We start from the raw sequence: 71225 nt of genomic DNA on the forward strand, positions 1-71225 counted from the left end.
TCCAAGCGACCAGGCACATCTTGTCTGTCCTCCGTAAATGGGTAATGCCTTCGTCCCCAATTACAGTCGTGCATGTGCATTCAGACGGGACAAGAGCGAAGAGCGTAAAGCCTGCCCTGTGTGCATAACCAACATGAAGCTAAAGACAAAAAAAAATAATGCAAGGGGCTCAAAAGTGCTGGCTAGGCATAAGGCAGGGGCACAAGTGCGGGCTAGGCATAAGGCAGGGGCACAAGTGCGGGCTAGGCATAAGGCAGGGGCACAAGTGCAGGCTAGGCATAAGGCAGGGGCACAAGTGCAGGCTAGGCATAAGGCAGGGGCACAAGTGCTGGCTAGGCATAAGGCAGGGGCACAAGTGCAGGCTAGGCATAAGGCAGGGGCACAAGTGCAGGCTAGGCATAAGGCAGGGGCACAAGTGCAGGCTAGGCATAAGGCAGGGGCACAAGTGCAGGCTAGGCATAAGGCAGGGCACAAGTGTGGGCTAGGCATAAGGCAGGGGCACAAGTGCTGGCTAGGCATAAGGCAGGGGCACAAGTGCTGGCTAGGCATAAGGCAGGGGCACAAGTGCTGGCTAGGCATAAGGCAGGGGCACAAGTGCTGGCTAGGCATAAGGCAGGGGCACAAGTGCTGGCTAGGCATAAGGCAGTGGCACAAGTGCTGGCTAGGCATAAGGCAGGGGCACAAGTGCTGGCTAGGCATAAGGCAGGGGCACAAGTGCTGGCTAGGCATAAGGCAGGGGCACAAGTGCTGGCTAGGCATAAGGCAGGGGCACAAGTGCTGGCTAGGCATAAGGCAGGGGCACAAGTGCTGGCTAGGCATAAGGCAGGGGCACAAGTGCTGGCTAGGCATAAGGCAGGGGCACAAGTGCAGGCTAGGCATAAGGCAGGGGCACAAGTGCTGGCTAGGCATAAGGCAGGGGTACAAGTGCTGCCTAGGCATCAGGCAGGGGCAAAAGTGCTGGCTAGGCATAAGGCAGGGGCAAAAGTGCTGGCTAGGCATAAGGCAGGGGCACAAATGCAGGCTAGGCATAAGGCAGGGGCACAAGTGCAGGCTAGGCATAAGGCAGGGGCACAAGTGGTGGCTAGGCATAAGGCAGGGGCACAAGTGCTGGCTAGGCATAAGGCAGGGGCACAAGTGCTGGCTAGGCATAAGGCAGGGGCACAAGTACAAACTAAGCATAAGGCAGAGGCACAAGTGCAAGCTAGGCATAAGGCAGGGGCACCTATGCAGGCTAGGCTTGAGGCAGGGGCACAAGTGATGGCTACACATAAGGCATACAGCTAACTCTTTGCACTCTTTGCATAAAGGGATAGGCACCCTTAGGGGTGAAGAGCTAGCTTTCACCCCTCTACTCTGTACTTTGTTGTTCAGTGCGGAGCCAGTCCATAACCCCCATGCTCCAAGCGACCAGGCACATCTTGTCTGTCCTCCGTAAATGGGTAATGCCTTCGTCCCCAATTACAGTCGTGCATGTGCATTCAGACGGGACAAGAGCGAAGAGCGCAAAGCCTGCCCTGTGTGCATAACCAACATGAAGCTAAAGACAAAAAAACAATAATGCAAGTTGCTCAAAAGTGCTGGCTAGGCATAAGGCAGGGGCACAAGTGCTGGCTAGGCATAAGACAGGGGCACAAGTGCAGGCTAGGCATAAGGCAGGGGCTCAAGTGCAGGCTAGGCATAAGGCAGGGGCACAAGTGCAGGCTAGGCATAAGGCAGGAGCACAAGTGCAGGATAGGCATAAGACAGGGGCACAAGTGCAGGCTAGGCATAAGGCAGGGGCACAAGTGCAGGCTAGGCATAAGGCAGGGGCACAAGTGCAGGCTAGGCATAAGGCAGGGGCACAAGTGCTGGCTAGGCATAAGGCAGAGGCACAAGTGCTGGCTAGGCATAAGGCAGGGGCACAAGTGCTGGCTAGGCATAAGGCAGGGGCACAAGTGCGGGCTAGGCATAAGGCAGGGGCACAAGTGCGGGCTATGCATAAGGCAGGGGCACAAGTGCGGGCTAGGCATAAGGCAGGGCACAAGTGCGGGCTAGCCATAAGGCAAGGGCACAAGTGCGGACTAGGCATAAGGCAGGGGCACAAGTGCGGGCTAGGCATAAGGCAGGGGCACAAGTGCGGGCTAGGCATAAGGCAGGGGCACAAGTGCGGTCTAGGCATAAGGCAGGGGAACAAGTGCGGGCTAGGCATAAGGCAGGGGCACAAGTGCGGGCTAGGCATAAGGCAGGGGCACAAGTGCGGGCTAGGCATAAGGCAGGGGCACAAGTGCGGGCTAGGCAGAAGGCAGGGGCACAAGTGCGGGCTAGGCAGAAGGCAGGGGCACAAGTGCGGGCTAGGCAGAAGGCAGGGGCACAAGTGCGGGCTAGGCAGAAGGCAGGGGCACAAGTGCGGGCTAGGCATAAGGCAGGGGCACAAGTGCTGGCTAGGCATAAGGCAGGGGCACAAGTGCGGGCTAGGCATAAGGCAGGGGCACAAGTGCTGGCTAGGCATAAGGCAGGGGCACAAGTGCTGGCTAGGCATAAGGCAGGGGCACAAGTGCGGGCTAGGCATAAGGCAGGGGCACAAGTGCGGGCTAGGCATAAGGCAGGGGCACAAGTGCGGGCTAGGCATAAGGCAGGGGCACAAGTGCTGGCTAGGCATAACGCAGGAGCACAAGTGCAGGCTAGGCATAAGGCAGGGGCACAAGTGCAGGCTAGGCATAAGGCAGGAGCACAAGTGCAGGATAGGCATAAGACAGGGGCACAAGTCCTGGCTAGGCATAAGGCAGGGGCACAAGTGCGGGCTAGGCATAAGGCAGGGCACAAGTGCGGGCTAGCCATAAGGCAAGGGCACAAGTGCGGGCTAGGCATAAGGCAGGGGCACAAGTGCGGGCTAGGCATAAGGCAGGGGCACAAGTGCGGGCTAGGCATAAGGCAGGGGCACAAGTGCGGTCTAGGCATAAGGCAGGGGCACAAGTGCGGGCTAGGCATAAGGCAGGGGCACAAGTGCGGGCTAGGCATAAGGCAGGGGCACAAGTGCGGGCTAGGCATAAGGCAGGGGCACAAGTGCGGGCTAGGCATAAGGCAGGGGCACAAGTGTGGGCTAGGCAGAAGGCAGGGGCACAAGTGTGGGCTAGGCAGAAGGCAGGGGCACAAGTGCGGGCTAGGCAGAAGGCAGGGGCACAAGTGCGGGCTAGGCAGAAGGCAGGGGCACAAGTGCTGGCTAGGCATAAGGCAGGGGCACAAGTGCTGGCTAGGCATAAGGCAGGGGCACAAGTGCTGGCTAGGCATAAGGCAGGGGCACAAGGGCTGGCTAGGCATAAGGCAGGGGCACAAGTGCTGGCTAGGCATAAGGCAGGGGCACTAGTGCTGGCTAGGCATAAGGCAGGGGCACAAGTGCTGGCTAGGCATAAGGCAGGGGCACAAGTGCTGGCTAGGCATAAGGCAGGGGCACAAGTGCTGGCTAGGCATAAGGCAGGGGCACAAGTGCTGGCTAGGCATAAGGCAGGGGCACAAGTGCTGGCTAGGCGTAAGGCAGGGGCACAAGTGCTGGCTAGGCGTAAGGCAGGGGCACAAGTGCAAACTAAGCATAAGGCAGGGGCACAAGTGCAGGCTAGACATAAGGCAGGAGCACAAGTGCAGGCTAGGCATAAGGCAGGGGCACAAGTGCTGGCTAGGCATAAGGCAGGGGCACAAGTGCTGGCTAGGCATAAGGCAGGGGCACAAGTGCTGGCTAGGCATAAGGCAGGAGCACAAGTGCTGGCTAGGCATAAGGCAGGGGCACAAGTGCTGGCTAGGCATAAGGCAGGGGCACAAGTGCTGGCTAGGCATAAGGCAGGGGCACAAGTGCGGGCTAGGCATAAGGCAGGGGCACAAGTGCGGGCTAGGCATAAGGCAGGGGCACAAGTGCGGGCTAGGCATAAGGCAGGGGCACAAGTGCTGGCTAGGCATAACGCAGGAGCACAAGTGCAGGCTAGGCATAAGGCAGGGGCACAAGTGCTGGCTAGGCATAAGGCAGGGGCACAAGTGCTGGCTAGGCATAAGGAAGGGGCACAAGTCCTGGCTAGGCATAAGGCAGGGGCACAAGTGCTGGCTAGGCATAAGGCAGGGGCACAAGTGCTGGCTAGGCATGAGGCAGGGGCACAAGTGCTGGCTAGGCATAAGGCAGGGGCACAAGTGCTGGCTAGGCATAAGGCAGGGGCACAAGTGCTGTCTAGGCATAAGGCAGGGGCACAAGTGCTGGCTAGGCATAAGGCAGGGGCATAAGTGCTGGCTAGGCATAAGGCAGGGGCACAAGTGCGGGATAGTTTTTAGGCAGGGGCACAAGTGCAAACTAAGCATAGGGCAGAGGCACAAGTGCACGCTAGGCATAAGGCAGGGGCACAAGTGCAGGCTAGGCATAAGGCAGGAGCACAAGTGCAGGCTAGGCATAAGACAGGGGCACAAGTGCAGGCTAGGCATAAGGCAGGGGCACAAGTGCAGGCTAGGCATAAGGCAGGGGCACAAGTGCGGTATAGTTTTTAGGCAGGGGCACAAGTGCAAACTAAGCATAGGGCAGAGGCACAAGTGCAGGCTAGGCATAAGGCAGAGGCACAAGTGCAGGCTAGGCATAAGGCAGGGGCACAAGTGCAGGCTAGGCATAAGGCAGGAGCACAAGTGCAGGCTAGGCATAAGACAGGGGCACAAGTGCAGGCTAGGCATAAGGCAGGGGCACAGGTGCAGGCTAGGCATAAGGCAGGGGCACAAGTGCAGGCTAGGCATAAGGCAGGGGCACAAGTGCTGGCTAGGCATAAGGCAGGGGCACAAGTGCTGGCTAGGCATAAGGCAGGGGCACAAGTGCTGGCTAGGCATAAGGCAGGGGCACAAGTGCTGGCTAGGCATAAGGCAGGGGCACAAGTGCTGGCTAGGCATAAGGCAGGGGCACAAGTGCTGGCTAGGCATAAGGCAGGGGCACAAGTGCTGGCTAGGCATAAGGCAGGGGCACAAGTGCTGGCTAGGCATAAGGCAGGGGCACAAGTGCTGGCTAGGCATAAGGCAGGGGCACAAGTGCTGGCTAGGCATAAGGCAGGGGCACAAGTGCGGGCTAGGCATAAGGCAGGGCACAAGTGCGGGCTAGGCATAAGGCAGGGGCACAAGTGCGGGCTAAGCATATGGCAGGGGCACAAGTGCTGGCTAGGCATAAGGCAGGGGCACAAGTGCTGGCTAGGCATAAGGCAGGGGCACAAGTGCTGGCTAGGCATAAGGCAGGGGCACAAGTGCTGGCTAGGCATAAGGCAGGGGCACAAGTGCTGGCTAGGTATAAGGCAGGGGCACAAGTGCAGGCTAGGCATAAGGCAGGGGCACAAGTGCTGGATAGGCATAAGGCAGGGGCACAAGTGCAGGCTAGGCATTAGGCAGGGGCACAAGTGCGGGCTAGGCATAAGGCAGGGGCACAAGTGCGGGCTAGGCATAAGGCAGGGGCACAAGTGCTGGCTAGGCATAAGGCAGGGGCACAAGCGCAGGCTAGTCATAAGGCAGGGCACAAGTGCGGGCTAGGCATAAGGCAGGGCACAAGTGCGGGCTAGGCATAAGGCAGGGGCACAAGTGCTGGCTAGGCATAAGGCAGGGGCACAAGTGCTGGCTAGGCATAAGGCAGGGGCACAAGTGCTGGCTAGGCATAAGGCAGGGGCACAAGTGCTGGCTAGGCATGAGGCAGGGGCACAAGTGCTGGCTAGGCATAAGGCAGGGGCACAAGTGCTGGCTAGGCATAAGGCAGGGGCACAAGTGCTGGCTAGGCATGAGGCAGGGGCACAAGTGCTGGCTAGGCATGAGGCAGGGGCACAAGTGCTGGCTAGGCATAAGGCAGGGGCACAAGTGCTGGCTAGGCATAAGGCAGGGGCACAAGTGCTGGCTAGGCATAAGGCAGGGGCACAAGTGCTGGCTAGGCATAAGCCAGGGGCACAAGTGCTGGCTAGGCATAAGGCAGGGGCACAAGTGCGGGCTAGTTTTTAGGCAGGGGCACAAGTGCAAACTAAGCATAGGGCAGAGGCACAAGTGCAGGCTAGGCATAAGGCAGGGGCACAAGTGCTGGCTAGGCATGAGGCAGGGGCACAAGTGCTGGCTAGGCGTAAGGCAGGGGCACAAGTGCTGGCTAGGCGTAAGGCAGGGGCACAAGTGCGGGCTAGGCTTTAGGCAGGGGCACAAGTGCAAACTAAGCATAAGGCAGAGGCACAAGTGCAGGCTAGGCATAAGACAGGGGCACAAGTGCAGGCTAGGCATAAGGCAGGAGCACAAGTGCAGGCTAGGCATAAGACAGGGGCACAAGTGCAGGCTAGGCATAAGGCAGGGGCACAAGTGCAGGCAAGGCGTAAGGCAGGGGCACAAGTGCGGGCTAGGCATAAGGCAGGGGCACAAGTGCGGGCTAGGCATAAGACAGGGGCACAAGTGCAGGCTAGGCATAAGGCAGGAGCACAAGTGCAGGCTAGGCATAAGACAGGGGCACAAGTGCAGGCTAGGCATAAGGCAGGGGCACAAGTGCAGGCTAGGCATAAGGCAGGGGCACAAGTGCTGGCTAGGCATAAGGCAGGGGAACAAGTGCTGGCTAGGCATAAGGCAGGGGCACAACTGCTGGCTAGGCATAAGGCAGGGGCACAAGTGCGGGCTAGGCATAAGGCAGGGGCACAAGTGCGGGCTAGGCATAAGGCAGGGGCACAAGTGCGGGCTAGGCATAAGGCAGGGGCACAAGTGCGGGCTAGGCATACGGCAGGGCACAAGTGCAGGCTAGGCATAAGGCAGGGGCACAAGTGCGGGCTAGGCATAAGGCAGGGGCACAAGTGCGGGCTAGGCATAAGGCAGGGGCACAAGTGCGGGCTAGGCATAAGGCAGGGGCACAAGTGCGGGCTAGGCATAAGGCAGGGGCACAAGTGCGGGCTAGGCATAAGGCAGGGGCACAAGTGCGGGCTAGGCATAAGGCAGGGGCACAAGTGCGGGCTAGGCATAAGGCAGGGGCACAAGTGCGGGCTAGGCATAAGGCAGGGGCACAAGTGCGGGCTAGGCATAAGGCAGGGGCACAAGTGCGGGCTAGGCATAAGGCAGGGGCACAAGTGCGGGCTAGGCATAAGGCAGGGGCACAAGTGCGGGCTAGGCATAAGGCAGGGCACAAGTGCAGGCTAGGCATAAGGCAGGGGCACAAGTGCTGGCTAGGCATAAGGCAGGGGCACAAGTGCTGGCTAGGCGTAAGGCAGGGGCACAAGTGCTGGGTAGGCGTAAGGCAGGGGCACAAGTGCAGGCTAGGCGTAAGGCAGGGGCACAAGTGCAGGCTAGGCATAAGGCAGGGGCACAAGTGCAGGCTAGGCATAAGGCAGGGGCACAAGTGCAGGCTAGGCATAAGGCAGGGGCACAAGTGCAGGCTAGGCATAAGGCAGAGGCACAAGTGCAGGCTAGGCATAAGGCAGAGGCACAAGTGCAGGCTAGGCATAAGGCAGAGGCACAAGTGCAGGCTAGGCATAAGGCAGGGGCACAAGTGCAGGCTAGGCATAAGGCAGGGGCACAAGTGCAGGCTAGGCATAAGGCAGGGGCACAAGTGCAGGCTAGGCATAAGGCATACGGCTAACTCTTTGCACTCTTTGCATAAAGGGATAGGCACCCTTAGGGGTGAAGAGCTAGCTTTCACCCCTCTACTCTGTACTTTGTTGTACAGTGCGGAGCCACTCCATAACCCCCATGCTCCAAGCGACCAGGCTCATCTTGTCTGTCCTCCGTAAATGGGTAATGCCTTCGTCCCCAATTACAGTCGTGCATGTGCATTCAGACGGGACAAGAGTGAAGAGCATAAAGCCTGCCCTGTGTGCATAACCAACATGAAGCTAAAGACAAAAAAACAATAATGCAAGGGGCTCAAAAGTGCTGGCTAGGCATAAGGAAGGGGCACAAGTGCTGGCTAGGCATAAGGCAGGGGCACAAGTGCTGGCTAGGCATAAGGCAGGGGCACAAGTGCTGGCTAGGCATAAGGCAGGGGCACAAGTGCGGGCTAGGCATAAGGCAGGGGCACAAGTGCGGGCTAGGCATAAGGCAGGGGCACAAGTGCTGGCTAGGCATAAGGCAGGGGCACAAGTGCTGGCTAGGCATAAGGCAGGGGCACAAGTGCTGGCTAGGCATAAGGCAGGGGCACAAGTGCTGGCTAGGCATAAGGCAGGGGCACAAGTGCTGGCTAGGCATAAGGCAGGGGCACAAGTGCTGGCTAGGCATAAGGCAGGGGCACAAGTGCTGGCTAGGCATAAGGCAGGGGCACAAGTGCTGGCTAGGCATAAGGCAGGGGCACAAGTGCGGGCTAGGCATAAGGCAGGGGCACAAGTGCGGGCTAGGCATAAGGCAGGGGCACAAGTGCTGGCTAGGCATAAGGCAGGGGCACAAGTGCTGGCTAGGCATAAGGCAGGGGCACAAGTGCAGACTAGGCATAAGGCAGGGGCACAAGTGCAGACTAGGCATAAGGCAGGGGCACAAGTGCAGACTAGGCATAAGGCAGGGGCACAAGTGCAGGCTAGGCATAAGGCAGGGGCACAAGTGCAGGCTAGGCATAAGGCAGGGGCACAAGTGCAGGCTAGGCATAAGGCAGGGGGCACAAGTGCAGGCTAGGCATAAGGCAGGGGCACAAGTGCAGGCTAGGCATAAGGCAGGGGCACAAGTGCGGGCTAGGCATAAGGCAGGGCACAAGTGCGGGCTAGGCATAAGGCAGGGGCACAAGTGCGGGCTAGGCATAAGGCAGGGGCACAAGTGCGGGCTAGGCATAAGGCAGGGGCACAAGTGCAGGCTAGGCATAAGGCAGGGGCACAAGTGCGGGCTAGGCATAAGGCATGGGCACAAGTGCGGGCTAGGCATAAGGCATGGGCACAAGTGCGGGCTAGGCATAAGGCAGGGGCACAAGTGCGGGCTAGGCATAAGGCAGGGGCACAAGTCCGGGCTAGGCATAAGGCAGGGGCACAAGTGCGGGCTAGGCATAAGGCAGGGGCAAAAGTGCGGGCTAGGCTTTAGGCAGGGGCACAATTGCAAACTAAGCATAAGGCAGAGGAACAAGTGCAGGCTAGGCATAAGGCAGGGGCACAAGTGCTGGCTAGGCATAAGGCAGGGGCACAAGTGCTGGCTAGGCATAAGGCAGGGGCACAAGTGCTGGCTAGGCATAAGGCAGGGGCACAAGTGCTGGCTAGGCATAAGGCAGGGGCACAAGTGCTGGCTAGGCATAAGGCAGGGGCACAAGTGCTGGCTAGGCATAAGGCAGGGGCACAAGTGCTGGCTAGGCATAAGGCAGGGGCACAAGTGCTGGCTAGGCATAAGGCAGGGGCACAAGTGCTGGCTAGGCATAAGGCAGGGGCACAAGTGCTGGCTAGGCATAAGGCAGGGGCACAAGTGCTGGCTAGGCATAAGGCAGGGGCACAAGTGCTGGCTAGGCATAAGGCAGGGGCACAAGTGCTGGCTAGGCATAAGGCAGGGGCACAAGTGCTGGCTAGGCATAAGGCAGGGGCACAAGTGCTGGCTAGGCATAAGGCAGGGGCACAAGTGCTGGCTAGGCATAAGGCAGGGGCACAAGTGCTGGCTAGGCATAAGGCAGGGGCACAAGTGCTGGCTAGGCATAAGGCAGGGGCACAAGTGCTGGCTAGGCATAAGGCAGGGGCACAAGTGCTGGCTAGGCATAAGGCAGGCGCACAAGTGCTGGTTAGGCATAAGGCAGGGGCACAAGTGCTGGCTAGGCATAAGGCAGGGGCACAAGTGCAGGCTAGGCATAAGGCAGGGGCACAAGTGCAGGCTAGGCATAAGGCAGGGGCACAAGTGCAGGCTAGGCATAAGGCAGGGGGCACAAGTGCAGGCTAGGCATAAGGCAGAGGCACAAGTGCAGGCTAGGCATAAGGCAGGGGCGCAAGTGCAGGCTAGGCATAAGGCAGGGGCACAAGTGATGGCTACACATAAGGCATACGGCTAACTCTTTGCACTCTTTGCATAAAGGGATAGGCACCCTTAGGGGTGAAGAGCTAGCTTTCACCCCTCTACTCTGTACTTTGTTGTACAGTGCGGAGCCACTCCATAACCCCCATGCTCCAAGCGACCAGGCATATCTTGTCTGTCCTCCGTAAATGGGTAATGCCTTCGTCCCCAATTACAGTCGTGCATGTGCATTCAGACGGGACAAGAGCGAAGAGCGTAAAGCCTGCCCTGTGTGCATAACCAACATGAAGCTAAAGACAAAAAAACAATAATGCAAGGGGCTCAAAAGTGCTGGCTAGGCATAAGGCAGGGGCACAAGTGCTGGCTAGGCATAAGGCAGGGGCACAAGTGCTGGCTAGGCATAAGGCAGGGGCACAAGTGCTGGCTAGGCATAAGGCAGGGGCACAAGTGCTGGCTAGGCATAAGGCAGGGGCACAAGTGCAGGCTAGGCATAAGGCAGGGGCACAAGTGCTGGCTAGGCATAAGGCAGGGGCACAAGTGCTGGCTAGGCATAAGGCAGGGGCACAAGTGCTGGCTAGGCATAAGGCAGGGGCACAAGTGCTGGCTTGGCATAAGGCAGGGGCACAAGTGCTGGCTAGGCATAAGGCAGGGGCACAAGTGCTGGCTAGGCATAAGGCAGGGGCACAAGTGCTGGCTAGGCATAAGGCAGGGGCACAAGTGCTGGCTAGGCATAGGGCAGGGGCACAAGTGCTGGCTAGGCATAAGGCAGGGGCACAAGTGCGGGCTAGGCATAAGGCAGAGGCACAAGTGCTGGCTAGGCATAAGGCAGGGGCACAAGTGCTGGCTAGGCATAAGGCAGGGGCACAAGTGCGGGCTAGGCATAAGGCAGGGGCACAAATGCGGGCTAGGCATAAGGCAGGGGCACAAGTGCAGGCTAGGCATAAGGCAGGGGCACAAGTGCAGGCTAGGCATAAGGCAGGGGAACAAGTGCAGGCTAGGCATAAGGCAGGGGCACAAGTGCAGGCTAGGCATAAGGCAGGGGCACAAGTGCTGGCTAGGCATAAGGCAGGGTCACAAGTGCTGGCTAGGCATAAGGCAGGGGCACAAGTGCTGGCTAGGCATAAGGCAGGGGCACAAGTGCTGGCTAGGCATAAGGCAGGGGCACAAGTGCTGGCTAGGCATAAGGCAGGGGCACGAGTGCTGGCTAGGCATAAGGCAGGGGCACGAGTGCTGGCTAGGCATAAGGCAGGGGCACGAGTGCAGGCTAGGCATAAGGCAGGGGCACGAGTGCAGGCTAGGCATAAGGCATGGGCACGAGTGCAGGCTAGGCATAAGGCAGGGGCACGAGTGCAGGCTAGGCATAAGGCAGGGGCACGAGTGCAGGCTAGGCATAAGGCAGGGGCACGAGTGCAGGCTAGGCATAAGGCAGGGGCAAGAGTGCTGGCTAGGCATAAGGCAGGGGCACAAGTGCTGGCTAGGCATAAGGCAGGGGCACAAGTGAGGGCTAGGCATAAGGCAGGGGCACAAGTGAGGGCTAGGCATAAGGCAGGGGCACAAGTGCGGGCTAGGCATAAGGCTGGGGCACAAGTGCGGGCTAGGCATAAGGCAGGGGCACAAGTGCTGGCTAGGCATAAGGCAGGGGCACAAGTGCTGGCTAGGCATAAGGCAGGGGCACAAGTGCTGGCTAGGCATAAGGCAGGGGCACAAGTGCTGGCTAGGCATAAGGCAGGGGCACAAGTGCTGGCTAGGCATAAGGCAGGGGCACAAGTGCTGGCTAGGCATAAGGCAGGGGCACAAGTGCTGGCTAGGCATAGGGCAGGGGCACAAGTGCTGGCTAGGCATAAGGCAGGGGCACAAGTGCGGGCTAGGCATAAGGCAGAGGCACAAGTGCTGGCTAGGCATAAGGCAGGGGCACAAGTGCTGGCTAGGCATAAGGCAGGGGCACAAGTGCGGGCTAGGCATAAGGCAGGGGCACAAATGCGGGCTAGGCATAAGGCAGGGGCACAAGTGCAGGCTAGGCATAAGGCAGGGGCACAAGTGCAGGCTAGGCATAAGGCAGGGGAACAAGTGCAGGCTAGGCATAAGGCAGGGGCACAAGTGCAGGCTAGGCATAAGGCAGGGGCACAAGTGCTGGCTAGGCATAAGGCAGGGTCACAAGTGCTGGCTAGGCATAAGGCAGGGGCACAAGTGCTGGCTAGGCATAAGGCAGGGGCACAAGTGCTGGCTAGGCATAAGGCAGGGGCACAAGTGCTGGCTAGGCATAAGGCAGGGGCACGAGTGCTGGCTAGGCATAAGGCAGGGGCACGAGTGCTGGCTAGGCATAAGGCAGGGGCACGAGTGCAGGCTAGGCATAAGGCAGGGGCACGAGTGCAGGCTAGGCATAAGGCATGGGCACGAGTGCAGGCTAGGCATAAGGCAGGGGCACGAGTGCAGGCTAGGCATAAGGCAGGGGCACGAGTGCAGGCTAGGCATAAGGCAGGGGCACGAGTGCAGGCTAGGCATAAGGCAGGGGCAAGAGTGCTGGCTAGGCATAAGGCAGGGGCACAAGTGCTGGCTAGGCATAAGGCAGGGGCACAAGTGAGGGCTAGGCATAAGGCAGGGGCACAAGTGAGGGCTAGGCATAAGGCAGGGGCACACGTGCGGGCTAGGCATAAGGCTGGGGCACAAGTGCGGGCTAGGCATAAGGCAGGGGCACAAGTGCTGGCTAGGCATAAGGCAGGGGCACAAGTGCTGGCTAGGCATAAGGCAGGGGCACAAGTGCTGGCTAGGCATAAGGCAGGGGCACAAGTGCAGGCTAGGCATAAGGCAGGAGCACAAGTGCAGGCTAGGCATAAGACAGGGGCACAAGTGCAGGCTAGGCATAAGGCAGGGGCACAAGTGCAGGCTAGGCATAAGGCAGGGGCACAAGTGCTGGCTAGGCATAAGGCAGGGGAACAAGTGCTGGCTAGGCATAAGGCAGGGGAACAAGTGCTGGCTAGGCATAAGGCAGGGGCACAACTGCTGGCTAGGCATAAGGCAGGGGCACAAGTGCGGGCTAGGCATAAGGCAGGGGCACAAGTGCGGGCTAGGCATAAGGCAGGGGCACAAGTGCGGGCTAGGCATAAGGCAGGGGCACAAGTGCGGGCTAGGCATACGGCAGGGCACAAGTGCAGGCTAGGCATAAGGCAGGGGCACAAGTGCGGGCTAGGCATAAGGCAGGGGCACAAGTGCGGGCTAGGCATAAGGCAGGGGCACAAGTGCGGGCTAGGCATAAGGCAGGGGCACAAGTGCGGGCTAGGCATAAGGCAGGGGCACAAGTGCTGGCTAGGCATAAGGCAGGGGCACAAGTGCTGGCTAGGCATAAGGCAGGGGCACAAGTGCTGGCTAGGCATAAGGCAGGGGCACAAGTGCTGGCTAGGCATAAGGCAGGGGCACAACTGCTGGCTAGGCATAAGGCAGGGGCACAAGTGCTGGCTAGGCATAAGGCAGGGGCACAAGTGCTGGCTAGGCATAAGGCAGGGGCACAAGTGCTGGCTAGGCATAAGGCAGGGGCACAAGTGCTGGCTAGGCATAAGGCAGGGGCACAAGTGCTGGCTAGGCATAAGGCAGGGGCACAAGTGCTGGCTAGGCATAAGGCAGGGGCACAAGTGCTGGCTAGGCATAAGGCAGGCGCACAAGTGCTGGTTAGGCATAAGGCAGGGGCACAAGTGCTGGCTAGGCATAAGGCAGGGGCACAAGTGCAGGCTAGGCATAAGGCAGGGGCACAAGTGCAGGCTAGGCATAAGGCAGGGGCACAATTGCAGGCTAGGCATAAGGCAGGGGGCACAAGTGCAGGCTAGGCATAAGGCAGAGGCACAAGTGCAGGCTAGGCATAAGGCAGGGGCACAAGTGCAGGCTAGGCATAAGGCAGGGGCACAAGTGATGGCTACACATAAGGCATACGGCTAACTCTTTGCACTCTTTGCATAAAGGGATAGGCACCCTTAGGGGTGAAGAGCTAGCTTTCACCCCTCTACTCTGTACTTTGTTGTACAGTGCGGAGCCACTCCATAACCCCCATGCTCCAAGCGACCAGGCATATCTTGTCTGTCCTCCGTAAATGGGTAATGCCTTCATCCCCAATTACAGTCGTGCATGTGCATTCAGACGGGACAAGAGCGAAGAGCGTAAAGCCTGCCCTGTGTGCATAACCAACATGAAGCTAAAGACAAAAAAACAATAATGCAAGGGGCTCAAAAGTGCTGGCTAGGCATAAGGCAGGGGCACAAGTGCTGGCTAGGCATAAGGCAGGGGCACAAGTGCTGGCTAGGCATAAGGCAGGGGCACAAGTGCTGGCTAGGCATAAGGCAGGGGCACAAGTGCTGGCTAGGCATAAGGCAGGGGCACAAGTGCAGGCTAGGCATAAGGCAGGGGCACAAGTGCTGGCTAGGCATAAGGCAGGGACACAAGTGCTGGCTAGGCATAAGGCAGGGGCACAAGTGCTGGCTAGGCATAAGGCAGGGGCACAAGTGCTGGCTAGGCATAAGGCAGGGGCACAAGTTCTGGCTAGGCATAAGGCAGGGGCACAAGTGCTGGCTAGGCATAAGGCAGGGGCACAAGTGCTGGCTAGGCATAAGGCAGGGGCACAAGTGCTGGCTAGGCATAAGCCAGGGGCACAAGTGCTGGCTAGGCATAAGGCAGGGGCACAAGTGCGGGCTAGGCATAAGGCAGAGGCACAAGTGCTGGCTAGGCATAAGGCAGGGGCACAAGTGCTGGCTAGGCATAAGGCAGGGGCACAAGTGCGGGCTAGGCATAAGGCAGGGGCACAAGTGCAGGCTAGGCATAAGGCAGGGGCACAAGTGCAGGCTAGGCATAAGGCAGGGGCACAAGTGCAGGCTAGGCATAAGGCAGGGGAACAAGTGCAGGCTAGGCATAAGGCAGGGGCACAAGTGCAGGCTAGGCATAAGGCAGGGGCACAAGTGCTGGCTAGGCATAAGGCAGTGTCACAAGTGCTGGCTAGGCATAAGGCAGTGTCACAAGTGCTGGCTAGGCATAAGGCAGTGGCACAAGTGCTGGCTAGGCATAAGGCATGGGCACGAGTGCTGGCTAGGCATAAGGCAGGGGCACGAGTGCTGGCTAGGCATAAGGCAGGGGCACGAGTGCTGGCTAGGCATAAGGCAGGGGCACGAGTGCTGGCTAGGCATAAGGCAGGGGCACGAGTGCAGGCTAGGCATAAGGCAGGGGCACGAGTGCAGGCTAGGCATAAGGCATGGGCACGAGTGCAGGCTAGGCATAAGGCAGGTGCACGAGTGCAGGCTAGGCATAAGGCAGGGGCACGAGTGCAGGCTAGGCATAAGGCAGGGGCACGAGTGCAGGCTAGGCATAAGGCAGGGGCACGAGTGCTGGCTAGGCATAAGGCAGGGGCACGAGTGCTGGCTAGGCATAAGGCAGGGGCACGAGTGCAGGCTAGGCATAAGGCAGGGGCACGAGTGCAGGCTAGGCATAAGGCAGGGGCACGAGTGCTGGCTAGGCATAAGGCAGGGGCACGAGTGCTGGCTAGGCATAAGGCAGGGGCACGAGTGCTGGCTAGGCATAAGGCAGGGGCACGAGTGCTGGCTAGGCATAAGGCAGGGGCACAAGTGCTGGCTAGGCATAAGGCAGGGGCACAAGTGCAGGCTAGGCATAAGGCAGGGGCACGAGTGCAGGCTAGGCATAAGGCAGGGGCACGAGTGCAGGCTAGGCATAAGGCAGGGGCACGAGTGCAGGCTAGGCATAAGGCAGGGGCACGAGTGCAGGCTAGGCATAAGGCAGGGGCAGGAGTGCAGGCTAGGCATAAGGCAGGGTCACAAGTGCGAGCTAGTCTTTAGGCAGGGGCACAAGTGCAAACTAACCATAAGGCAGAGGCACAAGTGCAGGCTAGGCATAAGGCAGGGGCACGAGTGCAGGCTAGGCATAAGGCAGGGGCACGAGTGCAGGCTAGGCATAAGGCAGGGGCACGAGTGCAGGCTAGGCATAAGGAAGGGGCACGAGTGCAGGCTAGGCATAAGGCAGGGGCACGAGTGCAGGCTAGGCATAAGGCAGGGGCACGAGTGCTGGCTAGGCATAAGGCAGGGGCACAAGTGCTGGCTAGGCATAAGGCAGGGGCACAAGTGCTGGCTAGGCATAAGGCAGGGGCACAAGTGCTGGCTAGGCATAAGGCAGGGGCACAAGTGCAGGCTAGGCATAAGGCAGGGGCACAAGTGCAGGCTAGGCATAAGGCAGGGGCACAAGTGCAGGCTAGGCATAAGGCAGGGGCACAAGTGCAGGCTAGGCATAAGGCAGGGGCACAAGTGCAGGCTAGGCATAAGGCAGGGGCACAAGTGCGGGCTAGGCATAAGGTAGGGGCACAAGTGCGGGCTAGGCATAAGGTAGGGGCACAAGTGCGGGCTAGGCATAAGGCAGGGGCACAAGTGCGGGCTAGGCATAAGGCAGGGGCACAAGTGCGGGCTAGGCATAAGGCAGGGGCACAAGTGCGGGCTAGGCTTTAGGCAGGGGCACAAGTGCAAACTAAGCAAAAGGCAGAGGAACAAGTGCAGGCTAGGCATAAGGCAGGGGCACAAGTGCAGGCTAGGCATAAGGCAGGGGCACAAGTGCTGGCTAGGCATAAGGCAGGGGCACAAGTGCTGGCTAGGCATAAGGCAGGGGCACAAGTGCTGGCTAGGCATAAGGCAGGGGCACAGGTGCTGGCTAGGCATAAGGCAGGGGCACAAGTGCTGGCTAGGCATAAGGCAGGGGCACAAGTGCTGGCTAGGCATAAGGCAGGAACACAAGTGCTGGCTAGGCATAAGGCAGAGGCACAAGTGCTGGCTAGGCATAAGGCAGGGGCACAAGTGCTGGCTAGGCATAAGGCAGGGGCACAAGTGCTGGCTAGGCATAAGGCAGGGGCACAAGTGCTGGTTAGGCATAAGGCAGGGGCACAAGTGCTGGCTAGGCATAAGGCAGGGGCACAAGTGCTGGCTAGGCATAAGGCAGGGGCACAAGTGCAGGCTAGGCATAAGGCAGGGGCACAAGTGCAGGCTAGGCATAAGGCAGGGGCACAAGTGCAGGCTAGGCATAAGGCAGGGGCACAAGTGCAGGCTAGGCATAAGGCAGGGGCACGAGTGCAGGCTAGGCATAAGGCAGGGGCACGAGTGCAGGCTAGGCATAAGGCAGGGGCACGAGTGCTGGCTAGGCATAAGGCAGGGGCACAAGTGCGGGCTAGGCATAAGGCAGGGGCACAAGTGCGGGCTAGGCATAAGGCAGGGGCACAAGTGCGGGCTAGGCATAAGGCAGGGGCACAAGTGCGGGCTAGGCATAAGGCAGGGGCACAAGTGCTGGCTAGGCATAAGGCAGGGGCACAAGTGCAGGCTAGGCATAAGGCAGGGGCACACGTGCAGGCTAGGCATAAGGCAGGGGCACACGTGCAGGCTAGGCATAAGGCAGGGGCACAAGTGCAGGCTAGGCATAAGGAATACGGCTAACTCTTTGCACTCTTTGCATAAAGGGATAGGCACCCTTAGGGGTGAAGAGCTAGCTTTCACCCCTCTACTCTGTACTTTGTTGTACAGTGCGGAGCCACTCTATAACCCCCATGCTCCAAGCGACCAGGCACATCTTGTCTGTCCTCCGTAAATGGGTAATGCCTTCGTCCCCAATTACAGTCGTGCATGTGCATTCAGACGGGACAAGAGCGAAGAGCGTAAAGCCTGCCATGTGTGCATAACCAACATGAAGCTAAAGACAAAAAAAACAATAATGCAAGGGGCTCAAAAGTGCTGGCTAGGCATAAGGCAGGGGCACAAGTGCTGGCTAGGCATAAGGCAGGGGCACAAGTGCTGGCTAGGCATAAGGCAGGGGCACGAGTGCTGGCTAGGCATAAGGCAGGGGCACGAGTGCTGGCTAGGCATAAGGCAGGGGCACGAGTGCAGGCTAGGCATAAGGCAGGGGCACGAGTGCTGGCTAGGCATAAGGCAGGGGCACGAGTGCTGGCTAGGCATAAGGCAGGGGCACGAGTGCTGGCTAGGCATAAGGCAGGGGCACGAGTGCTGGCTAGGCATAAGGCAGGGGCACGAGTGCTGGCTAGGCATAAGGCAGGGGCACGAGTGCTGGCTAGGCATAAGGCAGGGGCACGAGTGCTGGCTAGGCATAAGGCAGGGGCACGAGTGCTGGCTAGGCATAAGGCAGGGGCACAAGTGCGGGCTAGGCATAAGGCAGGGGCACAAGTGCAGGCTAGGCATAAGGCAGGGGCACACGTGCAGGCTAGGCATAAGGCAGGGGCACAAGTGCAGGCTAGGCATAAGGCAGGGGCACAAGTGATGGCTACACATAAGGAATACGGCTAACTCTTTGCACTCTTTGCATAAAGGGATAGGCACCCTTAGGGGTGAAGAGCTAGCTTTCACCCCTCTACTCTGTACTTTGTTGTACAGTGCGGAGCCACTCCATAACCCCCATGCTCCAAGCGACCAGGCACATCTTGTCTGTCCTCCGTAAATGGGTAATGCCTTCGTCCCCAATTACAGTCGTGCATGTGCATTCAGACGGGACAAGAGCGAAGAGCGTAAAGCCTGCCCTGTGTGCATAACCAACATGAAGCTAAAGACAAAAAAAACAATAATGCAAGGGGCTCAAAAGTGCTGGCTAGGCATAAGGCAGGGGCACAAGTGCTGGCTAGGCATAAGGCAGGGGCACAAGTGCTGGCTAGGCATAAGGCAGGGGCACGAGTGCTGGCTAGGCATAAGGCAGGGGCACGAGTGCTGGCTAGGCATAAGGCAGGGGCACGAGTGCAGGCTAGGCATAAGGCAGGGGCACGAGTGCAGGCTAGGCATAAGGCATGGGCACGAGTGCTGGCTAGGCATAAGGCAGGGGCACAAGTGCGGGCTAGGCATAAGGCAGGGGCACGAGTGCAGGCTAGGCATAAGGCAGGGGCACGAGTGCAGGCTAGGCATAAGGCAGGGGCACGAGTGCAGGCTAGGCATAAGGCAGGGGCACAAGTGCGGGCTAGGCATAAGGCAGGGGCACAAGTGCGGGCTAGGCATAAGGCAGGGGCACAAGTGCAAACTAACCATAAGGCAGGGGCACAAGTGCAAACTAAGCATAAGGCAGAGGAACAAGTGCAGGCTAGGCTTAAGGCAGGGGCACAAGTGCTGGCTAGGCATAAGGCAGGGGCACAAGTGCTGGCTAGGCATAAGGCAGGGGCACAAGTGCTGGCTAGGCATAAGGCAGGGGCACAAGTGCTGGCTAGGCATAAGGCAGGGGCACAAGAGCTGGCTAGGCATAAGGCAGGGGCACAAGTGCTGGCTAGGCATAAGGCAGGGGCACAAGTGCTGGCTAGGCATAAGGCAGGGGCACAAGTGCTGGCTAGGCATAAGGCAGGGGCATAAGGCAGGGGCACAAGTGCTGGCTAGGCATAAGGCAGAGGCACGAGTGCAGGCTAGGCATAAGGCAGGGGCACGAGTGCAGGCTAGGCATAAGGCAGGGGCACGAGTGCAGGCTAGGCATAAGGCAGGGGCACGAGTGCAGGCTAGGCATAAGGCAGGGGCACGAGTGCAGGCTAGGCATAAGGCATGGGCACGAGTGCAGGCTAGGCATAAAGCAGGGGCACGAGTGCAAGCTAGGCATAAGGCAGGGGCACGAGTGCAGGCTAGGCATAAGGCAGGGGCACGAGTGCAGGCTAGGCATAAGGCATAAGGCATGGGCACAAGTGCTGGCTAGGCATAAGGCAGGGGCACAAGTGCGGGCTAGGCATAAGGCAGGGGCACGAGTGCAGGCTAGGCATAAGGCATGGGCACGAGTGCAGGCTAGGCATAAGGCAGGGGCACGAGTGCAGGCTAGGCATAAGGCAGGGGCACAAGTGCGGGCTAGTCTTTAGGCAGGGGCACAAGTGCAAACTAACCATAAGGCAGAGGCACAAGTGCAGGCTAGGCATAAGGCAGGGGCACAAGTGCGGGCTAGGCATAAGGCAGGGGCACAAGTGCGGGCTAGGCATAAGGCAGGGGCACAAGTGCGGGCTAGGCATAAGGCAGGGGCACAAGTGCGGGCTAGGCATAAGGCAGGGGCACAAGTGCGGGCTAGGCATAAGGCAGGGGCACAAGTGCGGGCTAGGCATAAGGCAGGGGCACAAGTGCGGGCTAGGCTTTAGGCAGGGGCACAAGTGCAAACTAAGCATAAGGCAGAGGAACAAGTGCAGGCTAGGCTTAAGGCAGGGGCACAAGTGCTGGCTAGGCATAAGGCAGGGGCACAAGTGCTGGCTAGGCATAAGGCAGGGGCACAAGTGCTGGCTAGGCATAAGGCAGGGGCACAAGTGCTGGCTAGGCATAAGGCAGGGGCACAAGAGCTGGCTAGGCATAAGGCAGGGGCACAAGTGCTGGCTAGGCATAAGGCAGGGGCACAAGTGCTGGCTAGGCATAAGGCAGGGGCACAAGTGCTGGCTAGGCATAAGGCAGGGGCACAAGTGCTGGCTAGGCATAAGGCAGGGGCACAAGTGCTGGCTAGGCATAAGGCAGGGGCATAAGGCAGGGGCACAAGTGCTGGCTAGGCATAAGGCAGAGGCACGAGTGCAGGCTAGGCATAAGGCAGGGGCACGAGTGCAGGCTAGGCATAAGGCAGGGGCACGAGTGCAGGCTAGGCATAAGGCAGGGGCACGAGTGCAGGCTAGGCATAAGGCAGGGGCACGAGTGCAGGCTAGGCATAAGGCATGGGCACGAGTGCAGGCTAGGCATAAAGCAGGGGCACGAGTGCAAGCTAGGCATAAGGCAGGGGTACGAGTGCAGGCTAGGCATAAGGCAGGGGCACGAGTGCAGGCTAGGCATAAGGCATAAGGCATGGGCACAAGTGCTGGCTAGGCATAAGGCAGGGGCACAAGTGCGGGCTAGGCATAAGGCAGGGGCACGAGTGCAGGCTAGGCATAAGGCATGGGCACGAGTGCAGGCTAGGCATAAGGCAGGGGCACGAGTGCAGGCTAGGCATAAGGCAGGGGCACAAGTGCGGGCTAGTCTTTAGGCAGGGGCACAAGTGCAAACTAACCATAAGGCAGAGGCACAAGTGCAGGCTAGGCATAAGGCAGGGGCACAAGTGCGGGCTAGGCATAAGGCAGGGGCACAAGTGCGGGCTAGGCATAAGGCAGGGGCACAAGTGCGGGCTAGGCATAAGGCAGGGGCACAAGTGCGGGCTAGGCATAAGGCAGGGGCACAAGTGCGGGCTAGGCATAAGGCAGGGGCACAAGTGCGGGCTAGGCATAAGGCAGGGGCACAAGTGCGGGCTAGGCTTTAGGCAGGGGCACAAGTGCAAACTAAGCATAAGGCAGAGGAACAAGTGCAGGCTAGGCTTAAGGCAGGGGCACAAGTGCTGGCTAGGCATAAGGCAGGGGCACAAGTGCTGGCTAGGCATAAGGCAGGGGCACAAGTGCTGGCTAGGCATAAGACAGGGGCACAAGTGCTGGCTAGGCATAAGGCAGGGGCACAAGAGCTGGCTAGGCATAAGGCAGGGGCACAAGTGCTGGCTAGGCATAAGGCAGGGGCACAAGTGCTGGCTAGGCATAAGGCAGGGGCACAAGTGCTGGCTAGGCATAAGGCAGGGGCACAAGTGCTGGCTAGGCATAAGGCAGGGGCACAAGTGCTGGCTAGGCATAAGGCAGGGGCATAAGGCAGGGGCACAAGTGCTGGCTAGGCATAAGGCAGGGGCACAAGTGCAGGCTAGGCATAAGGAGGCAACTGCAGGCTAGGCATAAGGCAGGGGCACAAGTGCAGGCTAGGCATAAGGCAGGGGCACAAGTGCGGGCTAGGCATAAGGCAGGGGCACAAGTGCGGGCTAGGCATAAGGCAGGGGCACAAGTGCGGGCTAGGCATAAGGCAGGGGCACAAGCGCGGGCTAGGCATAAGGTAGGGGCACAAGCGCGGGCTAGGCATAAGGCAGGGGCACAAGTGCGGGCTAGGCTTTAGGCAGGGGCACAAGTGCTGGCTAGGCATAAGGCAGGGGCACAAGTGCTGGCTAGGCATAAGGCAGGGGCACAAGTGCTGGCTAGGCATAAGGCAGGGGCACAAGTGCTGGCTAGGTATAAGGCAGGGGCACAAGTGCTGGCTAGGCATAAGGCAGGGGCACAAGTGCTGGCTAGGCATAAGGCAGGGGCACAAGTGCAGGCTAGGCATAAGGCAGGGGCACAAGTGCAGGCTAGGCATAAGGCAGGGGTACAAGTGCAGGCTAGGCATAAGGCAGGGGCACAAGTGCAGGCTAGGCATAAGGCAGGGGCACAAGTGCAGGCTAGGCATAAGGCAGGGGCACACGTGCAGGCTAGGCATAAGGCAGGGGCACAAGTGCAGGCTAGGCATAAGGCAGGGGCACAAGTGATGGCTACACATAAGGAATACGGCTAACTCTTTGCATTCTTTGCATAAAGGGATAGGCACCCTTAGGGGTGAAGAGCTAGCTTTCACCCCTCTACTCTGTACTTTGTTGTACAGTGCGGAGCCACTCCATAACCCCCATGCTCCAAGCGACCAGGCACATCTTGTCTGTCCTCCGTAAATGGGTAATGCCTTCGTCCCCAATTACAGTCGTGAATGTGCATTCAGACGGGACAAGAGCGAAGAGCGTAAAGCCTGCCCTGTGTGCATAACCAACATGAAGCTAAAGACAAGAAAAACAATAATGCAAGGGGCTCAAAAGTGCTGGCTAGGCATAAGGCAGGGGCACAAGTGCTGGCTAGGCATAAGGCAGGGGCACAAGTGCTGGCTAGGCATAAGGCAGGGGCACAAGTGCTGGCTAGGCATAAGGCAGGGGCACAAGTGCTGGCTAGGCATAAGGCAGGGGCACGAGTGCAGGCTAGGCATAAGGCAGGGGCACGAGTGCTGGCTAGGCATAAGGCAGGGGCACGAGTGCTGGCTAGGCATAAGGCAGGGGAACGAGTGCTGGCTAGGCATAAGGCAGGGGCACGAATGCTGGCTAGGCATAAGGCAGGGGCACGAGTGCTGGCTAGGCATAAGGCAGGGGCACGAGTGCTGGCTAGGCATAAGGCAGGGGCACGAGTGCTGGCTAGGCATAAGGCAGGGGCACGAGTGCTGGCTAGGCATAAGGCAGGGGCACGAGTGCTGGCTAGGCATAAGGCAGGGGCACGAGTGCTGGCTAGGCATAAGGCAGGGGCACGAGTGCTGGCTAGGCATAAGGCAGGGGCACGAGTGCTGGCTAGGCATAAGGCAGGGGCACGAGTGCTGGCTAGGCATAAGGCAGGGGCACGAGTGCAGGCTAGGCATAAGGCAGGGGCACGAGTGCAGGCTAGGCATAAGGCAGGGGCACGAGTGCAGGCTAGGCATAAGGCAGGGGCACGAGTGCAGGCTAGGCATAAGGCAGGGGCACGAGTGCAGGCTAGGCATAAGGCAGGGGCACGAGTGCAGGCTAGGCATAAGGCAGGGGCACGAGTGCAGGCTAGGCATAAGGCAGGGGCACGAGTGCAGGCTAGGCATAAGGCAGGGGCACGAGTGCAGGCTAGGCATAAGGCAGGGGCACGAGTGCAGGCTAGGCATAAGGCAGGGGCACAAGTGCGGACTAGTCTTTAGGCAGGGGCACAAATGCAAACTAACCATAAGGCAGAGGCACAAGTGCAGGCTAGGCATAAGGCAGGGGCACAAGTGCAGGCTAGGCATAAGGCAGGGGCACAAGTGCAGGCTAGGCATAAGGCAGGGGCACAAGTGCTGGCTAGGCATAAGGCAGGGGCACAAGTGCTGGCTAGGCATAAGGCAGGGGCACAAGTGCGGGCTAGGCATAAGGCAGGGGCACAAGTGCGGGCTAGGCATAAGGCAGGGGCACAAGTGCGGGCTAGGCATAAGGCAGGGGCACAAGTGCGGGCTAGGCATAAGGCAGGGGCACAAGTGCGGGCTAGGCATAAGGCAGGGGCACAAGTGCGGGCTAGGCATAAGGCAGGGGCACAAGTGCGGGCTAGGCATAAGGCAGGGGCACAAGTGCGGGCTAGGCATAAGGCAGGGGCACAAGTGCGGGCTAGGCATAAGGCAGGGGCACAAGAGCGGGCTAGGCATAAGGCAGGGGCACAAGTGCAGGCTAGGCATAAGGCAGGGGCACAAGTGCAGGCTAGGCATAAGGCAGGGGCACAAGTGCGGGCTAGGCATAAGGCAGGGGCACAAGTGATGGCTACACATAAGGCATACGGCTAACTCTTTGCACTCTTTGCATAAAGGGATAGGCACCCTTAGGGGTGAAGAGCTAGCTTTCACCCCTCTACTCTGTACTTTGTTGTACAGTGCGGAGCCACTCCATAACCCCCATGCTCCAAGCGACCAGGCACATCTTGTCTGTCCTCCGTAAATGGGTAATGCCTTCGTCCCCAATTACAGTCGTGCATGTGCATTCAGACGGGACAAGAGCGAAGAGCGTAAAGCCTGCCCTGTGTGCATAACCAACATGAAGCTAAAGACAAAAAACAATAATGCAAGGGGCTCAAAAGTGCTGGCTAGGCATAAGGCAGGGGCACAAGTGCTGGCTAGGCATAAGGCAGGGGCACAAGTGCTGGCTAGGCATAAGGCAGGGGCACAAGTGCTGGCTAGGCATAAGGCAGGGGCACAAGTGCTGGCTAGGCATAAGGCAGGGGCACAAGTGCAGGCTAGGCATAAGGCAGGGGCACAAGTGCAGGCTAGGCATAAGGCAGGGGCAAAAGTGCAGGCTAGGCATAAGGCAGGGGCACAAGTGCTGGCTAGGCATAAGGCAGGGGCACAAGTGCTGGCTAGGCATAAGGCAGGGGCACAAGTGCTGGCTAGGCATAAGGCAGGGGCACAAGTGCTGGCTAGGCATAAGGCAGGGGCACAAGTGCTGGCTAGGCATAAGGCAGGGGCACAAGTGCTGGCTAGGCATAAGGCAGGGGCACAAGTGCTGGCTAGGCATAAGGCAGGGGCACAAGTGCTGGCTAGGCATAAGGCAGGGGCACAAGTGCTGGCTAGGCATAAGGCAGGGGCACAAGTGCGGGCTAGGCATAAGGCAGGGGCACAAGTGCTGGCTAGGCATAAGGCAGGGGCACAAGTGCTGGCTAGGCATAAGGCAGGGCACAAGTGCTGGCTAGGCATAAGGCAGGGGCACAAGTGCGGGCTAGGCATAAGGCAGGGGCACAAGTGCGGACTAGGCATAAGGCAGGGGCACAAGTGCAGACTAGGCATAAGGCAGGGGCACAAGTGCAGACTAGGCATAAGGCAGGGGGCACAAGTGCAGGCTAGGCATAAGGCAGGGGGCACAAGTGCAGGCTAGGCATAAGGCAGGGGCACAAGTGCAGGCTAGGCATAAGGCATGGGCACAAGTGCGGGCTAGGCATAAGGCAGGGGCACAAGTGCGGGCTAGGCATAAGGCAGTGGCACAAGTGCGGGCTAGGCATAAGGCAGGGGCACAAGTGCGGGCTAGGCATAAGGCAGGGGCACAAGTGCTGGCTAGGCATAAGGCAGGGGCACAAGTGCTGGCTAGGCATAAGGCAGGGGCACAAGTGCTGGCTAGGCATAAGGCAGGGGCACAAGTGCTGGCTAGGCATAAGGCAGGGGCACAAGTGCTGGCTAGGCATAAGGCAGGGGCACAAGTGCTGGCTAGGCATAAGGCAGGGGCTCAAGTGCTGGCTAGGCATAAGGCAGGGGCACAAGTGCTGGCTAGGCATAAGGCAGGGGCACAAGTGCTGGCTAGGCATAAGGCAGGGGCACAAGTGCTGGCTAGGCATAAGGCAGGGGCACAAGTGCTGACTAGGCATAAGGCAGGGGCACAAGTGCTGGCTAGGCATAAGGCAGGGGCACAAGTGCTGGCTAGGCATAAGGCAGGGGCACAAGTGCTGGCTAGGCATAAGGCAGGGGCACAAGTGCTGGCTAGGCATAAGGCAGGGGCACAAGTGCTGGCTAGGCATAAGGCAGGGGCACAAGTGCTGGCTAGGCATAAGGCAGGGGCACAAGTGCTGGTTAGGCATAAGGCAGGGGCATAAGTGCGGGCTAGGCATAAGGCAGGGGCACAAGTGCGGGCTAGGCATAAGGCAGGGGCACAAGTGCGGGCTAGGCATAAGGCAGGGGCACAAGTGCTGGCTAGGCATAAGGCAGGGGGACAAGTGCGGGCTAGGCATAAGGCAGGGGCACAAGTGCGGGCTAGGCATAAGGCAGGGGCACAAGTGCAGACTAGGCATAAGGCAGGGGGCACAAGTGCAGGCTAGGCATAAGGCAGGGGCACAAGTGCAGGCTAGGCATAAGGCAGGGGAACAAGTGCAGGCTAGGCATAAGGCAGGGGCACAAGTGCAGGCTAGGCATAAGGCAGGGTCACAAGTGCTGGCTAGGCATAAGGCAGGGTCACAAGTGCTGGCTAGGCATAAGGCAGGGGCACAAGTGCTGGCTAGGCATAAGGCAGGGGCACAAGTGCTGCTAGGCATAAGGCAGGGGCACAAGTGCTGGCTAGGCATAAGTCAGGGGCACGAGTGCTGGCTAGGCATAAGGCAGGGGCACGAGTGCTGGCTAGGCATAAGGCAGGGGCACGAGTGCAGGCTAGGCATAAGGCAGGGGCACGAGTGCAGGCTAGGCATAAGGCAGGGGCACGAGTGCAGGCTAGGCATAAGGCATGGGCACGAGTGCAGGCTAGGCATAAGGCAGGGGCACGAGTGCAGGCTAGGCATAAGGCAGGGGCACGAGTGCAGGCTAGGCATAAGGCAGGGGCACGAGTGCTGGCTAGGCATAAGGCAGGGGCACAAGTGCTGGCTAGGCATAAGGCAGGGGCACAAGTGCGGGCTAGGCATAAGGCAGGGGCACAAGTGCGGGCTAGTCTTTAGGCAGGGGCACAAGTGCAAACTAACCATAAGGCAGAGGCACAAGTGCAGGCTAGGCATAAGGCAGGGGCACAAGTGCAGGCTAGGCATAAGGCAGGGGCACAAGTGCAGGCTAGGCATAAGGCAGGGGCACAAGTGCAGGCTAGGCATAAGGCAGGGGCACAAGTGCGGGCTAGGCATAAGGCAGGGGCACAAGTGCGGGCTAGGCATAAGGCAGGGGCACAAGTGCGGGCTAGGCATAAGGCAGGGGCACAAGTGCTGGCTAGGCATAAGGCAGGGGCACAAGTGCAGGCTAGGCATAAGGCAGGGGCACAAGTGCAGGCTAGGCATAAGGCAGGGGCAAAAGTGCAGGCTAGGCATAAGGCAGGGGCACAAGTGCAGGCTAGGCATAAGGCAGGGGCAAAAGTGCAGGCTAGGCATAAGGCAGGGGCACAAGTGCTGGCTAGGCATAAGGCAGGGGCACAAGTGCTGGCTAGGCATAAGGCAGGGGCACAAGTGCTGGCTAGGCATAAGGCAGGGGCACAAGTGCTGGCTAGCCATAAGGCAGGGGCACAAGTGCTGGCTAGGCATAAGGCAGGGGCACAAGTGCTGGCTAGGCATAAGGCAGAGCCACAAGTGCTGGCTAGGCATAAGGCAGGGGCACAAGTGCTGGCTAGGCATAAGGCAGGGGCACAAGTGCTGGCTAGGCATAAGGCAGGGGCACAAGTGCTGGCTAGGCATAAGGCAGGGGCACAAGTGCGGGCTAGGCATAAGGCAGGGGCACAAGTGCTGGCTAGGCATAAGGCAGGGGCACAAGTGCTGGCTAGGCATAAGGCAGGGCACAAGTGCTGGCTAGGCATAAGGCAGGGGCACAAGTGCGGGCTAGGCATAAGGCAGGGGCACAAGTGCAGACTAGGCATAAGGCAGGGGCACAAGTGCTGGCTAGGCATAAGGCAGGGGCACAAGTGCTGGCTAGGCATAAGGCAGGGGCACAAGTGCTGGCTAGGCATAAGGCAGGGGCACAAGTGCTGGCTAGGCATAAGGCAGGGGCACAAGTGCTGGCTAGGCATAAGGCAGGGGCACAAGTTCTGGCTAGGCATAAGGCAGGGGCACAAGTGCTGGCTAGGCATAAGGCAGGGGAACAAGTGCTGGCTAGGCATAAGGCAGGGGCACAAGTGCTGGCTAGGCATAAGGCAGGGGAACAAGTGCTGGCTAGGCATAAGGCAGGGGCACAAGTGCTGGCTAGGCATAAGGCAGGGGCACAAGTGCAGGCTAGGCATAAGGCAGGGGCACAAGTGCGGGCTAGGCATAAGGCAGGGGCACGAGTGCTGGCTAGGCATAAGGCAGGGGCACGAGTGCGGGCTAGGCATAAGGCAAGGGCACGAGTGCTGGCTAGGCATAAGGCAGGGGCACGAGTGCAGGCTAGGCATAAGGCAGGGGCACGAGTGCAGGCTAGGCATAAGGCAGGGGCACGAGTGCAGGCTAGGCATAAGGCAGGGGCACGAGTGCAGGCTAGGCATAAGGCAGGGGCACGAGTGCAGGCTAGGCATAAGGCAGGGGCACAAGTGCTGGCTAGGCATAAGGCAGGCATAAGGCATAAGGCAGGGGCACAAGTGCTGGCTAGGCATAAGGCAGGGGCAGAAGTGCTGGCTAGGCATAAGGCAGGGGCACAAGTGCTGGCTAGGCATAAGGCAGGGGCACAAGTGCAGGCTAGGCATAAGGCAGGGGCACAAGTGCAAGCTAGGCATAAGGCAGGGGCACAAGTGCGGGCTAGGCATAAGGCAGGGGCACAAGTGCGGGCTAGGCATAAGGCAGGGGCACAAGTGCAGGCTAGGCATAAGGCAGGGCCACAAGTGCGGGCTAGGCATAAGGCAGGGCCACAAGTGCGGGCTAGGCATAAGGCAGGGGCACGAGTGCAGGCTAGGCATAAGGCATGGGCACGAGTGCAGGCTAGGCATAAGGCAGGGGCACGAGTGCAGGCTAGGCATAAGGCATGGGAACGAGTGCAGGCTAGGCATAAGGCAGGGGCACGAGTGCAGGCTAGGCATAAGGCAGGGGCACGAGTGCAGGCTAGGCATAAGGCAGGGGCACGAGTGCTGGCTAGGCATAAGGCAGGGGCACAAGTGCTGGCTAGGCATAAGGCAGGGGCACAAGTGCGGGCTAGGCATAAGGCAGGGGCACAAGTGCGGGCTAGTCTTTAGGCAGGGGCACAAGTGCAAACTAACCATAAGGCAGAGGCACAAGTGCAGGCTAGGCATAAGGCAGGGGCACAAGTGCAGGCTAGGCATAAGGCAGGGGCACAAGTGCAGGCTAGGCATAAGGCAGGGGCACAAGTGCAGGCTAGGCATAAGGCAGGGGCACAAGTGCGGGCTAGGCATAAGGCAGGGGCACAAGTGCGGGCTAGGCATAAGGCAGGGGCACAAGTGCGGGCTAGGCATAAGGCAGGGGCACAAGTGCTGGCTAGGCATAAGGCAGGGGCACAAGTGCAGGCTAGGCATAAGGCAGGGGCACAAGTGCAGGCTAGGCATAAGGCAGGGGCAAAAGTGCAGGCTAGGCATAAGGCAGGGGCACAAGTGCAGGCTAGGCATAAGGCAGGGGCAAAAGTGCAGGCTAGGCATAAGGCAGGGGCACAAGTGCTGGCTAGGCATAAGGCAGGGGCACAAGTGCTGGCTAGGCATAAGGCAGGGGCACAAGTGCTGGCTAGGCATAAGGCAGGGGCACAAGTGCTGGCTAGCCATAAGGCAGGGGCACAAGTGCTGGCTAGGCATAAGGCAGGGGCACAAGTGCTGGCTAGGCATAAGGCAGAGCCACAAGTGCTGGCTAGGCATAAGGCAGGGGCACAAGTGCTGGCTAGGCATAAGGCAGGGGCACAAGTGCTGGCTAGGCATAAGGCAGGGGCACAAGTGCTGGCTAGGCATAAGGCAGGGGCACAAGTGCGGGCTAGGCATAAGGCAGGGGCACAAGTGCTGGCTAGGCATAAGGCAGGGGCACAAGTGCTGGCTAGGCATAAGGCAGGGCACAAGTGCTGGCTAGGCATAAGGCAGGGGCACAAGTGCGGGCTAGGCATAAGGCAGGGGCACAAGTGCAGACTAGGCATAAGGCAGGGGCACAAGTGCTGGCTAGGCATAAGGCAGGGGCACAAGTGCTGGCTAGGCATAAGGCAGGGGCACAAGTGCTGGCTAGGCATAAGGCAGGGGCACAAGTGCTGGCTAGGCATAAGGCAGGGGCACAAGTGCTGGCTAGGCATAAGGCAGGGGCACAAGTTCTGGCTAGGCATAAGGCAGGGGCACAAGTGCTGGCTAGGCATAAGGCAGGGGCACAAGTGCTGGCTAGGCATAAGGCAGGGGCACGAGTGCAGGCTAGGCATAAGGCAGGGGCACGAGTGCAGGCTAGGCATAAGGCAGGGGCACGAGTGCAGGCTAGGCATAAGGCAGGGGCACGAGTGCAGGCTTGGCATAAGGCAGGGGCAGGAGTGCAGGCCAGGCATAAGGCAGGGGCACGAGTGCAGGCTAGGCATAAGGCAGGGGCACGAGTGCAGGCTTGGCATAAGGCAGGGGCAGGAGTGCAGGCTAGGCATAAGGCAGGGTCACAAGTGCGGGCTAGGCATAAGGCAGGGGCACAAGTGCGGGCTAGGCATAAGGCAGGGGCACAAGTGCGGGCTAGGCATAAGGCAGGGGCACAAGTGCGGGCTAGGCTTTAGGCAGGGGCACAAGTGCAAACTAAGCATAAGGCAGAGGAACAAGTGCAGGCTAGGCATAAGGCAGGGGCACGAGTGCTGGCTAGGCATAAGGCAGGGGCACGAGTGCTGGCTAGGCATAAGGCAGGGGCACGAGTGCTGGCTAGGCATAAGGCAGGGGCACGAGTGCTGGCTAGGCATAAGGCAGGGGCACAAGTGCAGGCTAGGCATAAGGCAGGGGCACAAGTGCAGGCTAGGCATAAGGCAGGGGCACAAGTGCAGGCTAGGCATAAGGCACGGGCACAAGTGCGGGCTAGGCATAAGGCAGGGGCACAAGTGCGGGCTAGGCATAAGGCAGGGGCACAAGTGCGGGCTAGGCATAAGGCAGGGGCACAAGTGCGGGCTAGGCATAAGGCAGGGGCACAAGTGCGGGCTAGGCATAAGGCAGGGGCACAAGTGCGGGCTAGGCATAAGGCAGGGGCACAAGTGCGGGCTAGGCATAAGGCAGGGGCACAAGTGCGGGCTAGGCATAAGGCAGGGGCACAAGTGCGGGCTAGGCATAAGGCAGGGGCACAAGTGCGGGCTAGGCATAAGGCAGGGGCACAAGTGCGGGCTAGGCTTTAGGCAGGGGCACAAGTGCAAACTAAGCATAAGGCAGAGGAACAAGTGCAGGCTAGGCATAAGGCAGGGGCACAAGTGCTGGCTAGGCATAAGGCAGGGGCACGAGTGCTGGCTAGGCATAAGGCAGGGGCACGAGTGCTGGCTAGGCATAAGGCAGGGGCACGAGTGCTGGCTAGGCATAAGGCAGGGGCACGAGTGCTGGCTAGGCATAAGGCAGGGGCACGAGTGCAGGCTAGGCATAAGGCAGGGGCACGAGTGCAGGCTAGGCATAAGGCAGGGGCACGAGTGCAGGCTAGGCATAAGGCAGGGGCACGAGTGCAGGCTAGGCATAAGGCAGGGGCACGAGTGCAGGCTAGGCATAAGGCAGGGGCACGAGTGCAGGCTAGGCATAAGGCAGGGGCACGAGTGCAGGCTAGGCATAAGGCAGGGGCACGAGTGCAGGCTAGGCATAAGGCAGGGGCACGAGTGCAGGCTAGGCATAAGGCAGGGGCACGAGTGCAGGCTAGGCATAAGGCAGGGGCACGAGTGCAGGCTAGGCATAGGGCAGGGGCACGAGTGCAGGCTAGGCATAAGGCAGAGGCACGAGTGCAGGCTAGGCATAAGGCAGGGGCATGAGTGCAGGCTAGGCATAAGGCAGGGGCACGAGTGCAGGCTAGGCATAAGGCAGGGGCACGAGTGCAGGCTAGGCATAAGGCATGGGCACGAGTGCAGGCTAGGCATAAAGCAGGGGCACGAGTGCAAGCTAGGCATAAGGCAGGGGCACGAGTGCAGGCTAAGCATAAGGCAGGGGCACGAGTGCAGGCTAGGCATAAGGCAGGGGCACAAGTGATGGCTACACATAAGGAATACGGCTAACTCTGCACTCTTTGCATAAAGGGATAGGCACCCTTAGGGGTGAAGAGCTAGCTTTCACCCCTCTACTCTGTACTTTGTTGTACAGTGCGGAGCCACTCCATAACCCCCATGCTCCAAGCGACCAGGCACATCTTGTCTGTCCTCCGTAAATGGGTAATGCCTTCGTCCCCAATTAGTCGTGCATGTGCATTCAGACGGGACAAGAGCGAAGAGCGTAAAGCCTGCCCTGTGTGCATAACCAACATGAATCTAAAGACAAAAAAAACAATAATGCAAGGGGCTCAAAAGTGCTGGCTAGGCATAAGGCAGAAGCACAAGTGCTGGCTAGGCATAAGACAGGGGCACGAGTGCTGGCTAGGCATAAGGCAGGGGCACGAGTGCTGGCTAGGCATAAGGCAGGGGCACGAGTGCTGGCTAGGCTTAAGGCAGGGGCACGAGTGCTGGCTAGGCATAAGGCAGGGGCACGAGTGCTGGCTAGGCATAAGGCAGGGGCACGAGTGCTGGCTAGGCATAAGGCAGGGGCACGAGTGCTGGCTAGGCATAAGGCAGGGGCACGAGTGCTGGCTAGGCATAAGGCAGGGGCACGAGTGCTGGCTAGGCATAAGGCAGGGGCACGAGTGCTGGCTAGGCATAAGGCAGGGGCACGAGTGCTGGCTAGGCATAAGGCAGGGGCACGAGTGCTGGCTAGGCATAAGGCAGGGGCACGAGTGCTGGCTAGGCATAAGGCAGGGGCACGAGTGCTGGCTAGGCATAAGGCAGGGGCACGAGTGCTGGCTAGGCATAAGGCAGGGGCACGAGTGCTGGCTAGGCATAAGGCAGGGGCACGAGTGCTGGCTAGGCATAAGGCAGGGGCACGAGTGCTGGCTAGGCATAAGGCAGGGGCACGAGTGCTGGCTAGGCATAAGGCACGGGCACGAGTGCAGGCTAGGCATAAGGCAGGGGCACGAGTGCGGGCTAGTCTTTAGGCAGGGGCACAAGTGCAAACTAACCATAAGGCAGAGGCACAAGTGCAGGCTAGGCATAAGGCAGGGGCACAAGTGCAGGCTAGGCATAAGGCAGGGGCACAAGTGCAGGCTAGGCATAAGGCAGGGGCACAAGCGCTGGCTAGGCATAAGGCAGGGGCACAAGCGCTGGCTAGGCATAAGGCAGGGGCACAAGCGCTGGCTAGGCATAAGGCAGGGGCACAAGCGCTGGCTAGGCATAAGGCAGGGGCACAAGCGCTGGCTAGGCATAAGGCAGGGGCACAAGCACTGGCTAGGCATAAGGCAGGGGCACAAGCGCTGGCTAGGCATAAGGCAGGGGCACAAGCGCTGGCTAGGCATAAGGCAGGGGCACAAGCGCTGGCTAGGCATAAGGCAGGGGCACAAGCGCTGGCTAGGCATAAGGCAGGGGCACAAGCGCTGTCTAGGCATAAGGCAGGGGCACAAGCGCTGGCTAGGCATAAGGCAGGGGCACAAGCGCGGGCTAGGCATAAGGCAGGGGCACAAGCGCGGGCTAGGCATAAGGCAGGGGCACAAGTGCGGGCTAGGCATAAGGCAGGGGCACAAGTGCGGGCTAGGCATAAGGCAGGGGCACAAGTGCGTGCTAGGCATAAGGCAGGGGCACAAGTGCTGGCTAGGCATAAGGCAGGGGCACAAGTGCTGGCTAGGCATAAGGCAGGGGAACAAGTGCTGGCTAGGCATAAGGCAGGGGCACAAGTGCTGGCTAGGCATAAGGCAGGGGAACAAGTGCTGGCTAGGCATAAGGCAGGGGCACAAGTGCTGGCTAGGCATAAGGCAGGGGCACAAGTGCAGGCTAGGCATAAGGCAGGGGCACAAGTGCGGGCTAGGCATAAGGCAGGGGCACGAGTTCTGGCTAGGCATAAGGCAGGGGCACGAGTGCGGGCTAGGCATAAGGCAAGGGCACGAGTGCTGGCTAGGCATAAGGCAGGGGCACGAGTGCAGGCTAGGCATAAGGCAGGGGCACGAGTGCAGGCTAGGCATAAGGCAGGGGCACGAGTGCAGGCTAGGCATAAGGCAGGGGCACGAGTGCAGGCTAGGCATAAGGCAGGGGCACGAGTGCAGGCTAGGTATAAGGCAGGGGCACAAGTGCTGGCTAGGCATAAGGCAGGCATAAGGCATAAGGCAGGGACACAAGTGCTGGCTAGGCATAAGGCAGGGGCAGAAGTGCTGGCTAGGCATAAGGCAGGGGCACAAGTGCTGGCTAGGCATAAGGCAGGGGCACAAGTGCAGGCTAGGCATAAGGCAGGGGCACAAGTGCAAGCTAGGCATAAGGCAGGGGCACAAGTGCGGGCTAGGCATAAGGCAGGGGCACAAGTGCGGGCTAGGCATAAGGCAGGGGCACAAGTGCAGGCTAGGCATAAGGCAGGGCCACAAGTGCGGGCTAGGCATAAGGCAGGGCCACAAGTGCGGGCTAGGCATAAGGCAGGGGCACAAGTGCTGGCTAGGCATAAGGCAGGGGCACAAGTGCTGGCTAGGCATAAGGCAGGGGCACAAGTGCTGGCTAGGCATAAGGCAGGGGCACAAGTGCTGGCTAGGCATAAGGCAGGGGCACAGGTGCTGGCTAGGCATAAGGCAGGGGCACAAGTGCTGGCTAGGCATAAGGCAGGGGCACAAGTGCTGGCTAGGCATAAGGCAGGGGCACAAGTGCTGGCTAGGCATAAGGCAGGGGCACAAGTGCTGGCTAGGCATAAGGCAGGGGCACAAGTGCTGGCTAGGCATAAGGCAGGGGCACAAGTGCGGGCTAGGCATAAGGCAGGGGCACAAGCGCAAACTAAGCATAAGGCAGAGGCACAAGTGCAAGCTAGGCATAAGGCAGGGGCACCTATGCAGGCTAGGCTTAAGGCAGGGTCACAAGTGATGGCTACACATAAGGCATACGGCTAACTCTTTGCACTCTTTGCATAAAGGGATAGGCACCCTTAGGGGTGAAGAGCTAGCTTTCACCCCTCTACTCTGTACTTTGTTGTACAGTGCGAAGCCACTCCATAACCCCCATGCTTTAAGCGACCAGGCACATCTTGTCTGTCTTCCGTAAATGGGTAATGCCTTTGTCCCCAATTACAGTCGTGCATGTGCATTCAGACGGGACAAGAGCGAAGAGCGTAAAGCCTGCCCTGTGTGCATAACCAACATGAAGCTAAAGACAAAAAAACAATAATGCAAGGGACTCAAAAGTGCTGGCTAGGCATAAGGCAGGGGCACAAGTGCGGGCTAGGCATAAGACAGGGGCACAAGTGCGGGCTAGGCATAAGGCAGGGGCACAAGTGCGGGCTAGGCATTAGGCAGGGGCACAAGTGCGGGCTAGGCATAAGGCAGGGGCACAAGTGCGGGCTAGGCATAAGGCAGGGGCACAAGTGCGGGCTAGGCATAAGGCAGGGGCACAAGTGCAGGCTAGGCATAAGGCAGGGGCACAAGTGCAGGCTAGGCATAAGGCAGGGGCACAAGTGCAGGCTAGGCATAAGGCAGGGGCACAAGTGCAGGCTAGGCATAAGGCAGGGGCACAAGTGCAGGCTAGGCATAAGGCAGGGGCACAAGTGCAGGCTAGGCATAAGGCAGGGGCACAAGTGCAGGCTAGGCATAAGGCAGGGGCACAAGTGCAGGCTAGGCATAAGGCAGGAGCACATGTGCTGGCTAGGCTTAAGGCTGAGGCTTAAGTGCTGGCTAGGTAGTAGACAGAGGCACAAGTTTAAACCAGGCATAAGGAAGGGGCACAAGTGATGGCTAACTTTGTGTAAATGGTGAGGCACCCATAGGAATGAAGAGCTAGTTTTCAACCCTCTGCTCTGTACTTGAACATTTAGGACATGATACTTTGTAGAAAAGTGAGGAGCCACTACACAACTCCATGCTCCAAATGAGCATGCACTTCTGTCCTCTTACCTGACTTACCTGTTAACACAGCATTTCCCATACAGATTAAAATATAAGCAATAGAAAACAGACAAGCTGTTCATGGCTAAAATGTTTTATTCAGGCCATAAAATGTTCTAATACAATTTTAAAAACAAATTAATTTGGTAATTTAAATGATGGTAAAATCCCAAACCATGGACAAGGCTTTATAACCCCCACATAGCGCAGGCAATGTAGAGTCCCCCCCACAGAGCGCAGGCAATGCAGAGGGTCCCCCCGACAGAGCGCAGGCAATGCAGAGGGCCCCCCCCCCCCACAGAGCGCAGGCAATGCAGAGGGTCCCCCCCCCCCCACAGAGCGCAGGCAATGCAGTGGGGGTCCCCCACACAGAGCGCAGGCAATGCAGAGGGTCCCCCCCCACAGAGCGCAGGCAATGCAGAGGGTCCCCCACAGAGAGCAGGCAATGCAGAAGGTCCCCCCACAGAGCGCAGGCAATGCAGAGGGGGTCCCCCCCCCCCACAGAGCGCAGGCAATGCAGAGGGGGTCCCCCCCACAGAGCGCAGGCAATGCAGAGGGTCACTCCCCCACAGAGCGCAGGCAATGCAGAGGGTCACCCCCCTACAGAGCGCAGGCAATGCAGAGGGTCCCCCCCCACAGAGCGCAGGCAATGCAGAGGGTCCCCCCCCACAGAGCGCAGGCAATGCAGAGTCCCCCCGACAGAGCGCAGGCAATGCAGAGGGTCCCCCCGACAGAGCGCAGGCAATGCAGAGGGTCCCCCCCCACAGAGCGCAGACAGTGCAGAGGGTCCCCCCCACAGAGCGCAGGCAATGCAGAGGGGGCCCCCCCACAGAGCGCAGGCAATGCAGAGGGTCCCCCCCACAGAGCGCAGGCAATGCAGAGGGTCCCCCCCACAGAGCGCAGGCAATGCAGAGGGTCCCCCCCCCACAGAGCGCAGGCAATGCAGAGGGTCCCCACAGCATTTAGACATTTAACAGAGCCCCCACAGCATTTAGACATTTAACAGAGCCCCCACAGCATAGACATTTTTAATAGAGCCCCCACAGCATAGACATTTTTAACAGAGCCCCCACAGCATAGACATTTTTAACAGAGCCCCCACAGCATAGACATTTTTAACAGAGCCCCCACAGCATAGACATTTTTAACAGAGCCCCCACAGCAAAGACATTTTTAACAGAGCCCCCACAGCATAGACATTTTTAACAGAGGCCCCCACGGCATTGACATTTTTAACAGAGGCCCCCACGGCGCATAGACATATTTAGCAGAGGTCCCCACGGCGCATAGACATATTTAGCAGAGGCCCCCACGGCGCATAGACATATTTAGCAGAAGCCCCCATGGGGCATAGACATATTTAGCAGAAGCCCCCAGGGCGCATAGACATATTTAGCAGAAGCCCCCACGGCGCATAGACATATTTAGCAGAGGCCCCCACGGCGCATAGACATATTTAGCAGAGGCCCCCACGGCGCATAGACATATTTAGCAGAGGTCCCCACGGCGCATAGACATATTTAGCAGAGGCCCCCACGGCGCATAGACACATTTAGCAGAAGCCCCCATGGGGCATAGACATATTTAGCAGAAGCCCCCACGGCGCATAGACATATTTAGCAGAAGCCCCCACGGCGCATAGACATATTTAGCAGAAGCCCCCACGGCGCATAGACATATTTAGCAGAGCTCCCCACTGCATATAGACATAATGAACAAGGTAGCCTTGGCACAGTTGTAAACACAGTTTAAAAAATAAATTAAGTACAATTCTCACCTATCCCTCCCCCCCCCCTGCTCCTCAGCAGCGTGGGGCATAATGAATGCAGAGGGTCCCCACAGAGCCATCCCCGACCCACACAGTACACAATGCAGAGCCAGCAATACGGGGCTCGATGCAGAGATAATGTACAGCCCTCCCCCCAGAGCAAAATACTAAGGCTTAAGGAAGAACACAATGCAGAGACCCCACGCACACGGAGTACACACTGCAGAGCCACACACAGTACACACAATGCAGAGGGTCAACACAGCATTTTACCTGTCAACACAGCATTTCCCATAGAGCGCAGGCAATGCAGAGGGCCCCCCCCCCACAGAGCGCAGGCAATGCAGATGGCCCCCACAGAGCGCAGGCAATGCAGAGGGCCCCCCCCCCACAGAGCGCAGGCAATGCAGAGTCCCCCCCGACAGAGCGCAGGCAATGCAGAGGGTCCCCCCCACAGAGCGCAGGCAATGCAGAGGGTCCCCCCCACACCACAGAGCGCAGGCAATGCAGAGGGTCCCCCCCACAGAGCGCAGGCAATGCAGAGGGTCCCCACCACAGAGCACAGGCAATGCAGAGGGCCCCCCCCCCACAGAGCGCAGGCAATGCAGAAGGTCCCCCCACAGAGGGCAGGCAATGCAGAGGGTCCCCCCCATAGAGCGCAGGCAATGCAGAGGGTCCCCCCCCACAGAGCGCAGGCAATGCAGAAGGTCCCCCCACAGAGCGCAGGCAATGCAGAGGGTGCCCCCCATAGAGCGCAGGCAATGCAGAGGGTGCCCCCATAGAGCGTAGGCAATGCAGAGGGTCCACCCCCACAGAGCGCAGGCAATGCAGAGGGTCCACACAGCATTTCACATACAGAATAAAATATAAGCAATAGAAAACAGACAAGCTGTTCATGGCTAAAATGTTTTATTCAGGCAATAATATGTTCTAATACAATTTTAAAAACAAATTAATTTGGTAATTTAAATGATGGTAAAATCCCAAACCATGGACAAGGCTTTATAACCCCCACATAGCGCAGGCAATGTAGAGTCCCCCCCACAGAGCGCAGGCAATGCAGAGGGTCCCCCCCACAGAGCGCAGGCAATGCAGAGGGTCCCCCCCCACAGAGCACAGGCAATGCAGAGGGTCCCCCCCCACAGAGCGCAGGCAATGCAGAGGGTCACCCCCCCACAGAGCGCAGGCAATGCAGAGGGTCACCCCCCCACAGAGCGCAGGCAATGCAGAGGGTCCCCCCCCCACAGAGCGCAGGCAATGCAGAGGGTCCACCCCCACAGAGCGCAGGCAATGCAGAGGGTCCACCCCCACAGAGCGCAGGCAATGCAGAGGGTCCCCCCCACAGAGCGCAGGCAATGCAGAGGGTCCCCCCCACAGAGCGCAGGCAATGCAGAGTCCACCCCGACAGAGCGCAGGCAATGCAGAGGGTCCCCACCACAGCACAGGCAATGCAGAGGGTCCCCCCCCCACAGAGCGCAGGCAATGCAGAAGGTCCCCCCACAGAGCGCAGGCAATGCAGAAGGTCCCCCCACAGAGCGCAGGCAATGCAGAAGGTCCCCCCACAGAGCGCAGGCAATGCAGAGGGTCCCCACACAGAGCGCAGGCAATGCAGAGGGTCCACCCCCACAGAGCGTCCACCCCCACAGAGCGCAGGCAATGCAGAGGGTCCACCCCCACAGAGCGCAGGCAATGCAGAGTCCACCCCGACAGAGCGCAGGCAATGCAGAGGGTCCCCCCCCACAGAGCGCAGGCAATGCAGAGGGGGCCCCCCACAGAGCGCAGGCAATGCAGAGGGGGCCCCCCCCCACAGAGCGCAGGCAATGCAGAGGGTCCCCACCACAGAGCGCAGGCAATGCAGAGGGTCCCCCCGACAGAGCGCAGGCAATGCAGAGGGTCCCCCCAGAGCGCAGGCAATGCAGAGGGTCCCCCCCACAGAGCGTAGGCAATGCAGAGGGTCCCCCCCACAGAGCGCAGGCAATGCAGAGGGTCCCCACCACAGAGCACAGGCAATGCAGAGGGTCCCCCCCCCCACAGAGCGCAGGCAATGCAGAAGGTCCCCCCACAGAGAACAGGCAATGCAGAGGGTCCCCCCCATAGAGCGCAGGCAATGCAGAGGGTCCCCCCCACAGAGCGCAGGCAATGCAGAAGGTCCCCCCACAGAGCGCAGGCAATGCAGAGGGTGCCCCCCATAGAGCGCAGGCAATGCAGAGGGTGCCCCCATAGAGCGTAGGCAATGCAGAGGGTCCACCCCCACAGAGCGCAGGCAATGCAGAGGGTCCACACAGCATTTCACATACAGATTAAAATATAAGCAATAGAAAACAGACAAGCTGTTCATGGCTAAAATGTTTTATTCAGGCAATAATATGTTCTAATACAATTTTAAAAACAAATTAATTTGGTAATTTAAATGATGGTAAAATCCCAAACCATGGACAAGGCTTTATAACCCCCACATAGCGCAGGCAATGTAGAGTCCCCCCCACATAGCGCAGGCAATGCAGAGGGTCCCCCCCACAGAGCGCAGGCAATGCAGAGGGTCCCCCCCCACAGAGCACAGGCAATGCAGAGTCCACCCCGACAGAGCGCAGGCAATGCAGAGGGTCCCCCCCCACAGAGCGCAGGCAATGCAGAGGGTCACCCCCCCACAGAGCGCAGGCAATGCAGAGGGTCACCCCCCCACAGAGCGCAGGCAATGCAGAGGGTCCCCCCCCCACAGAGCGCAGGCAATGCAGAGGGTCCACCCCCACAGAGCGCAGGCAATGCAGAGGGCCCCCCCCCAGAGCGCAGGCAATGCAGAGGGTCCCCCCCCACAGAGCGCAGGCAATGCAGAGGGTCCCCACCACAGAGCGCAGGCAATGCAGAGGGTCCCCCCGACAGAGCGCAGGCAATGCAGAGGGTCCCCCCACAGAGCGCATGTAATGCAGAGGGTCCCCCCCCATAGAGCGCAGGCAATGCAGAGGGTCCACCCTCACAGAGCGCAGGCAATGCAGAGGGTCCCCCCCCACAGAGCGCAGGCAATGCAGAGTCCCCCCCAACAGAGCGCAGGCAATGCAGAGGGTCCCCCCCCAACAGAGCGCAGGCAATGCAGAGGGTACCCCCCCAACAGAGCGCAGGCAATGCAGAGGGTCCCCCCCCCACAGAGCGCAGGCAATGCAGAGAGTCCCCCCCCCACAGAGCGCAGGCAATGCAGAGGGTCCCCCCCACAGAGCGCAGGCAATGCAGAGGGTCCCCACACTGAGCGCAGGCAATGCGGAGGGTCCCCACAGCATTTAGACACTTTTAACAGAGCCCCCACAGCATAGACATTTTTAACAGAGCCCCCACAGCATAGACATTTTTAACAGAGCCCCCACAGCATAGACATTTTTAACAGAGCCCCCACAGCATAGACATTTTTAACAGAGCCCCCACAGCATAGACATTTTTAGCAGAGCCCCCACAGCATAGACATTTTTAACGGAGCCCCCACAGCATAGACATTTTTAACAGATATTTTTAACAGAGGCCCCCACGGCATAGACATTTTTAACAGAGGCCCACACGGCGCATAGACATATTTAGCAGAGGTCCCCACGGCGCATAGACATATTTAGCAGAGGCCCCCACGGCGCATAGACATATTTAGCAGAAGCCCCCACGGGGCATAGACATATTTAGCATGAGCCCCCACGGCGCATAGACATATTTAGCATGAGCCCCCACGGCGCATAGACATATTTAGCAGAGCTCCCCACAGCCGACAGAGCAGAGCTCCCCACTGCATATAGACATAATGAACAAGGTAGCCTTGGCACAGTTGGAAACACAGTTTAAAAAATAAATTAAGTACAATTCTCACCTATCCCTCCCCCCCTGCTCCTCAGCAGCGTGGGGCATAATGAATGCAGAGGGTCCCCACAGAGCCGTCCCCGACCCACACAGTACACAATGCAGAGCCAGCAATACGGGGATCCCTGCAGAGATAATGTACAGCCCTCCCCCCAGAGCAAAATACTAAAGGTACCGTCACACTAGACGATATCGCTAGCGATCCGTGACGTTGCAGCGTCCTCGCTAGTGATATCGTCCAGTGTGACAGGCAGCAGCGATCAGGATCCTGCTGTGCTGTCGCTGGTCGGGGAAGAAAGTCCAGAACTTTATTTCGTCGCTGGACTCCCCGCAGACATCGCTGAATCGGTGTGTGTGACACCGATTCAGCGATGTCTTCACTGGTAACCAGGGTAAACATCGGGTAACTAAGCGCAGGGCCGCGCTTAGTAACCCGATGTTTACCCTGGTTACCATCGTAAAAAAACAAACAGTACATACTTACATTCAGCTGTCTGTCCCTTGCCGTCTATTTCCTGCACTGACTGCTGGCCGCAAAGTAAAAGTGAAAGCACAGCACAGCGGTGAGTCACACAGCGGTGACTCACCGCTGTGGCTGTGCTCTGCTTTCACTTTGCGGCCAGCAGTCAGTGCAGCAAACAGACGGCAAGGGACAGACAGCTGAATGTAAGTATGTACTGTTTGTTTTTTTTACGCTGGTAACCAGGGTAAACATCGGGTTACTAAGCGCGGCCCTGCGCTTAGTAACCCGATGTTTACCCTGGTTATCGGGGACCTCGGCATCGTTGGTCGCTGGAGAGCTGTCTGTGTGACAGCTCTCCAGCGACCAAACAGCGACGCTGCAGCGATCCGGATCGTTGTCGGTATCGCTGCAGCGTCGCTAAGTGTGACGGTACCTTAAGGCTTAAGGAAGAACACAATGCAGAGACCCCACGCACACGGAGTACACACTGCAGAACCTACACACAGTACAAACTGCAGAGCCACTCACAGTACACACAATGCAGAGGGTCAACACAGCATTTCCCATAGAGCGCAGGCAATGCAGAGTCCCCCCCCACAGAGCGCAGGCAATGCAGAGGGCCCCCCCCACAGAGCGCAGACAATGCAGAGCCCCCCCCCCACAGAGCGCAGGCAATGCAGATGGTCCCCACCACAGAGCGCAGGCAATGCAGAGGGTCCCCCCCCACAGAGCGCAGGCAATGCAGAAGGTCCCCCCACAGAGCGCAGGCAATGCAGAAGGTCCCCACACAGAGTGCAGGCAATGCAGAAGGTCCCCACACAGAGCGCAGGCAATGCAGAAGGTCCCCCCCATAGAGCGCAGGCAATGCAGAGGGTCCCCCCCACAGAGCGCAGGCAATGCAGAGGGTCAACACAGCATTTTACCTGTCAACACAGCATTTCCCATACAGACTAAAATATAAGCAATAGAAAACGGACAAGCTGTTCATGGCTAAAATGTTTTATTCAGGCCATAATATGTTCTAATACAATTTTATAAACAAATTAATTTGGTAATTTAAATGATGGTAAAATCCCAAACCATGGACAAGGCTTTATAACCCCCACATAGCGCAGGCAATGTAGAGTCCCCCCCCCCCCCCCCCACAGAGCGCAGGCAATGCAGAGGGTCCCCCCCACAGAGCGCAGGCAATGCAGAGGGTCCTCCCCCACAGAGCGCAGGCAATGCAGAGGGTCCTCCCCCACAGAGCGCAGGCAATGCAGAGGGTCCCCACCACAGAGCGCAGGCAATGCAGAGGGTCCCCCCACAGAGCGCAGGCAATGCAGAGGGTCCCCCCACAGAGCGCAGGCAATGCAGAGGGTCCCCCCCACAGAGCGCAGGCAATGCAGAGGGTCCCCCCCCACAGAGCGCAGGCAATGCAGAGGGTCCCCCCCCCACAGAGCGCAGGCAATGCAGAGGGTCCCCCCCCACAGAGCGCAGGCAATGCAGAGGGGGCCCCCCCAGAGCGCAGGCAATGCAGAGGGTCCCCCCCCCCACAGAGCGCAGGCAATGCAGATGGTCCCCACCACAGAGCGCAGGCAATGCAGAGGGTCCCCCCGACAGAGCGCAGGCAATGCAGAGGGTCCCCCCGACAGAGCGCAGGCAATGCAGAGTCCACCCCGACAGAGCGCAGGCAATGCAGAGGGTCCCCCCCCCCCCACAGAGCCCAGGCAATGCAGAGGGTCCCCCCCGCACAGAGCGTAGGCAATGCAGAAGGGGCCCCCCTTAGAGCGCAGGCAATGCAGAGGGTCCCCCCCATAGAGCGCAGGCAATGCAGAGGGTCCCCACCACAGAGCGCAGGCAATGCAGAGGGTCCCCCCGACAGAGCGCAGGCAATGCAGAGGGTCCCCCCACAGAGCGCAGGCAATGCAGAGGGTCCCCCCCATAGAGCGCAGGCAATGCAGAGGGTCCCCCCCATAGAGCGCAGGCAATGCAGAGGGTCCCCACACTGAGCGCAGGCAATGCAGAGGGTCCCCCCCACAGAGCGCAGGCAATGCGGAGGGTCCCCACAGCATTTAGACATTTAACAGAGCCCCCACAGCATAGACATTTTTAACAGAGCCCCCACAGCATAGACATTTTTAACAGAGCCCCCACAGCATAGACATTTTTAGCAGAGCCCCCACAGCATAGACATTTTTAGCAGAGCCCCCACAGCAAAGACATTTTTAACGGAGCCCCCACGGAATAGACATTTTTAACAGACATTTTTAACTGTTTTATTCAGGCCATAATATGTTCTAATACAATTTTATAAACAAATTAATTTGGTAATTTAAATGATGGTAAAATCCCAAACCATGGACAAGGCTTTATAACCCCCACATAGCGCAGGCAATGTAGAGTCCCCCCCCCCACAGAGCGCAGGCAATGCAGAGGGTCCCCCCCACAGAGCGCAGGCAATGCAGAGGGTCCTCCCCCACAGAGCGCAGGCAATGCAGAGGGTCCCCACCACAGAGCGCAGGCAATGCAGAGGGTCCCCATCACAGAGCGCAGGCAATGCAGAGGGTCCCCCCACAGAGCGCAGGCAATGCAGAGGGTCCCCCCCATAGAGCGCAGGCAATGCAGAGGGTCCCCCCCCACAGAGCGCAGGCAATGCAGAGGGTCCCCCCCCCCAGAGCGCAGGCAATGCAGAGGGTCCCCCCCCCAGAGCGCAGGCAATGCAGAGGGTCCCCCCCCCCAGAGCGCAGGCAATGCAGAGGGTCCCCCCCCCCCCCCACAGAGCGCAGGCAATGCAGATGGTCCCCACCACAGAGCGCAGGCAATGCAGAGGGTCCCCCCGACAGAGCGCAGGCAATGCAGAGGGTCCCCCCGACAGAGCGCAGGCAATGCAGAGTCCCCCCGACAGAGCGCAGGCAATGCAGAGGGTCCCCCCCCACAGAGCGCAGGCAATGCAGAGGGTCCCCCCCGCACAGAGCGCAGGCAATGCAGAAGGGGCCCCCCTTAGAGCGCAGGCAATGCAGAGGGTCCCCCCCACAGAGCGCAGGCAATGCAGAGGGTCCCCACCACAGAGCGCAGGCAATGCAGAGGGTCCCCCCGACAGAGCGCAGGCAATGCAGAGGGTCCCCCCACAGAGCGCAGGCAATGCAGAGGGTCCCCCCCATAGAGCGCAGGCAATGCAGAGGGTCCCCACACTGAGCGCAGGCAATGCAGAGGGTCCCCCCCACGGAGCGCAGGCAATGCGGAGGGTCCCCACAGCATTTAGACATTTAACAGAGCCCCCACAGCATAGACATTTTTAACAGAGCCCCCACAGCATAGACATTTTTAACAGAGCCCCCACAGCATAGACATTTTTAGCAGAGCCCCCACAGCATAGACATTTTTAGCAGAGCCCCCACAGCAAAGATATTTTTAACGGAGCCCCCACGGAATAGACATTTTTAACAGACATTTTTAACAGAGGCCCCCATGGCATAGACATTTTTAACAGAAGCCCCCACGGGGCATAGACATATTTAGCAGAAGCCCCCACGGCGCATAGACATATTTAGCAGAGCTCCCCACAGCCGACAGAGCAGAGCTCCCCACTGCATATAGACATAATGAACAAGGTAGCCTTGGCACAGTTGGAAACACAGTTTAAAAAATAAATTAAGTACAATTCTCACCTCAACAGCTCTTACCTTGCTCTGACGTACGATTGGCGCGCTTTTAGCCAGCATGACGATGCACGTGGCAGGTATTTATAGAGCGCGGGTGGACACGTGCACCGGAAGTGCGTCATCTTCAGTACTGTATCACGTGGGTGATCACCAGTTGTCATGGCCGTGGGTAGATGCTGGCGCATGCGCAGGGGCAGTTATGTAGGAGGCGTGTAGAAGGAGCAGGAGCAATGTCAACGTTGTCATTGACAGCGGGCGAACGCCCGCGCATGCGTGCTTGGAACTGAGTGGAAGCTCTGCACTGTAGCGACTCCGCTCCTCCCGTGACGTCATCCCTCTAAGGCTCAGCACCAGTCTAGACAAGAGAAGCTGATTGGTACTGGTGAGAATACGGTTGTGGCTGAATCCCAGTCGGCTAAACGCCCTGGTCCTTCTGTGCACTGGGATTTAGCTTTCTCACACAGAGCCGGCTATTTCCTGGTTGTCAGAGGGACCAGGTCCTTTAGCCGGCTTGGATTTATCCTGCTCTATATAAGAATGCTAAATCCCAGTAGATAGAAGGCCCCTTATTGTATATAGATATATATCAATACTGTCATGTCATTTTTTGAGCTGCAGCCTAGATATGACATCTGATTACACATTTATTTATACGTGACAATTATACACAAGAATTTTCCCCTTAATCCCAGTGTGTACAATATTCTGCGCCAATCTGATCCGCGTCCCATTTTATTTACTGGTGATCATATTTGTAGATCACACAACCACAGATTTTTTCCATGCATGCACCTAGGAGTGTTTTAACCCTCAGGCGATTTTCCATTTTTTAACATTTTTTTCCTTCCCATAACTTATTTTTTCATCCACATCGCCTTTTGGTATTTTTTTTTTTATTTTGTCGGGACGTTCTTATTGATACCATTTTGGCGCGGATACCATGTTTTGATCACCTCCTATTTCACTTTATTGCAATGTTGTGGCAACCAAAAAAAAGTCATGGCGTTTCGAGTTTTTTTCTCTTTGTGCCGTATACTGATCAGATTATTTTACATTTTGATTGGCCAGACCTTTCTGAACACGTCAATTCCAAATTTCCAATTTTTTTTTTTTAAATGGAGCAAAAGTGATATTTTTTTTCTTCTATTTTTATGATATATGACGTAACTACATCATGCGTTGTGAAGGGGTCAATACTATAACTATTGGCCAAATGGACCTAATCCTTCTGCCGACTTGGATTTAGCCTGCTCTCTGTGAGAAAGCTAAATCCCAGTCGGCTAAAGGTCCAGGTGCCTGTGAGTGTTTTAATACTAGATCTAGTAGGTTAAAGGACCAGGTCCCTCTGTGCACTGGGATTTAGCTTTCTCAGGCCAGTCTCACACGTCCAGATAATTCCGGTACCGGAAAAATCGGTACCGGAATTATCTGTGTCCGTGTGCCGGTGCGTTTCTGTAGCAATCAGTGTGGCACACGTGCAGCACATGTGTGCCGCCCGTGTGCCCACTGGGTACCACACGCACCGTGCCGGAGACAGCGCTAAAGTTTAGCGCTGTCCCCTGCATCGTGCTGAAGCCCCATTCATATCTTCCCTGCAGCAGCGTTTGCTGTGGAGAAGATATGAATAATAGTGTGTAAAATCCAGATCCAGGTCCCCACCCCTGTGCGCCCCCCCTCGCTGTGATTAAAATATTCACCCAGCTCGCGGCTCCCTCGCAGCGTCCTGTCCTGGCCGCACCTTGTACTGTATGAGCGGTCACGTGGGGCTGCTCATTTACAGTAATGAATATGCGGCTCCACCCCTATGGGAGGTGGAGCCGCATATTCATTACTGTAAATGAGCGGCCCCACGTGACCGCTCATTCAGTGCAAGGTGCGGCCAGGACAGGAAGCAGCGAGGGAGCTGGGTGAGTATTTTAATCACAGTGGGGGGGGGGACCTGGATCTGGATTTTACACACTATTATTCATATCTTCTCTACAGCAAACGCTGCTGCAGGGAAGATATGAATGGCGGAGTCAGCACCAGTGGGGGGACAGCGCTTAATGTAGCGCTGTCTACTGCACGGCACACGGACTGCACACAGACAACGTCCGTGTGCGGTACGTGTTTTACACGGACCCATTGACTTTAATGGGTCCGTGTAATCCGTGCGCTCCCACGAACACTGACATGTCTCCGTGTTTGGCACACGGAGACACGGTCCGCAAAAAATCAATGACATCTGCACAGATGCATTGATTTTAATGTGTGTACGTGTGTCAGTGGCTCCGGTACGTGAGGAAACTGTCACCTCACATACCGGAGCCACTGACGTGTGAAACCGGCCTCACACAGAGTCGGCTATTTCCTGGTTGTCAGAGGGACCAGGTCCTTTAGCCGACTTGGATTTATCCTGCTCTATATAAGAATGCTAAATCCCAGTAGATAGAAGGACCTTTATTGTATATAGATATATATGAATCCTGTCATGTGCTTTTTTTGCAGTAATATTGAGCCGCAGACTAAATATGACATCTGATTACACATTTATTTATATGTGACATTTATACGCAAGAATTTTCCCCTTAATCCCAGTGTGTACAATATTCTGCGCCAATCTCTTCTGCGTCCCGTTTTATTTACTGGTGATCATTTTTGTAGATCAGACAACCACAGATTTTTTCCATGCATGCACCTAGGAGTGTTTTAACCCTCGGGCGGTTTTCCTTTTTTTTTTTTTTTTAAATTTTCCTTCCCATAACTTATTTATTTTTCCATCCACATCGCCGTTGGGAATTTTTTTTGTTTTGGCGGGACGTTCTTATGCCATTTTGGCGTGGATACCATGTTTTGATCACCTTTTATTTCATTTTATTGCAATGTTGCGGCGACCAAAAAAAAGTTATTATGGTGTTTCGAGTTTTTTTCTCGTTATGCCGTTTACCAATCAGATTATTTTACATTTTGTTTGGTCAGACCTTTCTGAACACGTCAATTCCAAATTTGTGTATTTTTTTTTAATTGCGCAAAAGCAATATTTTTTTTCTTATATTTCTATGATATATGACGTAACTGCATCATGCGTTGTGAAGGGGTTAATACTATAATTATTGGCCAAATGGACCAGGTCCTTCTGCCAACTTGGATTTAGCCTTCTCTCTGTGAGAAAGCTAAATCACGGTCGGCTAAAGGACCAGGTCCCTGTGAGTGTTTTAATACTAGATCTAGCAGGCTAAAGGACCAGGTCAGGGGCTGACTGGCAAATTTTGGCCTGGGGGGCAAGCACACAGCAGTGGCCCATGAGTAGTGGCTCATCCTTAAAGGGGTTGTCGGATCTTATGCTACATGTCTACAGTCACTGTGTGTGAATCCTCATATCGTGTGCACTGTGCGCTGTGAAGATTCTCTGGTGCCGTCAACAGGTGGTCTTGTGACCACAAGCATGCAATATATATATTACCAGACACATTTCGACTAGACTGTTTTGGCCTTGTTCAATACAGTTGCATTAGGCCATGCAAGTCTACTCGGCATGTGACCGCATGTATGCAAATCACAAACTTGCAGCCAGACACCCACCAAATAACCACAGCTCTGTGAGCAATGTGAGAAGCACAAGTCTGCAGTCACATAGAATGACACAGAGTGAATGCACCAATGACACACACACACACGCACAGCCCCACTGTATAATGACACACACGCACAGCCCCACTGCATAATTACACACACGCACAGCCCCACTGCATAATTACACACACGCACAGTTCCACTGTATAATGACACACACGCACAGCCCCACTGTATAATGACACACACACACAGCCCCACTGCATAATTACACACACGCACAGCCCCACTGTATAATGACACACACGCACAGCCCCACTGTATAATGACACACACACGCACAGCCCCACTGTATAATGACAGGCGCACACAGCCCCACTGTATAATGACACACACACGCACAGCCCCAATGTATAATGACATACACACACGCAGCTCACACACACGCACACAGCTCACACACACGCACACAGCTCACACGCACACGCAGCTCACACGCACACGCAGCTCACACGCACACGCAGCTCACACACAAACACGCAGCTCACACACACACACGCAGCATCACACATACACATGCAGCATCACACACGTAGCTCACACACACATGCAGCTCTGACACAAATGCATCACACACACACACACGCAGCTCTGACACAAATGCATCACACACATGCAGCCATCACACACATACAGCCATCACACACACGCAGCCACCACGCACATGCAGCCATCACACACACGCAGCCATCACATACACACCAGATACCTCATACACACATGACACACATGCAGCATCACACACACACACACACACCAGATACCTCATACACACATCACACAATCTCCTATGTGGTGCAGGGGCAGCTGATGTCCACATGCAGCTCTTCAGTTTCTCCTGCTCACAGCTCTGCACTGTCCTGGCACCTCCCCCGTCTCTCCTTCTCTGCCGGGATAACAGATAAGAGCAGGAGAAGCTGGAGCTCCATGCACACACAGGCCGGTATGCTGATCTTTCATCTTGATTACTGCTGGCTCTGTCCCTCAGAGTGGCAGTGCCGCACAGGAGCCTGCTCATCACATACTGCTGCAGCCTACATATCGAGGCTGCTGGCGAGATGATGCCGACCCGCGCACTACAGGTGCGCTATGTATTACAATCACTGCTAGTCCTCCAGCGGCCCTGTGCAGCTGCTTAGGCACCGGCCCGGGGGGCATGTGCATTCCTGCCACCCAGCCCAGTCCGCCCCTGGACCAGGTCCTTCTGCCAACTTGGATTTAGCCTGCTCTCTGTGAGAAAGCTAAATCCCAGTTGGTTAATGGACCAGGTCCCTGTGAGTGTTTTAATACTAGATCTAGCAAGCTAAAGGACCAGGTTCTTCTGCCAACTTGGATTTAGCCTGCTCTCTGTGAGAAAGCTAAATCCCAGTCACATAAAGGACCAGGTCCTTCTGCCAACTTGGATTTAGCTTGCTCTCTGTGAGAAAGCTAAATCCCAGTTGGCTAAAGGACCAGGTCCCTGTGAGTGTTTTAATACTAGACCTAGCAGGCTGAAGGACCAGGTCCTTCTTTCAACATGGATTTATCCTGGTCTCTGTGAGAAAGCTAAATCCTAGTTGGCTAACGGACCAGGTCCTTCTGCCAACTTGGATTTAGCTTGCTTTCTGTGAGAAAGCTAAATCCGAGTTGGCTAAAGGACCAGGTCCCTGTGAGTGTTTTAATACTAGATCTAGCAGGCTAAAGGACCAGGTCCTTCTGCCAACTTGGATTTAGCCTGCTCTCTGTGAGAAAGCTAAATCCCAGTCACCTAAAGGACCAGGTCCTTCTGCCAACTTGGATTTAGCTTGCTCTCTGTGAGAAAGCTAAATCCCATTTGGCTAAGGCCTCTTTCACACTTCCTTTTCTTGCAATCCGTCGCAATCCGTCGTTTTGTGCAAAAAACGGATCCTGCAAATGTGCTCGCAGGATGTGTTTTTTTGCCCATAAACTTGTATTAGCGACGGATCGCGACGGATTGCCACACGTCGCGTCCGTCGTTCGATGGAGCCATCGTGTTTTGGCAGACCGTCGTCACAAAAAAAGTTCAATGTAACGGTTTTTTTTGACGTCGCGGCCGAAACTCCGTCCCCTCCTCCTCGGACTGCAGAATGGGCAGTGGATGCGTCGAAAAACTGCATCCGCTGCCCACGTCGTGCAAAACTTTCACAACGTCCGTCGGTACGTCGGCCCGACGCATTGCGACGAAAGATGATCTACTAGATCTAGCAGGCTAAAGGACCAGGTCCTTCTGCCAACTTGGATTTAGCCTGCTCACTGTGAGAAAGCTAAATCCAAGTGGGATAAAGGACCAGGTCCCTTGAAGTGATTTAATACCAGACTTAGTAAGCCAAAAACTCCAGGTCCTTCTGCCCACTTAGATTTAGCTTGCTGTATATAACAAATTCTAGATGAATGAAACTTGGCACTCAATTTTTGAGAAGAAAAGCTTCTTAGTTTATTGATGCATCCAGACAAACAAAACCGCTAAACGTTTTCGGTCCACACCGGACCTTCGTCAGAGCGTTTCTTAGACATTGACTGGATGAGGAAGCTAATAAGCCTGAATGAGCGTCAGCCAGAGCACGGGATATAGGAGCTGCAGTCTGCTGCAGGATCACAAAGGAATGTGAAGCGCCAGAGGAGAGGCACAAAGCCTGGAGGGAGTAACGGCGCTGGATCCTGAGCGCTAGTAGTGCAGAGCAGAGGAGAGCGACGCTCATTCAGGCTTATTAGCTTCCTCATCCAGTCAATGTCTAAGAAACGCTCTGACGAAGGTCCGGTGTGGACCGAAAACGTTTAGCGGTTTTGTTTGTCTGGATGCATCAATAAACTAAGAAGCTTTTCTTCTCAAAAATTGAGTGCCAAGTTTCATTCATCTTTAATATACGGGGTGGACACCCTACTTGAGCACCGCCAACCCTCATATCTACTGAGTGCCGTGTTTCCTTACCATATAACAAATTCTAGTGGGCAATTCCAGTCCAACAGTGATTCATCAATCTGATGCACTGTAATGATTCCACTGGTTCACTGTCGGACTTCCGTACTGTAGTGCCCGTGTGTCACGCAGGGGGCAGTCCGGCAATCCAACCTACTACATTGTTTCCGCCAGGTTATGTGTATTGCCGGTCAGTGTGCTCCTTGAGTTCACCTCAAGTGACAGTTGACAGCTCAGAGGGTACTGTGAAAACCGCAAACTGTAATCTCCAGTGACCTCACAGGTGGCGGCTTCCATGCCACCCTTAGTGTGTGTATGGCGGACACGGGGAGGGGTCACGTTTTATGATGTCACTGTGGCTTCTGTATGTCTTGGAGCAGGGGATCGTCTTGGGACCTCGATGTGGATTACGTTGGACCTTGTGGATCTCTTTGAACCTGCAGGTGTTTTTTTTTTGGTAAATGGGTGAAAGAGGGTGTCTGTTTTTATATTTTAATTACATGTTTTTAATCTGTGTTTCTTTATTTTTACTTACAGTGTTAGTAAACGGGGTGTTTCATAGGCACTTCTCTATTACTAACCATGGGCTTGATGTCAGCTGTGATTTTTGACAAATCACAGTTGTAATTATACTTACAGCCCTGGCAAAAATTAAGAGACCACTGCAAAATGTCCAGGTTGTCTGATTTTTCTCTTTATAGGTATATTTTTGAGTAAAATGTAAATTGTTCTTCTATTCTATAAACTTCTGACATGTCTCAGAATTTTCAAGCAATAAATTTAGTATATTTTTCTAACAAAGAAAAATGGTCAAAATAAAACCCCCCAGTGCTTTCAGACCTCAAATAATGCAAAGAAAACAAGTTCATAATCATTTAGAAACAACAGTACTAATTTTTTAACTTAGGAAGAGTTCAGAAATAGTGATCAGTGAACATGCGTGCCACTACTTGTTATTCGCTTGAGTATCGGGGTACTCGGCGAGCAGCGAGCATTTCTGGGATTATTCGGCAGTAACTGCAGTCTCCACCCAGAAGTTTTGTCGGACTTTAGAGACCCAATCACGATGCAGGGATTGTCTGCTAGGCCATGAAACGTGGCAGCCATCTTTGTTGTGTCTTGCAGTGATTGGCTGGGCCGTACAGCATCATACCGAGTATAAGAGTAGGGAGAGCTGCTGCCGAAATAGGGTCACAATCGTGGTTTTTAGAGTTAGTGTAGGTCTGCAACTCTTACATCCACAACTCCTCAGAAACCAAAAGTCCTTTTTAGGGCTAATTTGTGGGTCCTGATATTGCAGCGCTAGGTAGGCAGGGCACAGCATATTCACATCAGTGCAAGGCCTGCAGGCACTGTATGTGCGTCCATTGCTCCCACTCCATCCCTCCCAAAGCTACATAACTGCCTGCTGCTGCAGCAGCTTATTTACTGTCTATGTACCTATTTTTCCTTCTTTTTTTTCCAAAAATCCCCCCTCCCCCCCCCAAAAAAAAAATACAGTCTGTTCTGTCAGACTGAGGCCTGTTGAAAAGTTATAGTTTGTCAGGCATACGTAGCATAGCGTGTGCGACCCTTGTGCCCCTTTTTTTTTTGGTGTTTTAAATTCACCGAAAAAGGCCTCATATATCTGCGTGCTCCATGTTTGATCATTGGAGGCCGGTGTACTTATTTTTTGGCTGTGTGATAGTCAAATTCTATACAGCATTATTTCGCATAAAAAATTTCAAAGGCCACAGATTTGCCAGTGTGGTATTTCCGTTACAGCCGTCATATATCTCTGTGCTCCCAGTTTGGGCATTGGAGGCCGGTGTACTTATTTTTTGGCTGTGTGATACTCAAATTCTATACAGCACTATTTTGCATAAATTAACTTAAAAAAAATTGAATACAGTCTGTTAGTTCAGGCTGAGGCCTGCCTGGTGTTTGGGTTTGAAAAATCGTAGATTTGCAGGCATACTGATCACATATTATTTCGCTACTAATAAAGACATTTGTGTTGAGCATTTGAAATAGTGCAGTGGTCCATTTAAAATGGTTAAGGCAAGGGATGGGGAAGTGGACGTGATGCTGATGGTGCATCCAGAGGATGAGGCCGTGGGCAAGGTGAAAGTGGGCAACAACAAAGACCCACATCTTCTCGCTCGACATTCCTGTCCCAGTTTCTAGGGGACCGCAGCACACCACTATTGAAGCTAGAGCAGTGTGTAACGGTTGTTGGTTGGATAGTGGATAATGCTTCCAGTCACTTAGCCACCACCACCACCACCTTGTCTTCCACACGGTCAAGTCTGAGTAGCCATGAGTGTGGCCAGGATATTCCTCACCCTGATCCTCCTTCCTCCCACCATGCCGAGTGCCCTGAGACAACTGATCCCACACTTGGACACTCTGAAGAGCTGTTCAGTTTTCCATTTCAAGATTCAGAAATCTCTCCCAGTCAGCTTGAAGTGGAGAAAGATGAGATCGCATGTAGAGCTGCCTAAAGCTTTGACCAGCCCCAGTCACACGAAGGCAATGGTGGGAAAGTGTCACAAGAGGTGGACGATGATGAGACACAATTGCTAGAAAGTCAGGAGGAGGAGCAGGGTGCGGATGTGGAAGACGAGGTGGTGGATGACTTAGTAACTGACCCAACCTGGCAGGAGGACATGCGTAGCGAGGACAGCAGCACAAATGGGGAAGGAGGCATATCCCCCCAACAGGCAGGAAGAAGCAGTGTGGTGGCCACAGACAGAAGGCGTGCATCTTTTCCCCCGTAACACCAACATGAGTGAATTTGCCATTCCACCTGTGAGATCTTCCTGAGTCTGGTTATTTTTTAAAGACTCTGCCGATAACCCTAAACAGGCCATTTGCAGCACCTGCTGTGCCCGCTTCAGCAAGGGTAGCCAAACAACCAGTCTGACCACCAGCATGATCAGGCACATGCAAGCAAAGTACCCGACTTTGTTACCGTTGTTGACTACCAACATCAACAAGGCCGTCGAATTTCAGGTCAGACTCCACACATAAGACCTCAGGAGTGGACATGGATGTCAGACCTATGTAACATCCTCCAAAACTTTGAGGACTGCACTAAGATGGTGAGTGGCGATGATGCCATAATTAGCATCACTATCCCGCTTCTCAGCATTCTGAAAAACTCTCTGCTCACAATCAAAGAGGATGCATTGCAGGCGGAACACGAGGACATGGAGGAAGGAAACATACAGGGGGATTACACTCAGCCCAGCCTCATGTCTTCTTAACGTGGATTGGTAGGCAATGAGGAGGAGGAGGAAGAACAGGAACTACTTTCATGTGCTATAGATGGTACTACAAACACATCTGTATTAGCTTCTGTTCAGCGGGGATGACCTGAGGACAGGGAGGAGGAGGACAGCATCGTCAGTCGTCCTGTTGATGAGGACACGGAAGTCTTGCCTGTTAGCAGTCTGGCATGCATGGTTGGCTTTATGTTGCGCTGCTTTTCACGTGACCCTCGGATTATCAAAATTTTGGGTGACACTTCTAGACCCACGCTGCAAGGATAACTTTCAATCTCTTCTGCCTGAGGCAGAGAGGTGTACAAAAATGTTGCAGTACCACAGGGCCCTTGTAGCGGAATTACTTAGAAAATTCCCATGTGAGAACGCTGGCAGCAGACGTCAGAGTTTGTTGTACAACCAAGGACTCCAAGCAAGAGAGAGACAGAAGTACAATCCAGCTCAGACAGGAGAACAATGGCCAAGTTCTGGGACAGTTTTCTCAGAAACTCCCATCGTTGCGGCGCAGAGGCAAGGGGTGCTGTCACAAGAAGTGGAATGTTTGGGAAGATGGTGAGGGAGTACCTTGCAGATTGTACAAACGTCCTTCATGATTCCTCTGTGCCTTTGAATTATTTGGTATCCAAGCTGGACACATGGCATGAACTGGCTCTCTACGCCTTGGAGGTCCTGGCCTGCCCTGCTGCTAGCGTTCTGTCAGAGAGGGTTTTTCAGTGCCGCTGGTGGAATTATAACAAATAAGCGCATCCGCCTGTCAACTGAAAATGCTGACAGGCTGACTGTTATAAAAATGAACAAGGCCTGGATTGGCAAAGACTTCTGTACACCACCAAGTGAAAACAGCGAAACATAACTTCAAATACATTCTCTCTTTTGGGGAGGCATATTCTCATGCACCTCTTCACAACCCCACATGGGTATACGCTTCCAGATTGGGTCTGTTTGTTCTTATCTTCCTCCTTATCCTCATCCTCCTCATGCTGAACCAATATATCACCAGAGTGAACGTGATCTGTGCGGTGCATTTTGGCCAAGGGTGCTGTGATGGCACTCTTTTATTTTTTAAAAAAGGACAACACTTTGGGGAACTGGGCATGCCATTACATTGGGCCTATTTCTTAACTCTGACTCCTGCAAACTGTCCTGCACCTGCTATTAGATCACCAGGGTGAACGTGCTCTGTACAGTGCATTTTGGCTGAGGGGGCTGTTGATGGCATGCTTTTATTTTTTTAAAAAAGGATCCCACATTTGGGAAATTAGGCATGACATTCCATTGGGCCAACTTCTTAACTCCTGCACTCTAAAATGTTCCTGCCACTAGATCACCAGGGTAAACGTGCTCAGTACTGTTATAGGCCGTTGATATTTGGGCTAGGGGCATGCGATGGCACTAGTGTATTTTTAAAAAAGGTACCCCCATTGGGGAATTGTTTGGCAGATCATGCACTGCATTACAAGTCTCAGAGACCCACACCACTACATTGGCCCTAATTCTTAACTCTGTTTCCTGCAATGTCTCTTCCTTATCTACGACGACATGACCTGGGTGAACATGCTTTGTATTGTTATAGGCCCGTGAAGTTTGGGCAAGGGTGGCTGTGATGGCAATAGTATATTTTTTTAAAAGGTACCCCCATTGGTGAAACCACATCCTTGATGGCAAACACTTCACATTTGTGTACCTTAAAGAGCTCAATGGAAAAGCACCTTTTTGTGTTGCCTGGTTGCTCAAATTGGACACAATACACTTCATATAAATTTGATAATGCAATGATGTTAGTTTGGCTCAGTAGTTTATTACAAATATTTATTTGTCCACTATATTAGTTTCTCTCCTTGAGAGCGATAACTTTGGCTGCCTCAAATGTACAAATGGCGAATATACAAATGGCGATTTGTAAACAAGATTGATATACTGTACACCGAATGCATTCAGACAATAACACAGCTGCATGTCTTGTAAAACATTTACAGATGTGACAGACAATGCTCATAGTGACAAAATCTTGATAAATGTTTGTTTTCTCACTTCATAAATAGTTCGAAGCCTCTATATGTTTGCTGTTTATCATTGTAAAACATTAAGGTTTACTGAACCTCTGCCTGTGGTGGTTTAATCTAAATCCTTGTGGCTTTTGTTTTCTAGTGGTTTATGGCCCCACGTCTGATGACTCCATGATATCTCAGTTTCATACAACCTTGAAAGCTGGCCACTTGAAGGTCTGGTTTAAACTAGAGTTACTACATAGTGTAGATCACTATATAAGACCAGAGAAACATGACTAAGACAGATGCCAAAACTGGGGTACCTGTACATGTACAGTGTGCTGATACCTGCATAATTGGGGACGCCCATGCAGTGTAGGTAATCTCCCAGGGGTTCTCTGTCTTGGTGTTGCTTCTAGGATATTCCAGACGGATGATATTTAAAAGTGTAACAACTCTGCTGGCATCACGGTATGGCCTCACATCTCTCACACAATCTTACCCACTGCTCCAGGCCATGATGTGGTTTCTGTTTCATGCCAGCTCCATGTTCTGTGTCTCTGCTCTGTGCATGCTTCATGGCTATGTGTATAGGGGGTCGGCGCCTGAACTCTCTGGTTCTTATAGGAATCAGGTGCATCTGTCTAATCAGTTCCTGACCAATTACCAAGAGGCCTCCTGTATATAGTGCAGCTCCACCCTGTGGTCTGGGCCTGTGCAATGTGTTTGCTCAGTTAGTGTTTAGCTTCTGAGTTTGCCAGGTCTTGCTCTGAGTTACTCCCTCTCTGCAGGCTTTTCTCTGTGCTATTGCCTTGATCTTGTTGTCCGCCCTCCAGGAGGCAGTATATCCTGGTCCCTGTGTCTTTGTCCCTGTGTCTTTGTCCTTGTGTCTTGTTCCTTTGCCTTGTCTGTACTTAGTCTTATCTCGGTCTCCTTGTCTGTGGCTTCCTTCCCTGCTGTGTCTTTCCTTGTGTTCTCAGTCTGCTTACACTCCGCACTCTTGCGGCTCTGTCTGCTCTGTATCTTGGTGGCTTTACCGCTGCTCAGCACTCCTGCGGTTCTGCTCCGTCCTACTCTGCTCTGCTCCCGTTGCTGCAGAAACCTCTTTCTGCAGTTCCTCTCTGCAATTCTTGTGGTTCCACTCTGCTTAGCTTCTGCAGTATCTCTTGCTGCAGCTTCTCTCCACATTCTTTGTGGCTCTGCTCAGCTTTTGTTGCTATGCTATCTCTTGCTGCTTTTCCACTCCTATCTGCAGTCTTTCACTCCTCTCCTGTGTGAACAGGTCCCAACCTGTTTCTTCATACCTCATTCCTTTCTGCTTGTTTCCTTCCCTGCACCTCCCGTGTGAACAGGTCCCTACCTGTTCCTTCATATTTCATATCTGTTCCCGCACCTCCAGTGTGAACAGGTCCCTACCTGTTCCTCCAAACTGTATATCTGTTCCTGCACCTCCAGTGTGAACAGGTCCCTACCTGTTCCTCCAAACTTTATATCTCTACCTGCACCTCCAGTGTGAACAGGTCCCTACCTGTTCCTCCAAACTACATATCTGTACCTGCACCTCCAGTGTGAACAGGCCCCTACCTGTTCCTTCATATACCACATCAACCAATCCTGTGTTCCTGCCAGTCCTGCCGTTCCTGCCCTGCCTTCCAGTCCTGTGTTCTCTGCAGTGCCTCCCAATCCTGTGTTCCTGCCAGTCCTGCCGTTCCTGCCCTGCCTTCCAGTCCTGTGTTCCTGCTGTCCTAGCCAGTCCTGTGTTCTCTGTCGTGTCTCTGCCAGCCTACTCGTCTGAGTTCCAGCCATGCTCTTCTGCCAGTCCTGCCTAATGCCCGCACCAATCCTGGTGTTCCTGTCTCCCAAGTGGGATCAGCAGCTACAGCCAGACACCACCCTGGAGTAGCACCTGGCAGCTGCCTGCTGCACAAGCCTGACCTCACCATCAGAGGCTCCAGTGAAAACCCAGGCAGCTGTCATAGTCACGTCCCTTCCAGGGTAGTCTGGTTTGTGGCACTGTCACGATATGGTATGAAATATCATAAGTAGTTCTCTTGCTAGCCTGCGTGGGCTAAGCCCCCTTCTTGGAGTGATGCTGCAACAGTTTGTAGCTTCAAATTCCTTCCCTTTCACTCAGCCAAGAGCTGCTTTGCCAATGTAGATGGGGGAGGAAGAGTTTATTACCTCTAGCTGAGAGAGCCGAAGTATTTACAACCGGCATTCTTGCAGTGGAAAGTGACAGGCTAGAACTGGATTCTAACTTTCCAGAAATGCATGGAAGTCCTTTGTCTTGTTTTGCTAAGACATTACACAACCCGTTTATGTAAAAAACACGAAAATATATATTCTTTACACCCCTCGGTGGATCTATTCACCACGTAAAACCGGAGCTTCTAACTCCATCTGGTAAAGAAGTAGGGATTTCTCTGTAAATATGTATCCCAGATAGGACATATTTGATCTCATTAGAATGCCCACGTTAATCCGAGATGAATGCTGGGTTTGTTATGACTATGACATGTTTTGTATCGAAGTTATAGAAAGTAGATAGATTTAAGATTAAAGTTCTCAAAATGTAGAGAGAGGAGGGTCTGGATAAGCCAGCCTTTCTGTGATGTCACAGCCTTAAGGTTTTAAGTTTGTGGCAGGCTCCCCAGCTCAGTTTTCTGCTTGATTTCTTCTTCTGGACTTCTTGTCTTCTCCTGAAGCCAGCAGCACGTCCAAATGAGCTGGGACGTATGGTTGCCTGCCGTGCTTTGAACATGTGAGTGTTACATTTTCTCATTTAATCCCTGTTTATTTCATAATTACCCTTGTACATATTTGCAATTGTCTCATTTGTAACATCTTTATAAAATATTTTTGATAAAGCACTGCCTAATTTTTTATGGGATATGATTTTATATATTAGTTCAATCTCCATGCTCTAAACCGTACCCTGTCTCTTGAAGGGAAATACGCTACTGTGTTGGGTTAGCTTCGGACCCGTTTAATCGAAGCTGGTGGCAGTGATACCGATAGTGTGCAGACTTTAGGGTTATGTTGTAGCGGCTGCGGCGTTGATAATTATTGTTCCTGCCTGAGTGGGAGTAGTTATCGCGTCGCTGCAGCGTGCCCAATAGCCAGTACATAGCAGGCAGCCTTTCTGGCGACTAATTACCCAGGGTGCAGTACCTAATCTGACCTGAGAGTAAGGGGGGCGCCAGAGAGCTGCAAGTGTTAAGTGGAACTGTAAGCGGGATATACATAAATCCCTGCAGTTTGTGGTATATTGAAAGCAGTGTGATACCTAGAATAAGCCCCTGCTGTAAACTAAGAGGTCTATAGCCTTGTGTGTGTTTTCTCATCACATTGTTAGCAGTGGAGGGTTAACTAAGATAAGCCCCCCTGCACATGTGATAGCCGTCTGTTGGCCTAAAGTCACCCCAACCCGTGACGTAGGGGTGACGGTCACGGTGTGAATCGTGACAAATTGGTGGCAGCGGTCAGGGGAATCCTGACAAATTGGTGGCATCGGTCAGGGGAATCCTGACAAATTGGTGGCAGCGGTCAGGGGAATCCTAACAAATTGGTGGCAAGTCGGTGGGATATCTTAGAGCATTAGTGATTTGGTTTGAGTAATCATTCCTCTCACTAAAAACTTGCAGAAAGTTCTTGCGAGGACTCTGCGCAAATAAGTTTGGAGAACGAACTCAGTGTTTTATTAGTCTTGAGACAATTGCGTACTGGTAATTATCCCCTCCCTTTCTCTTCGTTTTTCTATCCTATCTTTTATTTGGCAACCATGGCTGCGAAAGGGGAAGCCTGGTACAACCAGCAGAAGAAGGACATTCTTGCTGGGATATGCATGTACCATGGCCTGAACCCCCAGGACAAGTCCAAGGCTCAAATGGTCGCTGACCTGGTGCAATTCGAAGCCGACCAAGCCAGGTCCCAGAGGCCGCAGAAGCCAGCACCAGCGAACATGGTGCTGCAGCAGAGGTCCAACCACTGAATGCTGGCCCTGTTAGCGATCCGGGCGAATTGGACCACTACCTGCAGGCGGCCTTGAAAGAATTCCCCACTGACGACCATGAGGGACGTCGGCAGCTGATTCAGCAATACCGGCAGGAGGCCCAGCAAGCCGAGAGAGAGGCCCGAGCTGAGAGAGAGGCCCAGCGAGCCGAGCGGCAAGCGGAGCGGGAGTACCAGCTGCAGTTAGCCCAACTGCAAATGCAGGGGTCGTCCCAGACCAACAGTGAGCCCAGCAGCGCTCAGATACCTAAGCCCCGGCCCGATCACTTCCCTGTTATGGAGAAGGACGGAGACTTGGACACGTTTCTGCGGGCCTTTGAGAAAGCCTGCAGACAGTACCGGCTGCCTACAGATGAATGGGCACGATACCTGACACCAGGGCTGAGAGGCAAAGCTCTGGAGGCGTTTGCTGCCCTCCCTCAAGAACAAGATGGTGACTATGAGGCCATCAAGCAGGCTCTGATAGCCAAGTACCAGCTTACACCCGAGGTGTACTGTAGAAAGTTCCGGACCCTCCAACGTGGCCCACACGACAGTTACAGTGATGTGGTGCATGGACTGGGGACCCACTTTGACCAGTGGACCCAAGGACTGTCAGTGACCACCTTTGCACAGCTGCGAGACCTGATGATCAAAGACCAGTTCTTTCATCTTTGCCCAGCTGAGGTGCGATAGTTCGTGATGGACAGAGAACCCAAAGACGTGACGAAAGCAGCGCAGATTGCCGATGCCTATGAGGCCAACCGTAGATCGGAAGTGCGGAAGCCAGTCACCACCAGCTGGAGAGGGGGTAAGCCTGCAACCAACGCCAGTATCCCTGCCAGCCAACACACCAGAGGTCCTGGCCCCGTGGCCAACAGCACCAGACCTACCACCGAACCTCGCAAGTGTTTCACCTGCCATCAGACTGGTCATATCAGTCCCTCCTGCCCAACCAAGCAGAAGAACACCCCAGCCAAGGCCCCAGGGCCTAATGCAGCAGTTCTTTTAGTGGGTGGTGTGGTTGGTAGGGTGTGTGACAATGTACAGCACGTCACTGTGGGAGGCCATGTTGCTACAGGCCTCAAGGACACCGGTGCTGAACGAACCCTCATCCGACCCGAACTGGCGGCCCCTGAAGAAATCATTCCGGGGAAAACCCTAACTGTCACAGGGATTGGGGGCATCAGCTGTCCCTTACCGATGGCCCGGGTTTATATTGATTGGGGTGCTGGGAGCGGGGTGAAAGAAGTGGGGCTGTCTGATAATTTGCCCACTGATGTTTTGTTGGGGACTGATTTGGGGAGGTTGGTTGCATACTACGTCCCTGACACCCCTCCCCAATCTACTAATAAGGGTAACGTTAACCCTGATGATGATGATGATGATGATGATGATGGGAAATTGCATGTGTTACCTGACCATGTTTTATCTTGTAATGATGCATCTAATAACCATTTTTTCCTAGGATTGATGGTGAAAATGTTGTACCTGTGCCAGCTGAACCTGATAATGATTTTTCTGTGAAGGTTAATGTGTCCATAGGTACAGGCGTGCCCAGCCACTTCGCTCTGCGGAGTGAGACGGCTGAGGAACCCCTAACAGGGGCAAGTGTCGGTGCTCCAGGAAATGGGGAGATGCATGGGAACCGTGAGGAAGGTGACGCCATGAAAGTGACCAGTACCACCGAGGAAGGTAACTGGCCCATAAGTAGCACTGCCCCTGGAGTGTTGGGGGTGGATGGGGAGGTAGAGCCCATAGCAGCGCCGGCTGATGGGTCTGTAGAAACCCCCGGGGAGACAGCCTACGTAGCTGCTGTCACCCGCAGTCAGAGTGCCCGGAACGCAGATAACTGTCAGCCTTCCGGACCCTCCTCAGTCATCACTGACTGAACCAGAGGTGGACTCAGAGCAAGTCCAAGAGGGTTCCCGTGGGGAAGGGACCCTGACGTCGCTTCTGGCTTCCCCTAGCCAGGAGTTTCAGGCCGCTCTGCACACAGATGCCAGCCTAGAGAGTTTGAGGCAACTCGCCGAGACGCCCACCTCCGAGACTGATAGGGAGAGGGTGTTCTGGGAACGAGGAAGGTTATACCGGGAGACAGTACCCGGAGAATCACAAAAGGAGTGGTTGAGGGAAAGACAGCTGGTCGTCCCGCAGCAATTCCGGGGTGAGTTGTTGCGGATTGCCCATGAGATTCCGCTAGCTGAACACTTGGGGATCAGCAAAACTAAGGCCCGGCTGTCTCAACACTTCTATTGGCCTAAGATGGGGACAGATGTGTCAAACTACTGCCGCTCCTGTATCACTTGTCAAAGAGTGGGGAAGGCGGGGCCTGCTCTTAAGGCTCCCCTGATCCCTTTGCCAGTGATAGAGGAGCCTTTCCAGAGGATCGCGGTGGACATTGTGGGCCCGCTGGCCGTCCCCAGCAGCTCTGGAAAGCAATACATCCTTACTGTGGTAGACTACGCTACCCGGTACCCAGAGGCAGTAGCTCTGTCGTCAACTAGGGCAGATAAGGTGGCGGATGCCCTGTTGGCTATCTTTTCACTTGTAGGGTTTCCCAGGGAAATGCTTACTGATCAAGGGACCCAATTTATGTCTCGCCTAATGGAGGCTCTCTGTAAGAGAATGCAGGTGAAGCACCTGGTATCGAGTGCGTATCACCCACAGACCAATGGCTTGTGTGAACGCTTCAATGGTACCCTCAAACAGATGCTACGCATGCTGGTTGAGACTCAAGGGCGCGACTGGGAGCGGTACCTCCCACACCTGCTGTTCGCTTACCAAGAGGTTCCGCAGGCCTCGACGGGGTTCTCCCCCTTCGAGCTCCTGTACGGCAGGCGAGTCCGGGGAACCCTTGGGTTGGTAAGAGAATCCTGGGAAGAGGAGCCGAACCCTTCTGAAGTGTCCATAGTGGAGTATGTCATGCGCTTCCGTGACAAGATGCAGACCTTGAAGCAGTTGGTGCACGACAACATGACGCAGGCTCAGGCTGACCAGAAGCACTGGTACAACCAGAACGCCCGGGAGCGGACCTACCACATGGGTCAAAAGGTGTGGGTGCTGGTCCCCGTACCAACGGATAAGCTTCAGGCAGCCTGGGAGGGCCCGTACGTCATCCATCAACAGCTCAACCCGGTCACGTACGTGGTAGGCGAAAGGCCTTTCACGTCAACATGATGAAGGCTCATCACGAACGTGAACCTTTCGTCCTACCGGTCTGCAGCTTGCCCGAAGATGGGGAGGAAGACACCCTCCTGGACATGCTGGCCCAAGCCAAGGCCAATGGGTCCATCGAGGACGTGGAGGTAAGCGACTGGTTAACTGAACCCCAGCGGTTGCAGTTGCAAACCACACTGGAACCCTTCCGGGTCGTGTTCTCCAACCGACCTGGGAGGACTGAGTTAGCCGTCCACGAGGTGGACACCGGGAATCACGCCTCACCATCAGAGGCTCCAGTGAAAACCCAGGCAGCTGTCATAGTCACGTCCCTTCCAGGGTAGTCTGGTTTGTGGCACAGTGGGGCCACAAAACCCCGAGCTCACGCCCACCAGTCAGGGCGCGAGCGTGACAAAAAGCCTCTTGGTGATGATCTAAGTAGACTGTATGAAGTTAATCTTCGTGTATACATAATCAGTATATTTATGTAATCCTTATATGTAATTATTAACCTTTGTATGTTATTCAAACAACAAAGAAGAATTGCAAATGCACTCACCAACTGCAGTTAAAGGTGTTTATTCAAACACAAAGCAGGACATCTTCACGGCACAGGGGAAAGGGAAATGACCAGAGGGAGTGCGGCAAACAAGACTTGGACCCGTAGAAGCGCTCTTGTGTAGCGCGAAACGGCTGTCGTCTCGTTTGCCGCACTCCCTCTGGTCATTTCCCTTTCCCCCGTGCCATGAAGATGTCCTGCTTTGTGTTTGAATAAACACCTTTAACTGCAGTTGGTGAGTGCATTTGCAATTCTTCTTTGTTGTTTGGATTCATATGGACTTTTTTTCATGCAAATAGCACCTCCTTCTCTTTCTCGGACTGCCATATTGGACCTAACGTGTTAATTTGGATTTTCTCTACGTTGATGTGGGGGGTTGTGCTGCTCCTTTCTTCTTTTGTTCTTTGTATGTTATTGTTAACATATACAAAAATGTACGCACTCACACTATTCAATCTTAATATTCCTTGAATTTTGTAGTTTGCAATGAAGTTGCTTTGTATTGCAAGGATTAGACTTTTTTAAAGCTGAACCTTTGTGTTAAAAACATGGCAAACTCAATTGCCAAATTCTCCTGTAAATAATTCTGCAAAGACGGAACCATCATACCATAAAAAATACGAGTGAATTTTCATGGGCACATCCAGTATGTGGGTTCCAAGGCCTAATGGGGTGCATATGACTATGCAGCAGGGCTGGCCTTGTCGCCAATGTGTAAAACAAAGGAGTATGGAGTACAAAATGCATATTGTGAAGTGGATTTTCATGGGCCCATCCACTATGTGGGTTCAAAGGCTTATTGGGGTGCATATGAATTGGTAGCAGGGCAGGCCTTGAATTCAATGCAACACTTTTTCAGGAGTCCCCCCTGGAAATCTTATGACAGGGGTATTGTGGTGCGTCGTAATTCTTGGCAGCCCATCCACTCACAGCATAGGCTACAACAGCTTAGGAGACCCACTGTTTCATAATGGCCCTTTAAGAAGATTAATGCCGCCTGATGCACCAGTAAAAATTGCCTCTGTGACTTTAAGAGTCCCTCCTTTGTAAATGAAACAAGATGGGTCTGCTTATGTGTCACACACCACATGGCCAGCTAGGGGTGTTGAATGTTACAATGAGATTTCCCAGTGAATGCATTTGTAGTGGTTGAAAGCAATGTTAAAGTTGAAAAACGCTGCGTCTGAACTAAGCCTAAGAGGGAGAGGAAATTTTCGGTCTGGGGTTAAATATTTGGCCTTAGAGGCAAGTCATTTACCTGCAAAGGATGTACCTTACCTACATATTTCCCAGCAAAACCCGTTTTGGTTTTGCTTTAATGTGTCTTTTGTGGCACCGGGAAAAATGGCATGAATCTTGGAAAAAAATGATTAAAGCTGTGAACTAGGAGTCAGGAATGCTTCCAGGGGCGATCCCCATGATGTTCCTGTGTCATTTGAGCAGTGTTTCTATCATTTTCAGATGTTTTTAGACATTAAAAGGACCCCCGGGGGGATCATGGCAAAAATACTCGGGTTTCTCATAGACTTACATTGGGTTCGTTGTTCTGGCCGAGTACCCGAGTATTTAACCCCTTAGCGACCGCCGATACGCCTTTTAACGGTGGCCGCTAAGGGTACTTAAACCACAGCGCCGTTGGAAAAAGTGAATAGCGCCCCCCAGAGGCCGATTTTCTCCGGGGTCTCGGCTGCCGGGGGTAGCCGAGACCCCAGAGAACATGATTCGGGGGGTTTTTAACCCACCCCGCATTTGCGATCGCCGGTAATTAACGGTTTACCGGCGATCGCAAAAAAAAAAAGGCGATCTCTTTTTAATTTCTCTGTCCTTCGATGTGATCGCACATCGGAGGACAGAGAAAAGGGGTCCCAGGTGGCCCCCCAATACTCACCTATCTCCCCCGATGCTTCTCGTGTCTCCCGGTGGGCGCCGCCATCTTCAAAATGGCGGGCGCATGCGCAGTGCGCCCACCGGCCGGCACCAGGAGAATCTTTGGGGTCTCGGCTGCCGGGGGTAGCCGAGACCCCAAAGAACATGATCGGGGTCGGTTTTACCGACCCCTGTTTTGAGATCGCCGGTAATTAACTGTTTACCGGCGACCGCAAAAAAAACCGCGATCTCTTTTTAATTTCTCTGTCCTCCGATGTGATCGCACATCGGAGGACAGAGAAAAGGGGTCCCAGGTGGCCCCCCAATACTCACCTATCTCCCCCGATGCTTCTCGTGTCTCCCGGTGGGCGCAGCCTTCTTCAAAATGGCGGGCGCATGCGCAGTGCGCCCACCGGCCGGCACCGGGAGAATCTTTGGGGTCTCGGCTGCCGGGGGTAGCCGAGACCCCAAAGAACATGATCGGGGTCGGTTTTACCGACCCCTGTTTTGCGATTGCCGGTAATTAACTGTTTACCGGCGACCGCAAAAAAAAAAAAGTAAAGTGTAATTCTCTGTCCTCTGATGTGATTGCACATCAGAGGACAGAGAAATAGGGGGATTCGGGGACCCTACAATACTCACCTGTGTCCCTGGATCCTCTTGCTGCTCCTCCTGGCCGCCGGCAGAAGAAAATGGCGGGCGCATGCGCAGTGCGCCCGCCATCTGTCTCCATCTGCCGGCCGGCAGGAGAACAGCAGTAGGGGCTAAAATTAGGGGTAGGGTTAGGGGAAGGGATAGGGGTAGGGTTAGGGGTAGGGTTAGGGGTAGGGTTAGGGCTAGGGGTAGGGCTAGGGTTAGGGCTAGGGTTAGGGCTATTGTTAGGGCTAGGGTTGGGGCTAAATTTAGGGTTAGGGTTGGGGCTAAATTTAGGGTTAGGCTTCTTTCACACTTACGTCGGTATGGGGCCGTCGCAATGCGTCGGCCCGACATACCGACGCACGTTGTGAAAATTGTGCACACCGTGGGCAGCAGCTGTAGTTTTTCAACGCATCCGCTGCCCAATCTATGTCCTGGGGGGAGGGGGCGGAGTTACGGCCACGCATGCGCGGTCAGAAATGGCGGATGCGACGTACAAAAAAACGTTTCATTGAACGTTTTTTTTGTGCCGACGGTCCGCCAAAACACAACTGATCCAGTGCACGACGGACGCGACGTGTGGCCATCCGTCACAGTCCGTCGGCAATACAAGTCTATGGGCAAAAAAACGCATCCTGCGGGCACATTTGCAGGATCCGTTTCTTGTCCAAAACGACGGATTGCGACGGAATGCCAAACGACGCAAGTGTGAAAGTAGCCTTAGGGCTAGGGTTGGGGCTAAAGTTAGGGCTAGGGTTGGGGCTAAAGTTAGGGTTAGAGCTGGGATTAGGGTTAGGGTTTGGATTAGGGTTGGTATTAGGGTTAGGGTTGGCATTAGGGTTACGCTTGGGATTAGGGTTAGGTTTGGGATTAGGGTTAAGGTTAGGGTTGTGATTAGGGGTGTATTGGGATTAGGGTTAGGTTTGAGGTTAGGGTTGAGATTAGGATTAGGGGTGTGTTGGATTTAGGGTTTTCATTAGGGTTATGGTTAGGGTTGACATTAGGGTTGTTTTGGGGTAAGGGTTGTGATTATGGTTAGGGTTAGTGATTAGGATTATGGATCAGGTTGGGATTAGGGTTAGGGGTGTGTTGGAGTTAGGGTTGGAGCTAGAATTGGGGGGTTTCCACTGTTTAGGTACATCAGGGGGTCTCCAAACACGACAGCCAATTTTGCGCTCAAAAAGTCAAATGGTGCTCCCTCCCTTCTGCGCTCTGCCGTGCGCCCAAACAGTGGGTTACCCCCACATATGGGGCATCAGCGTACTCGGGATAAATTGGACAACAACTTCTGGGGTCCAATTTCTCTTGTTACCCTTGTGAAAATAAAAACTTGGGAGCTACAATATCTTTTTTGTGAAAAAAAAAATATTTTTTATTTTTACGACTCTGCATTCTAAACTTCTGTGAAACACTTGGGCATTCAAAGTTCTCACCACACATCTAGATAAGTTCCTTGGGGGGTCTAGTTTCCAAAATGGGGTCACTTGTGGGGGGTTACTACAGTTTAGGTACATCAGGGGCTCTGCAATCGCAACATAATGCCCACAGACCACTCTATCAAAGTCTGCATTCCAAAAAGGCGCTCCTTCCCTTCCGAGCTCTGCCGTGCGCCCAAACAGTGGTTTACCCCCACATATGGCGCATCAGCGTACTTGGGATAAATTGGACAACAACTATTGCAGTCCAATTTCTCCTGTTACCCTTGTGAAAATAAAAACTTGGGGGCTACAATATCTTTTTTGTGGAAAAAAAAAATATTTTTTATTTTCACGACTCTGCATTCTAAACTTCTGTGAAGCACTTGGGCATTCAAAGTTCTCACCACACATCTAGATAAGTTCCTTGGGGGGTCTAGTTTCCAAAATGGGGTCACTTGTGGAGGGTTTCTACTGGTTAGGTACATCTGGGGCTCTGCAAACGCAACATAATACCCGCAGACCATTCTATCAAAGTCTGCATTCCAAAACGGCGCTCCTTCCTTCCGAGCTCTGCCGTGCGCCCAAACAGTGGTTTACCCCCACATATGGGGTACCAGCATACTCAGGACAAATTGGACAACAACTTTTGTGGTCCAATTTCTCTCGTTACCCTTGTGAAAATAAAAACTTGGGGGCTAAAAAATCTTTTTTGTGGAAAAAAAAATATTTTTTATTTTCACGGCTCTGCATTATAAACTTCTGTGAAGCACTTGGGCATTCAAGGTTCTCACCACACATCTAGATAAGTTCCATGGGGGGTCTAGTTTCCAAAATGGGTTCACTTGTGGGGGATTTCTACTGTTTAGGCACATCAGGGGCTCTCCAAACGCGACATGGCGTCCGATCTCAATTCCAGCCAATTCTACATTGAAAAAGTAAAACGGCGCTCCTTCACTTCCAAGCTCTGCGGTGCGCCCTAACAGTGGTTTACCCCCACATATGGGGTATTGGCGTATTCAGGAGAAATTGCATAACAAAATTTATGGTTACATTTCTGTTTTTACACTTGTGAAAATAAAAAAAATGGTTCTGAATTAAGATGTTTGCAAAAAAAAGTTAAATGTTCATTTTTTCCTTCCACATTGTTTCAGTTCCTGTGAAGCACGTAAAGGGTTAATAAACTTCTTGAATGTGGTTTTGAGAACCTTTAGGGGTGTAGTTTTTAGAATGGTGTCACACTTCATTATTTTCTATCATATAGACCCCTCAAAATGACTTCAAATGTGATGTGGTCCCTAAAAAAAATGGTGTTGTAAAAATGAGAAATTGCTGGTCAACTTTTAACCCTTATAACTCCCTAACAAAAAAAAAATTTGTTTCCAAAATTGTGCTGATGTAAAGTAGACATGTGGGAAATGTTATTTATTAACTATGTTTTGTGACATATCTCTCTGATTTAAGGGCATAAAAATACAAAGTTTGAAAATTGCAAAATTTAAAAATTTTCGCCATATTTCCGTTTTTTTCATAAATAATCGCAAGTAATATCGAAGAAATGTTACCACTAACATGAAGTACAATATGTCACGAAAAAACAATCTCAGAATCAGCAGGATCCGTTGAAGCGTTCCAGAGTTATAACCTCATAAAGTGACAGTGGTCAGAATTGCAAAAATTGGCCTGGTCATTAAGTACCAAATTGGCTCTGTCACTAAGGGGTTAAATTTGCTCGACCCGAGCAACGAGCACCCGAGCATTTTAGTGCTCGCCCATCACTATTCATAAATTAATATTTTGTGGAATAACCATGATTTTTAAATCACAGCTTTCATGCATCTTGGCATGCTTTCCAGCAGTGTTTCACACTGCTTCTGGCGCAAAGATGTAAGCAGTTCTTCTTTGTTTGATGGCTTGTGACTATCCATCATCCTCTTGATTACATTCCAGAGGTTTCCAATGGGGTTCAGGTCTGGAGAATGGGCTGCCCATGACAGGGTTTTGATGTGGTGGTTTCTTAATTTTTGCCAGAGCTGTATATATTACCCCAATTGCCACTGCACAAAAGCAATCAGGAAGAGTTGAGTCGATGCTCAAGAATTAGCGCTTCTAATAGATGCTCCATTTCTCATGCAGCTGAGGACTAGTCTTATTAGTGTTGGTAGGGGCCAATATCCATGGGCCTTCACAGCTTTTTAATATCAGCCATTAGCTGTCTGTTTTGCCTTAGCTGGTTATTAAAAATGGAGGGGGTCCCAATTAATTTTTTGGGTGAGTCCACCCATTTTTTAATAACCAGCAAAGAAAAAGCAGACAGCTGTCCACTGATTAATAGGCTGTAAAGGTAAATGTTTATTGGACGCTTCCCAGCATAATGAGACCAGCTCACAGCCAATGTGGTCTCGAACTTTCGTACTGTAAAATGGGGGTAGTAAGCGGTAAAGGTGAAAAATGGAACAAAAAG

This window comes from Ranitomeya imitator, chromosome 2 (genome assembly GCF_032444005.1).
Source record: "Ranitomeya imitator isolate aRanImi1 chromosome 2, aRanImi1.pri, whole genome shotgun sequence".
Lineage (NCBI taxonomy): Eukaryota > Metazoa > Chordata > Amphibia > Anura > Dendrobatidae > Ranitomeya > Ranitomeya imitator.